Source organism: Ascaphus truei, chromosome 6 (assembly GCF_040206685.1).
Source record: "Ascaphus truei isolate aAscTru1 chromosome 6, aAscTru1.hap1, whole genome shotgun sequence".
NCBI classification, from domain to species: Eukaryota; Metazoa; Chordata; class Amphibia; order Anura; family Ascaphidae; genus Ascaphus; species Ascaphus truei.
This window is the reverse complement of record NC_134488.1, coordinates 40,279,855-40,351,943: the sequence shown is the minus strand read 5'-3', so window position 1 is coordinate 40,351,943 and position 72,089 is coordinate 40,279,855. Positions and strand designations below refer to the sequence as shown.

The following is a 72,089-nucleotide window of genomic DNA, read 5'->3' as shown; positions in this document are numbered from 1 at the left end:
TGCGGCCCGCGGGCCACGAGTTTGACATGCTTGGTCTAGATTGTTACCGCAATTCCCAAGTAAGTGTGTCTTTTTGCTGTAGTTTGTGTAACATTGTGTGTTTGCCTTTTCCTGTGAATAAATTTACAATTTATTTCATTAACTTGTTTTGCTCAATGCATGATCCTGGTAAAATGTACAAATTGCCTGGTTTCCTGTGACAACCCTGTTTTAGCATTTGCTGCTTATTTTGATTTTTTCAATTATTTGGTAGAAATCCAAAACCAAACAAATTTAGTTTTTGTGAAACCGAACCAAATCAAAAACACGAAAACATTTGAAGAAATAAAAAACCATGTTCCAAACACAACTTTATTTTCAACTCAAAGCACGTGTGAAAGTGCCACTTGTGCCTCTCATACATCTGGCGTGAATCACACTAACAAAATGCTATCGTTTTTAGTGCAGACAGACATGATGATACATATCGTAGACCACAATAATTGCACAATTTTAGTGTCAAGTGTCATTATTAATGCAACAACTTTAGTAAACACGGATCAGCAGCGTCCCATGTAAATGTTTGTGCAGAAGCTTATCACATGCTCTGGTAATTGCTGAAATACTGTGATGCTAACCGAGCTACTACTGTTCTACCTTCTCAAGCTGCTTAAGGCTTCTACATGTGCTACATAGAAGTACTGTAACAGGATAGTTACACCAAGGACACGCACAATGGATTCCAGTCTCCACAAGCATTACCATGATGAAGAGTTTGATCCCAGAGGGTTAATAGATACATATTTCTATAATGGAACTAATGATATGTTTGTGGAGGTTGTTGTATATCCTATTACACAATTGTTTAAAACGCTCTCTTCAGGTACGTTCATTTATAGTTGATATTGAAGTTACTGTAAAATATTATCAAAATGTTTGGGGAACTGAAGCATGTGAATAAGCACTTGTGCTGTATTCTGTTCAATACTTTGCTAATGTGAAAACAATGTTGTCAAAAAAGTGTATTTTCCTATTTTCTAACCGTTGGGTGCAGGTCGTGTGAGAGGGGAAACCATGCTCGATGTTACCATGGGACCACTCGCTTTCCATCTCTTAACTGCCTGTGATTTCTTCAAAGAGATCAATGTGATAGAATTTACTGATGCAAATATCAGGGAATTTGAAATGTGGAGGAACAAGAAGCCCGGAGCTGCTGACTGGTCTCACGCTGCAAAAATAGTTTGTGATCTGGAAGGAAAGAGGTAATGTATATTTCAGTGTGTCAGTGTGGGGAGAGGGAGAGCGTGTCAGTGTGGAGAGAGAGTCAGTGTTGAGAGTGTCAGTTTGGGGTGAGAAAGTGTCAGTGGGGTTGGGGTGAAAGTGTCAATGAGGGGGGAGAGAAAGTGTCAGATGGGGAAGGAAAAATGTCAGTGAGGGGAGGGAGAGAGAGAGAGTCAGTGAGAGGAGGGGGAGAGAGAGTCTCATCGGGTAGAGGGGGAATAAAGTCAGGTGGGGGGAGAGTGTCAGTTGGGGAGAAAGAGAGTGTCAATGAGGGGTAAAGAAAGTGTCAGTGGGGGGAGGGAGAGTATCAGTGGGTTGGTAGAGAATGTCAGTGGGGTGGAGAGAGAGTCAGTGGCGGGGAAGTGTCAGTTAGGGGAAGAAGAGTGACAGTGAGGAGAGGGAGAGAGAGTAAGTGGGGGAGGGGGAGAGAGAGTGTCAGTGTGGAGAGTGGGAGAGAAAGTGTCAGGTGGGGAGAGGGAGAGAGTGAAAGTGTGGGGAGAGAGTGTCAGTCGGGAGGAGAGAGAATGTCAGTTTGGGGAAGGAAGAGTGTCAGTGAGGGGAGGGAGAGAGAGAGTGTTTGTGGGGAGAGGGGGAGATAAAGTGTCAGGTGGGGGAGAGAGATTGAGTCAGTTAGGGGAGGAAGAGTGTGTCAGTGGGGGGAGGGGCAGAGAAAGTGTCATGTGGAGGGGAGAGAGTGTCAGTGGGGAGGTGTTGAGAGAAAGTTTCTGTGGGGGTGGAGAAAGAGTGTCATTGGGGGGAGGAGAAAGAGTGTCAGTGGGGAAGGTGAAAGAGTTTCAGTGGGGAAGGTGAAAGAGTTTCAGTGGGGAAGTGGGGAGAAAGTGTGTCAGTGGGGGGTGCAAGAGTTTGTCAGTGGGAAGGGAGGATAGGGTGTGTCAATCGGGAGGGCGGATAGGGTGTGGCAATGGGTGGGGAGAGAGCCCTTTTTGAAATTGATCCGCTAAAATCCATGGACTAAAGGAACCGGCCGATCAGCTACGGATACAAATTCATCAAAAACATTCTAGTCATTGAAGTGACATGTGTACATTATTTTTGGCACGCACCACTATTTGCTCCAAAACTGCCATGTTATCCTTTTCATTTTGTAATTTCAGTGAGGAGTGGGAAGGAAAGGAAGACAAAGCAAGAAGAGCAGTGAAACGCATTGTCAAATGTGATCTCACCAAAGATAACCCTTTAGAGCCTGTAGTCCTACCACAGATGGACTGTCTGATCTCCATGTATGTCTTACACGTTGTTAGCAAGGACCACCAGGCTTACCGTAGCAATCTGAAAAAACTAGCGTCAATGCTAAAAATTGGGGGACACATGTTACTGATGGGGGCATATAATATGTCATGCTATATAATTGGTGAGCACAAGTTCTTCTGTCTGTCATTTGATGAGGAGTTTATAAGAGAGGCTGTTTGTGATGCAGGGTTCATCATTGAGAATTTGGAAGCATTACCTACTAAAAAGACCAGCAATTTTGCAGATTATGACCATATTATGTTTATGATAGCACGCAAGGAGAGGGAGGTTTAGTGATTAAAGTTATACAACAATTTATCTGACACTTTACCTACTGAATGTCAAAAATACAGCAAACATCTCAATGACTACTTATAAAATAAAATGTATTACCATATATCTAGGAATTGTACATTTTTAAGTGTAACTGCAGGGACATGACAGGGATGTAAATGTATGCATATATTTGTGTACATGCAGTATATATACATGTATGACAATGCCTTTATTATGTGCATTATTCTTTACATTATCTTTACTAATATGTTAGAATTAGAATAGTTTATACAATTAAAATGTAACGCAAGCTAACGATGAATTTAGAAAGATTCACTTGAAAGACACAGAAAATGCTTTACAGAAGACTAAGTTATCTTATTATGAGAAGGGTAATAAGGGAGACAAGAGCCTAGCCAATAAACTTAGAGGGTTAGGGTCTAAAAAACAAATGTTAGTGATTAAACCAGAAAATGGGGAAATTACATATAATGATAAATATTCTCAAACGAGAAATAATGTATAAACCCCACATTGACTCACAAATTAAACTCTAACATACTGTAGGTAAACAGGGATGTATCCGGCGCCACAGCAATCAGTCAAGCTTTACTTCAAATCCGATGATAATACAAAAAGGCTTTGTTGAAATAGTTGCACACACTAAAACCAACAGGCTACACCACAACCTCCTCCTGTATGCGTTTCACGCTATAACAGCGCTTCGTCTTGGAGTGGGGGAGGTGACTACAGACCCGACATTTAAGATAAAAAGCCCGCAAACGAGAGCTAATTAGCCCTGCATCAGCTGTGTATCTCACTGGGAGCATATATACATTAGCAAGCAAATGGTTAACTAACGCTAGCATCCTTTATACATATATGTATTAAAATTCTGCTATATATAATACTATACATACCCAGTGGACTGAATTAAAAGATATAACCCTAGTACATAGACATGTCAAAACAACAGCATAAGATACACTGGATTGTATATAAAAACTAACAATATCATTCAGCACGAGCACGGCATTATGGCCAAACGTTTCTTTCTCCAATCTCACTCTACACATTCCCCTGCGCACATCACTTTTATTTTGGACAGCATTGGTTTTTCCCTCACACATAACTACAGCTAAACCCCGTTATAACGCGGTCCTCGGGGTCCACCCCGAGACCACCGCGTTAGTAACGGGGTCGCGCTAATTTTTTTTTTTTAAAATGGCCGCCGCGCGCCTGATCGGGAGGGAGGGAGTTAATTAAATAAATAAATAAAAAAAAAGTTTAAAAAAAATGGCGGCGATTCATCCCTCCTCCCTCTCTGCCCCCTCCCTCCCTCTCAACTCCCCCCCCACCCCCTCCCCCCCACCCCCGAGGTATGCCCCCACATGGCAGTGCCCCTCTCTGGGTGCAGGAGGGTGGGTTACATGTCAGCCGCACGTTGTACTCACGGTCACAAGTACAACGCTGCAGAGGCTGCAAAATGGAGATGGAGCCCCCAGGAGGAAAGCTGGGACCGGAGCCAGATGCTGCTAGAAGCAAAGCATTCTGGGAGTGGACGGGGCTGCCTCTGTCCAGCCTCATCTGCCCCTCACAGGGAGGGGGGATCCCCCATAGAGACCTGCCCCCCTCACTCCCAGCCAGGGCACAGGGGTGACCCCAAAACAGAGACCTGCCCCCCTCCCTCTCCCTCCCAGCCCCCCTCCCTCTCAGCCCCCCTCCCTCTTCCTCCCAGCCTCCTGGTTTTGCGGTGCGTGGCAACGTGTGTCTGTGTCCTCCCAGCCAGATCTGCTGCTGCTGCTGCAAGAGGGAGGGGGGGGGGGTTGGGCTGCTGACATGTGAGTTCTGCTGACATGTGTGGGGGGGGGGGGTGGGCTGCTGACATGTGAGGGGGGGGTGGGCTGCTGACATGTGAGTGTATTGTGAGGGCTGTGTGCAGTGAGTGTGTGCAGTGTGTGTGTGCAGTGTGTGTCAGTGTGAGCAGTGTGTGTGCAGTGTGTGCAGTGTGAGCAATGAGCAGTGTGTGTCAGTGTGAGCAGTGTGTGTCAGTGTGAGCAGTGTGAGCAATGAGCAGTGTGTGCAGTGTGTGGCAGTGTGAGCAGTGTGTGTGCAGTGTGCAGTGTGAGCAATGAGCAGTGTGTGCAGTGTGAGCAATGAGCAGTGTGTGTGCAGTGTGCAGTGTGAGCAATGTGCAGTGTGTGTCAGTGTGAGCAGTGTGTGCAGTGTGCAGTGTGTGCAGTGTGAGCAATGAGCAGTGTGTCAGTGTGTGCAGTGTAAGCAATGAGCAGTGTGTGTGCAGTGTGTCAGTGTGAGCAATGAGCAGTGTGTCAGTGTATGCAGTGTGAGCATTGAGCAGTGTGTCAGTGTGTGCAGTGTGAGCAATGAGCAGTGTGTGTGCAGTGTGAGCAATGAGCAGTGTGTCAGTGTGTGCAGTGTGAGCAATGAGCAGTGTGTCAGTGTGTGCAGTGTGAGCAATGAGCAGTGTGTGTGCAGTGTGAGCAGTGTGAGCAATGAGCAGTGTGTGTGCAGTGTGTCAGTGTGTGCAGTGTGTGTGCAGTGTGCAGTGTGTGTGCAGTGTGTGTGCAGTGTGTCAGTGTGTGCAATGAGCAGTGTGTGTGCAGTGTGCAGTGTGTGTGCAGTGTGAGCAATGAGCAGTGTGTGTTCAGTGAGTGTGTGCAGTGTGTGCAGTGTGTGCAGTGTGTGCAGTAAACATTTTTTTTTTTTTTAAAACGGGAGCCACGGGAAAACCGTGTTATAACCGAATCGCGGTATAGCGAGGCGCGTTATAACGGGGTTTAGCTGTATTTCTTATTTAATCAGCAATGTTTATCTCCAAACACATGGGACTGCCATGGTGACATCCTTTCCCCCACCTTATGCCACCCTCTTTATGGGGTGGTGGGAGACATCCCACGTGTTTGTAGATATCAACCCTTTAGGCACAATATAGAGTTTTACAAACACTATATTAATGACCTGCTGATTGTCTGGAGTGGTGGGTAAGTTAAGTTGAGTTGCTCAATTTTTTGATTATCTGGCTGACAACCAATTAAACCTCAAGTTCACGCATAATTGCCATATGCACCACATACAGTTTTTAGATCTCAATCTGTATGTGGACAATTACAAATGCATCCAATCGGATATATTCCTTAAAGAAAATGCAAGGAATTCATTGTTGCATGCGGACAGTTGTCATTCCCGCCCTCTGATCAGAGGTATCCCACTGGGGCAGTTCCTGCGACTACGCTGGAACTGTTCCTCCATGGAGGACTTTGTTCGAAGGGCAGAAGATATGAAAGAATGCATTTTAGCCAGGGGTTATCTGCATGGGGTCCTCATTAGGGCTTTTGAATCGGCTTTGAACACAGAGAGAGAGTCCGATTGCTATGAATCCAAATGTCTCTAGACAGCAAATGTCTCAAGACACCTTCCCCCCTTCCCCTTCCCTCCTCTCACCCCTCTCCCCCTTTTCCCTTAAGATATGGATTTTGGTTAAATGAAACTTGTAAAATGTTCTCATCCCCATCCAGACTTCTTCCCTTATTTCACAACCCAAAGTTCCCCTCGTGGTACAGCACAAATAAGTACAATGATTGGAAAAACGGGAATATTTTTGATAGTGGACACGTGCTATCTAAGGGAAAATTATAAAATTGTGAGTCGTTAATCTAGAAATATTCTAATCTAGTTAATAGAAGAGACCGTCCAAACCAAGACTATATGAGGAACTGAGAAACTGATCTCCAAACCGATATTTCAAAAGAGTACATCTGGGAGAATGCATTAAAGGCCTCTATATTTACCACAGCTAGGGAGAACATATACAAAGTAATATTCAGATGATACCTTATGCCCGAAAGATAAAGCCAGATATTTCCACATGCAATGGGTAGGTGCTGAAGGAACTGTGGCCAGATATTGGACAAGGCCCATATGTGGAGGTTCTATCCAGAGGTACAGAGATTCTGGGTTAAATTAATCTCCCATATCCGAACAGCTTCCAGATGCTATATTTCAGTGGCATGGAAAAAACCCTTGTTACGTTTCCAAAGGGCGGCCACACAGAGAATCAATGAAGAGAAGCTAATGGAGAAACGCCTACGGTTAAGAATTTCCATAAGTTTTGGGACCCCTGTGTTAATAGATGGAAATTGTCAAAAAGGGTTTTAGCCTCATACAGTAGTTCTGCTGGGGACACAATGGTAGTGAATAGCGGGATGCCTGATTTGTCTGGATTGTTAAAAACTTGCATTGGTCATTGACTGTGTTATCCTAAAGTTATGTTATTAACATTTTACAACTGCATATCTGTTAGGTGGGGGGTTACCCTTCTGCTCTTTTTTCCCCTCTTTTTTTTATTCCCCTTTCCCCTCATTCTTGAAAATATCAGTAAAAATAAGTAATATAAAAAGAATAAGGTTATATTAATGTGTAATACTGTATATTATTTTACGTTACAATACAGTGTTTACTAGTAATAATATTACTTTCATGATAATAGAAATACTAATCTTTAGTAAAGTACTACAGTATACTGTAGGTAAACGTCTGCAGAGGGAACAATATCGGATCTGCTAAAGGTATATTATACAAGCTCGGAGAATGGCAAACATAGGACGTTCCTTATAATAAGCCCATCAGACATGGTATAATTGAGAAAGGACATACAGTCCAAGGTCGGTGCAACAGGAACAGTTCACAGGTATATACTATAACATCCAATAAATCCCTTTGAAACTGAGCGATTGATCTTGATCCTGGGAGTATAATAATAATCCTTCTATTGCTGCTCAAATGTGGTGAGATAGGATAGTGACAATAAATGTATTAATTAACCTACGACTCATAAATTAGTGGCCGCCAACATAACAGACTTAAATCATAAAGTGGGATTTATGGAGTACTGGGGAGGCACAACCACCCAAAGGTATAGTGCCCCCTTTTCCCCCACCACACCCAGATCAGGCCACTAGAGCATATAGGTAATACAGTCAATCATTAGCAGGAAAACTCCACAGGAAACTCACTTATAGTAGAGATGGAGGCTCACTTGAATAAACATCCAGATTAGGAACACAGGAGCTCAGTTAGTGCGTGCTTCCAACTTGATTGAAGATCAATAGTAGGGAAAAAAAACATCTCGAAGGAGGGAAAAGTGGAGCACTGCGGTGGGGTATAGCACAGAGGAAAACGGCACACCAATAATAAAAACTAATTTATTGAGTGACTGTGTGAGACATCCAAAAAACAGGAACAACTAACCACTCTGACGCGTTTCGGGCTAAGTCCTTTGTCAAAGAGTATACTATGTCCGGCCACCCAACATTACAAGTATGGATTAACTAAAGAGCTACCAGATTCAGCCAATATTAATAAGATATATTAAACTCTGAAATATAATGAGAAACTCTAATCACACAGTAACTGCAATGTTGGGACAGTAAATACTCCCAGGGCTAATAGCATGTGATTCCTCTACAGTCATCACAGCATCTTCTAACCCGATGAGGAATTACCTAAGATGGATGAGCTATCTCATGATATTCACATGGTAAAAGCTAACTTTTGTGATCAAAATGTGTCCAGGACTGTTAGCAGGACTGTGCAATGATCTTTGATCATAATATTATCTCACTGTACAATACATTATGTGGATATGGGCACAAGGGATATTTAAGACAACTGCTTAAAAATGTGTCTTCATTCGTGTTTTCCATTGTGGGTTTCTTTTTTTACAAAAGACACATTTTCCAAATAATAAGCATAGAGATTAATTAAATCTTTTCATTCTGCACATAAGGTACATACACAAATGTTTCCAATACCAGTAGATACTTTATGTACTATTACAATAATGATACCATTAACAAACTCATTCATGGACAGAGATATACTATTTGCATGGCTCTATTTTACTGCTACCTTGGTCAAGTTACCAGGTACTGTATACTATCTATGTATCCCTATATTACTGCTACCCTGACCAAGTTACCAGGTACTGTATACTATCTATATATCTCTATATAACTGCTACTCTGACCAGGTTCCCAGGTATACTATCTATATATCCTTATATTACTGCTACCTTTACCAATTTACCAGGTATACTATCTACTGTATATTTCTTTATATTACTAATAACTTGACCAAGTTACCAGGTATACTATACATTATTGTGACGTTGTGCTCACCACAAACAAGATGGGTCCACGCTGCTGAGGTGGAGTAATATATATAACGCCAACCCAAAGCCGCGTGAGCGCATCTGGAGTGTAGATTAGTCAAGGTAGCCGGGTCAGGGTAGTAGAGGTGAGAATGGTCGTGATACTTGCTGGGGTCAGTAGTGGAGGGGTATGGATTGTTGTGGTTGCTTAACCGAGGTCAGGATTGAAAAGGTGTGGATCGTCGAGAGTAAGCCAAGGTCAGGAATGGAGAGATGCGGATGGTCAAACAAAGCCGGGTCAGGAGAGGAGAGAGCGGAGTCTGAAGGCAAGCAGGGTCAGGTAACAAGGCAGACAAGGCGGAACAGAACAACTGTGGAGAGGCACACTCACAAACAGATTATGCTCACCTGATGAGCCTCTGGCTCTGCTGAGTATTTACAGGAAGCTGTGATGAATCACAGCAGGAGGCGTTTCACTGAGCAGGTTCTGATAGGGAGCTCCACTGCAGGAGGCAGGTGTGCAGAGTCTTCTGTCATGCTGTGCTCACCACAAACAAGGTGGGACCACGGAGGTGGGAAAGGATATTATGCCACTCACAGCCAAAGGGGCGCGCCTGGAGTGTCAAGTTGGTCGGGGTAGCCGAGTCGGGTTGGAGAGTTGCGGATGGTTGACATACTTGCTGGGCTCAAAGGAGGAGAGTTATAAATGTTGCAGGTACTATTAGCAGTGTCTGGTTTTGGTGAGAGCAGAATTGTCGTAGTCCATTTACAAAGGTTAGGTTTGGAGAAGAGCAGATCGTCGTGGAAAGCCAAGTCAGTACACAGGAAGATGAGCAGCAAGACAAGATAAGACCGTGGAGGTAGAGAAGAGGTGAGTGCAATGCAACTGGAACTATGCTTAGCCAAAGTGCCAGTGGCACAGCTGAGCATATGTAGGAGAGAGCATCCAATGAGAGACTGCACTGTGGAGGTAAGTGTGGAGAGAGGACTGTAATAGGAGGAATATTCAGCACAGCTCAGGAGAGTTGGATGAGAGGGAGCCTGTGTGTGCTGCGCACGTCTCTACGCACGTGCATGTGTGTGTTGCATGTATCCCACGTCGGCCCGAGGAGAAGGCTTCACACAGGTACACACGTACGCGCCTGTAGCAAGATGGCCACCGGAGGAACCGGTGGAGCAAGCGGAGGTGGGAAACCCATATATACCACAGAAACACCATCCGCCGGAGCAGATGAGCGGGGAGCGCGCCGAGGGCAGCGTGGCTCCCTGAGCCTCACATAATCTTGATATATTATTAATGTGATACAGGTGCATGCTGCACGCACACCGTGTGCGTGTGTCGCGCTAAAGACGTCATCACATGGACACAACCGGGACACGGGGTCAGCGGAGTTGGCATTTAGGTCAGCGCGGGCTGCGCGCGTACTCCTATGAGGATAACAGGCTCCAGGGTGAGGTTTGGGAGGGATGCTGGTATCTAGATGTATGGAGGGTAAGTTTTGCATGCACTGACCGCGCAGCGCCTCATGGATCCTTACAGTAACCCCGCCTTCAGGACCGACCTCCGGGCGACTCCAAGCAGGTTTCAGGCGGTACTTCTCGTCGAATCTCTGGACCACTCTGGGCACATGCACTCGATGATGAGGAACCCAAGAACATTCCTCTGGTCCAAAACCCTTTCAGTGTACCAGATACTGGACTACACCTCTGGATAATCTGGAGTCCAATATGGATTGGAATTCGTATGCCTGTTGCCCCTGTATGAGGAGAGAAGGGGGAGGTGAAGAAGATACCGGAGTATGTAAGTTCTGAACCTCGGGTTTCAGGAGAGATACATGGAAAATGGATGGTATTCTCAGAGACGGAGGAAGTTGTAGTCTATGGGCGACCGGATTGATCCTTTCCAATATAGTGAATGGTCCAATGAAACGTGGTGCCAATTTAAGTGAAGGAACCTTTAATCTTATATTCCTAGAGGATAGTCATACCTTGCACCCGACATTGAAAGCTGCTGGCTTACTACGATGTCGGTCTGCCTGTATTTTTTTGCCTGGCGGTTGCTGACCTGAGATTGTCCTGGATCCTCTTCCATAGACTTTAAAGGTTCCTGATTCTGTCATCTGCTGCCAGAAATCCTGAAATGGAGGAAGAGATAGGAAGAAGCAAGGGATGGAATCCGTAGTTGATGAAAAAGGGTGTTTCAGTGGTGGACTCGCTGCGCAAGTTATTTGTGCAAATTTAGCCCAAGGAAGAAGTTCTGACCAATCGTCCTGAATATCAGGGACAAAACATCTTAAGTATTGTTCTAGTGACTGATTAGTTCTCTCCGTCTGACTATTAGTTTGGGGATGGTATCCTGAGGAGAAATTTAATTCCAATCCCAGATGTTGACAGAAGGAACGCCAACATTTCGAGATAAACTGTGATCCTCTATCACACATGATGATCAATGGTACCCTGTGAAGATGAAAGATCTCCTTTACAAAGATGTTGTAATGGTTCAGGGGATTCCTTCCCCTTCTTATGCTCCTAACGTCACCCTCTCTGTCCCTTCCCCTGCCAACCTTCTTTCGCTTACCCACTCCTGTTCTGCTCCGGCAGCCTCTGACGCCGTTCCCTTGCCACGGCGCGCGCCCCGCAAGTCTCGAACACCCGTGCGGGCCCCGAGCACCTGCGGCGACACTCCCCGCTCCCAGGTCCCCTCAGTGTCCGCTTCCATTCCCTCACCTCCGGTGGCTGTCCCCTCCATTCCCCTCTGCAGGTGTGCCCACGGCGCTCCGAGCGTCTCGTGACGCAGCCTGTGCACGCGCACTCACTCCTTTTCTAAGGCCGATCATTCTCTTAACTCCTCCTCCCATGCCCTGCAAGCAATCTCTCTGTCTGATCCCCCTGTCTCTTCCTTTTCTCCTTTTCTCCTCCTGACCTATCCTTGCTGTCTCCCACTTCTCCCTCTGCTCCTCCTCTCTCTCCTATTGGTGTTCCCTCCTTTATAATTCCTGTCTGTCCTCTCTATCATTGCTCTGCATAGTTCCTGTTATCCCTGTGTGCGCAGTCCTATGCTTTGCTCTCTCTGTGTTCCAGCCTTTACCTGCTCCTGCTTATCTTGGATTTCCCTGATTTTGACCCCTGCTCTTCCTGGACTACCCTGCTCTCTGTTACCCCTGAAACCTTGCTTACAAACTCTACTTTGCTGACCTCTGGAACCCTTGGACTTGGCTTACAAACTTGACTACTCTGCTCTCTGGATCCCTGGACTTTGGCGCACGGACACGACCATTCTTACGTTATACCACCAAGACGTTGCAAGTATACTAACTATCTTCCAACAGGCCCAGCAACGCCATACCACACTCCAGGCTTGCCCCCACTGCTGTGGGTGTGTGGTAATACCATTCCCACCTCAGTATTGGGGTCTTGCCAGGTCTGCAGGCATACAGGCGTGACAGATGTATGCCAATTTGGGAGAATTGGAAAACCCTTAAGCGGAATAAAATGTGATTGTTTTGAGAACAGATCTACCACGACTAGCATGGTGTTCATACCCTTGGATGCCAGGAGCTCCACTATAAAATTCATGGACCGTGTGTCCAAGGTCTTTCCAGAATGGGGAGTGGCCGAAGGAGTCCGGGGGATTACTCCTGGGATTCTTGTTCTGAGCACATGTAGGGCACGCAGCAGAGAAGTCTTATAAGAAATCCAATTTAGCAATAATTATATTGTAATGAATGAATCTGTTATCAAAGGCAGAATGTTAAAGTATACAGTATAATAGTCTGGACTTTCCTTCATATCTATATTTTATATCTGATTGTATTTTCGGTTATAGAGTTATTTTGACGGTGCAGCTGTCCTAAAAGGTCAGAGTAGGCAGAAACCCTGTTTAGGTTTGACACTGAGTGACTATTGACAACTGTGACTTTAGCTGAGAGTAGAGGCTGTGACAAAAGCTCTCAGAATCTTCCAGTCCATACTGTATTTGGTATTCTATGTTTAGAATACGTGTGCTGTTTCTTATGCGATCATAGTTTGAAACTGCAGGACCTAATTTGGAATAGAAATATATATTAAGAGAGCTGATTCAAGGAATATTATCTGGATAAATACAACAGTGAGCTTAGTAAGCTTTGGAGAAGATAGGCCAAAGGAAGAAAGACCAGGCCAGATTGATAACACCATGAAGAGGAGAAAAAGGACATGTTAATACCTGGAGAGAATATTAACTATAAGAAGGTTACTATGTGCAACTATTCTTAAGAATATCAATCTATTTGAAACATCACCATCGTCATTCTTACTATTTTTGTATGTAAGTAATTATTTTCAAAATAAACGTTTTGTTTTTGTGTGCAAACGACAAGAATGCTGAATTCTGTTATGCTGACGTGAGTCTACAGAAAAAGCGAATTTAAGGACATTTAACAAGTCTATAATATCTTTTTGCATTCCAGGCCACAAAAAGTCCACTCCACTAGATCAATGGTCCTTCTGGAACCTGGATGTCCAGAAGATTTTGCAAAGTGACCCCATACAAGGACCTTCCTCTGATGAGAAGGTGGAGTAAACAAACGACCATCTGGAACTGTGAGATGTTTTGGTATATATGGGTTTGAGTCTGCATAATGTCCTTTAAAGCATCAAAGATATTGGTGGAGAGAATGTACTTCGATGGAAGGATGGGTTTCCGTTGATCCTCAGACTTTTCGTCTACCAAAAACTGGCGAGAGCATCGGCTTTGGTGTTCTTTGAACCCGGAAGAAAAGAAATAATGAAATTAAATCGGGGGGGGAAAAGTGACCATCTGGCTTGACGAGACCCCAAACGTTTGGTACTATCGATGTAGAGTAGATTTTTGTGATCTGTGAGAATGGTGAATGGACTCTCTGTACCCTCCAATAGGTGTCTCCATTCCTGCAGGGCAAGCTTGAGGGCTAGAAGTTCGCAGTTCCTGACATCATAATTTTGTTCTGCCGCAGAGAACTTTTGTGGGAAAAACGCACAAGGGTGTAGTCTGACCCGGGGCTTCTTCCTTTGTGAGAGGATAGCTCCAGCTCCCACGTCCGATGCATCCACCTCCAATGTGAATAGAAAACTGGGGTCAGGATGAGCAAGAATGGGTGCCGAGGCAAAGGGGGTCTTCAAAACCTCAATTGCTTGTCTAGCTGCTGGCGACCATGAGGCAGGATCCGCATCTTTTTGTGTGAGAGCTGTGATAGGCCCCACTTTAGAAGAAAAATTCTGAAAGAATCTATGGTAGTAGTTCGCGAAAACCTAGAAATCTTTGTACCGCTTTGAGTGAAGTGGAGCGTGGCCAATCTAGGACCGCCTTAACCTTTGCTGGATCCATTGTAAGGCCCATACTGGAAATAATGTAACCGAGGAATGCTGTGGAAGTTTGGTTAAACTTTCGTCCCCCTGTCTTATCCTCACCAAATTGTAGGCCCCCCAGAGATCCAGTTTGGTGAAGATGTTGACACCCTTTAAGCAGTCAAAGAGCTCTGGGATTAATGCCATGGGATATCAGTTTTTTACCGTAATCGTATTGAGACCACTGTAGTCTATACATGGTCTCATAGATCAGTCCTTTTTCTTCACAAAAAAGAAGCCCGCTCCAGCTGGGGAAGAAGACTTCTGAATAAATCCCTGTTGTAAGTTCTCCATAATGTAGTCCCTCATGGCCTTAGTCTCGGGACGGATAGTGGATATGAAGATCCTCTGGGAGATATCGATCCAGGCAGTAGGTCAATCGGACAGTCGTACGAGTGATGAGGTGGCAAGACTTCTGATCTGGCTTTGTGGAATACGTCTTTGAAGTTGGCATAGCACCCTAGCAATTGTACGTCCGTCTCCTGGGAAGAAGATAGTCTGCAGAAACTCCTAAGGGGCATAAAACAGGAATGAATGCAAAAAGAGCCCAACACAATAGGTTCCTTACCCATCCAGTCGATGTGTGGATTGTGTATCTGTAGCCAGGGGAGGCCAAGGATCACATCCATAGAAGGATGAATGGCATCTAGGAAGATCTCTTCGGAATGATCCGTTGAAATGAGAAGACGGAGCGGAGGTATCTGAAGAGAGATGAATGCTGGCTGCAGAGGTCGACTGTCGATGGCCTCTAGTCCCACTAGGCGCTCCTTTGGTACAAGTGGGATGTTGTTCCTTTCTGTGAACCCCTGGTCGATAAAATTACCTCCTGACCCAAAGTCCACAAAAGCCAGCGTAGAGACCTGAAATCCTCCGCCGGAGAGCGAGACGGAAAGAAAAATCCTAGATGCTTTCAGCGATGGAGGATATGGCTATGGTTCCCAATGTGTCTCTGTCACGGTAACCACAGGGTTATAATATATACCAAATACTCTGGGTTGAATTGAATACGACTGTGATATAATAAAGAGATTTTATTCCTTAAAAGACAGGTGAACTCACAATGTTGGACAAATAACAATTGAAATATATACACTTACTTGGGAAGGGGACAATGAAATAGCCCAGAACTCAGGCTAGCAGTTCATCAGTGACAGGAACAATTCAGGTAGAATAACGAAGACACTGGGCAGAGAGCTTACAATCATTTATATGGGATTTTGGCTCTATCCCTTAACATTGTGATTCAGGGATTGGATAACAATTACCTGGGCCCAATTACCTTTTGCCAGCTAACGTGGGAAGCAAGGTAGTACCTGCCCACAGGAGGTTGGCATTCTTCTGGTCAGAGGCCCATTTCCTTAGCAGGCTCAGGTAACAAGGCAAGACAAACAAGGCTGGAACAGAACAGACTGTGGAGAGGAACACACACAAACAGAGATTATGCTCATCCGATGAGCCTCAGGCTCTGCTGAGTATTTACAGGAAGCTGTGACGAATCACAGCAGGAGGCATGTCACTGAACAGGTTCTGATAGGAAGCTCCACTGCAGGAGGCGTGTCACTGAGCAGGTTCTGATAGGAAGCTCCACTGCAGGAGGCAGGTGTGCGGAGTCTTCCTGATATTATTAATGTGATACGTGTCGCACACTAATGACATCACGTGGAGGCAACCGGGAGGTGAGACCAACAGAGTTGGCAATTAGGTCCGTGCGGGCTGCGTGCACACTCCAATGATATAACAGGCTCCAGGGTGAGGTTTGGGAACGATGCTGGTATCTGGATGTTTGGAGGGTAAGTTTTGCGTGCGCTGACCGTGCGCTGCCTCATAGATCTTTACACTTATACAGCTATAATATATATTATCTCTAACTGTGCGTGCAATGTCTTGTATATAATGTATACCCTGTTTACTCATGTAACTATGTATTTTTAAGTATGTGTTATTTGCCGTCTTAACTCTATGTCCAGGACATGGGTAGCTCTCAATGTATTACTTCCGGATTAAACATTTTATAAATAAATAAATAATACTATCTCTGTCTCTGTCTTATCCCCACCCTGACCAAGTTACCAGGTGTACCTACTAGGTGTATCTATATTGCTCCTACCTTGACCAAGTTACCAGGTATACTATCTATATATCTCTATATTACTGCTACAGTGAGCAAATTACCAAGTATACTATCTATCTCTGTCTTATTCCTACACTGACCAAGTTACCAGGTATAACTTCTATGTGTATCTCTATATCAATGCTACAGGTATCCCTGTTCAGGGGTTCCTGATGCATTACTATTTGAATAGTTGGTAGAAACAGTGTCCTGCATACCTTGGACACATACCTCCACATGTAGTAACTAACCATATCTATTTAACTATACCTATTAAACTATTTTCCTTATTGGCACATCTTTATGTTACAACTTATTCTTCCTTTGGGTTTATTTAAGTGTGTAATTGACGCACATATGCAATTATTGTGATGCCTTTTGACATTATAAAGGCTGTGCGCGTCCTTTATTTTTTGTATTTTATTATTATAGTTTCACTGTTATTTGCTGACATTTTGCGTTTTTTCATTGAGGGTTGACAAATGCAATCATCTGATTTTATGTACTAATGCTCAACTATGCCTTTATCACTCTAGGTGACAGCCTATATCTTCTCTTTTGAGATTATATAACAGTAGAGACTATGTAATATGTTTGTTTACACATGCGCAGACCGTTTACGGTATATATGTGTAGGTCCAATCTAGGGATTCAAGTAACAACAATCTATCACCCCACACATGCGCAGCATTACGAATGCATATGCAGGCAGCTCAAGATTCTATTAACTCACGCATGCACATTGAAGATTGGTCTGGAAGGTGCGCATGCACAGTGGCCAAAAGGAGGTATGACTTTAATTGTGGAGTCTATCATCCCACGCATGCGCAGGACCGTAAATGGATCCGCTCCATCTGGAAACTGATTTATACACACTTCTAATGCCGGCCGTCTATTGAGGTAAAGGCATGATCAACTAGGTCATTTGTACAAATATTGTATGATGTTTGCAATTGACTGTGCATGCGCTTTTTGCGCATGAGCAATGACGGACTGTTTATGACGTCTCCATGGAGATGGTAGGGTATAAATAAGTTCCGTTCCCCCTCCATTGCAAAATTGTCCCTGAGGAAGCTCCGTAATTGGAGGGAAACGTGCGTTGGGCACATGATGTTGTCATCAGCCTCCATTATGGGGCTGTTTCAAAACAGTGTTCTCCAGAAAGTTTATCAGTTTTATAGCCTTATATACTACAATATTCTAACAGTTAAGGAAGTGCTTCCTTGATATATTGGTATTGACAATATGTCAATCATGCATTGACATTGTGCAATGGGCACATAAAACGTTCTGTCCAGCTGTGTAAATGACCGTATCTGTGCTCAACTATATGTATACTTGCATCTACCATCCATTGTAGGATAGTATAGTGAGCACTAACTAACCCTAATGGGATACACATATGTTTAGAGATAGTCCCATTTCAACTGCTAGCACTATTTACTCATTACTTGAGCTATTCACTGGTTTGGTGAGCTTTCTTCTCACCCTGGCTGTTTGCACCATTTAGCCTCTATCACCCTATTTTCAATTGTATATAGGAGTGTTTATATATGAGAGGAGATCTTGGTGCATGTGTTACTTGATTTAATATATTTTTATTTTTATTACACACACTTTCGGTAATATATATTTTAAGTAAATAATAATAATAAAAGTTATATTTTAATTAGTGGTGTGCATCTAAGTGAATTTTCTTTAGGGTACAATTATTTTGTACTCTTCATTTCTACTAGCTCGCAGACTACGCCTCACCTCCACTCCTGCCCCTCAAGGTGGTTGCATGAGGGGGGTAACCCCCACAGGGTAGCCTGACTCTGCCTGTAACTATCAGGACATAAATGCCAGGGGAAGAAAAGTATAATCTGGACCAGCCATGACTACATATGCAAAACAAATTAAATAAAAAATGTAGTTATTTTTTTTGAGTTACAGCAAAATATAGCATCAGCTGTTACCTAGAAAAGCAGTGGCTGTGGGTGCCAGTCCTGTTAGTTATTAGGGACCTTAGACTTGTCAACTCAATATCATTCTAATCAATGTTTTATTTTAGGAAGCGTGGGATGTGACTCATTTAAATATACTTTGTATAGACATTAGCATATTTCCCAGGGAACCTCAGGCAAATATATACAACTGGAGACACTACTAAAATGAACTCCTCCTCTGCTCCCATAGAACATAAATGTTCCCAGAACACCAATAAAAAGAACTAATACAGGATCAGGCAAAAAGTCAAATTTAATTAAACATTAACGATGCATATAACGTCAAACAGCAACAGAGGGACAACGTATATGTAGCCCTTTATCTGAACCCTCCCAAAGGAACTACTGGTCACTGTACACAACCTGCTGCTCCAGGAGATCTGAGCCTCCGCTAGCTGGGAGCCTGGGGTAACATTTATTAGTGCAGCGCCTCCACTTGCCCAGGATCCCCGTCATGTAAGATTCCCCTGGGCAAGAAACATACAACACATATGTGATGCAACCACTTTACTGTAATGCAATGAATAATCCTTATCACTCTAATGCAACGTAGACATAACACATATCAATACACACACACACAGCATATCCTAGCACATAACCTAACACATCAATGCCTAACACCTTAATAACTGGCACCGTCCTTATTGGCCACGCTCCTATTGAGTACCGTCTCTGTCCCGCTACCGCGTGCTCCACACCGTGTCCGTGTACGGTAATGTATTGGTATAGGCTCAGTTCTTTAGCCACTCTCTTAGTGTCCCTAAAGAGTTACGCCTAAGGTGGGATCAGTGCCTGATGACCGGTGTTGGTGCACTTGTTGTTACAATATACCTTCCGGTCACGGCGGTGCCGGTACCTCTTCACAAAGGATCCGATTCCTCCGACCCTTGACCTCCAGATGTCGCGGTGTCCAGCCGTCTGGTTCCAGATGACTGCAACCGGCCGCAACTCTGTGCTTTGTCCCTAACTAATGTATAGTAGGGTGACAATCACTTCCATTACAGGGCGTCCCTGCAGTACAGCAGCCTACTGTGACTCAGGGGATGCTCCTATGGGCCTGAGGGGATAGCTGGCCTATGCAGGCGGGTCACGGACCCCCTGCACTCACACTACCTCCTTCAGCTCCGTCCAGATCTCCTCTGACTAGCGTGGTCTCTCCCCCACGCTTCCCTTCCCTGCTCCCGTCATCCTAGCCTTCTGATTGGTTCTTTACATCAGGTGACTGCCCAGGAGCTCATGGGAGTTGTAGTTGAATTTACCTTTGGACTGTTCCTGTGTATGCTGGCCACAAGTCTACTTCAGTGGGTCATTAACCTTGTAGCACAATATTTTGCCAGTTATACTCCTTATCCATCACTGTGTTTTCAGACACTCCTATATGAGATTTGTGCTTCCCAGTTTACCTGTATTTTGCTTGGAGTACTAGCAGTAGCTCTTTATATATCTTTGTTATTCAATTGTTTCATTTACCTTTGTAATTTAGTGTCAGTGTGTCACTGTGTATTTCAGGGACCTAGTCACAGGGTAAGGGAAGTATCAGGTGACTTCGGTCTACCTGGGAACGGGCCAGAAGAAGGGGTCTGTACCTCGAAACGTTACGTTGCCCCCCTTGCCCTGCACTTTTTATTTCCTGTGTTTTTTTCTTCCTCTCCTTTCCTCTCTTCCCTTCCCCATCCCTGTCTTTGTCCCTGTTCCCATATATATACGTTGTCCCTCTGTTGCTGTTTGACGTTATATGCATCGTTAATGTTTAATTAAATTTGACTTTTTGGCTGATCCTTTATTAGTTCTTTTTTATTGGTGTGCTGGGAACATTTATGTTCTATTTGATTATTTGAGAGGAACGAGGTCCTCTCTGTTCCCGTCTGCACCCGTTATTGCTACACAGACTTTCTTAGTGTGTGCTGTCTGTACTTACTTTGTTATCCTGCTCTGCTCCCAATCCACAGATGGGTTTGGTAAAACCAGTCACATAAATCTGTGGATCGGATTGAGAAAAGTTTGTCCATTTCTATTGGCAATTAATTGTCTTTGTGCAACTGTGCAAATTAAAATAAATAAGTACAATTTTGCAAACTAAGAAGCACCATTCACATATCTCTACTTTCTAAATACAATATAACAATGTAATAATCCCTTAATGTTTCATTGTTACTAGCATCATATGTTATAGGGAATCAATGTGTTACAGAGCACTGTGTGCTGCTGAACTGAAAAGTAAAGACTGTACAAAGTCTTTATTTTATCTCAACTCACACTGAAATATATCAGCAAGAGGCAGTGTCAATGTACTGATCTTAGTGGTGCCACTTTCTGTATCTAGGTTCGTCTTTCACCAGATAAGCATAAAACCAAACAAATGTTGTTTTTGTGAAACCGGAACCAAATAAAAAAAAGAAAACATTTGAAGAAATAAAAAAACACATCTCAAACACATTATTTTAAACTCAAACCACGTGTCAAAGTGCCACTTATAACTCTCATACATCTGGCGTGAATCACACTAACAAAATGCTATAATTTTTAGTGCAGACAGACTTGATGATACAGACCACAATAATAGCACAATTTTAGTGTCATGTGTTATTATTAAGGCAACAACTTTAGTAAACACGGATCCGCACCGTCCCATGTAAATGTTTGTACAGAAGCGTATCACATGCTCTGATAATTGTTGAAATACTGCAATGCCAACCGAGCTTCTACTGTTCTACCTTCTCAAACTGCAACTTGAGGCTTCTATACGTGCTACATAGAAGTAACAGGACCGTTACACCAAGGACACGCACAATGGATTCCAGTCTCCACAAGAATTACCATGATGAAGAGTTTGATCCCAGAGGGTTTATCAATACATATTTCTATAATGGAACAAATGATATGTTTAAGGATGTGGTTGTATATCCTATTACACAATTGTTTAAAACGTTTTCTTCAGGTACGTTCATTTATAGTTGATATTGAAGTTACTATAAAATATTATCAAAATGTTTGGGGAACTGAAGCATGTGAATAAGCACTTGTGCTGTATTCTGTTCAATACTTTGCTAATGTGAAAAACAATATTGTTAAAATGTGTATTTTCCTATTTTCTAACCATTGGGTGCAGGTCATGTGAGAGGGGAAACCCTGCTCGATGTTTCCATTGGACCACTCGCTTTCCATCTCTTAACGGTCTGTGATTTCTTCAAAGAGATCAATGTGATTGAATTTACTGACGCAAATATCAGGGAATTTGAAATGTGGAAGAACAAGGAGCCCGGAGCTGCTGACTGGTCTCACGCTGCAAAAATTATTTGTGAGCTGGAAGGAAAGAGGTAATGTATGTGTGTCAGTGTGGGGAGAGGGAGAGAGTGTCAGTGTGGAGAGAGAGAGAGAGGGTCTGTCTTGAGAGAGTGTCAGTTTGGGGTGAGAAAGTGGCAGTGGGGTTGGGGTGAGAGTGTCAGTGAGGGGGGAAAGAAAGTGTCAGATGGGGAAGGAAAAGTGTCAGTGAGGGGAGGGAGAGAGAGAGTCAGTGGGGGAAGGGGGAGAGAGTGTCAGTGGGGGGATGGGGAGATAAAGTCAGGTGGGGGAGAGAGTGTAAGTTGGGGGAGGAAGAGAGTGTCAATGAGGGGAGATGTAGAGAAAGTGTCAGTGGGGGGAGGGAGAGTGTCAGTGGGGGGTAGAGAATGTCAGTGGGGTGGAGAGAGATTTAGTGGAGGGGAGTGTCAGTTAGGGGAAGGAAGAGTGTCAGTGAGGGGAGGGAGAAAGAGAGTAAGAGGGGGAGAGAGAGTGTCAGTGTGGAGAGTGGGAGAAAGTTTCAGGTGGGGAGAGAGTGTCAGTGGGGACAGATTGTCAGTGTTAAGAGAGTGTCATTGTGGGAAGATAAAGTGTCAGTGGGGTGGGGGACAGGGTGTCAGTCAGGGGTAGAGAGAATGTCAGTTTGGGGAAGGAATAGTAGGGAAGGGAGAGAGAGAGTGTTAGTGGGGAGAGGGGGAGAAAAAGTGGCAGTGGGAGTGGATAAAGAGTGTCAGTGGGGATAGGGGGAGAGAAAGTGTCAGGTGGGGGGAAAGAGATTGAGACAGTTAGGGGAGGAAGAGAGTGTCAGTGGGGGGAGGGGCAGAGGAAATGCCATGTGGGGGGATAAAGTGTCAGTGGGGAGGGGGTGAGAGAGTGTCTGTGGGGGTGGAGAAAGAGTGTCAGTGGGGGCAGGAGAGAGAGTGTCAGTGGGGAAGGTGAAAGAGAGTTTCAGTGTGGAAGTGGGGAGAGAGTGTGTCAGCGGGGGGTGCGAGAGTTTGTCAGTGGGAAGGGAGGATAGGTGTGTCAGTCGGGAGGGGGAATAGGGTGTGGCAATGGGTGGGGAGAGAGGCCTTTTTGAAATTGATCTGCTAAAATCCATGGACTAAAGGAACCGGACGATCAACTACGGATACAAATTCATCAAAAACATTCTAGTCATTGGATTGATGCGTGTACATTATTTTCGGCACGCACAACTGTTTGCTCCAAAACTGCCATGTTATCCTTTTTCATTTTGAATTTCAGCGAGGAGTGGGAAGGAAAGGAAGACAAAGCAAGAAGAGCAGTGAAACGCGTTGTCAAATGTGATCTCACCAAAGATAACCCTTTAGAGCCTGTAGTCCTGCCACAGATGGACTGTCTGATCTCCATGTATGTCTTACAGGTTGTTAGCAAGGACCACCAGGCTTTCCGTAGCAATCTGAAAAAACTAGCGTCAATGCTAAAAACTGGGGGACAAATGTTACTGGCGGGTGCATATAATACTTCATGCTATATGGTTGGTGAGCACAAGTTCTTCTGTCTGTCATTTGATGAGGAGTTTATAAGAGAGGCTGTTTGTGATGCAGGTTTCATCATTGAGAATATGGAAGCATTACCTACTAAAAAGACCAGCAATTTAACAGATTATGACCAAATTATGTTTATGATAGCACGCAAGGAGAGGGAGGTTTAGTGATTAAAGTTATACAACAATGTATATGACACTTTACCTACTGAATGTCAAAAATACAGCAAACATCTCAATGACTACTTATAAAATAAAATGTATTACCATATATCTAGGAATTGTACATTTTTAAGTGTAACTGCAGTGACATGACAGGGATGTAAATGTATGCATATATTTGTGTACATGCAGTATATATACATGTATGACAATGCCTTTATTAAGTATTCTTTACATTATCTTTACGAATATGTTAGAATTAGAATAGTTTATACTCTAAAACTGTAACGCATGGTTGGTAGTCATAGAATCCAAATGTATTACCAATTGCATTAAGGATTTATCTGTGATTAGAAAAGGATTTAAAAAAAATCTCTGCTACATTTAATTGGGAAGTGATAATGTTTACATTTAAGATATGGATTTTGGTTCAATCAAACATGTAAAATGTTCTCATCCCCATCCAGACTTCATCCCTTATTTCACAAACCAAAGTTCCCCTCCGGGTACAGCACAATTAAGTACAATGATTGCAAAAACGGGAATATTCTTCATAGTGGGAACATGCTATCTATGGGAAAATTATAAAAATTTGAGACGTTAATCTAGAAATATTCCCTATCAATATTCCCTATCAAACTCTGAAGTATTAGGTATCATCAAATTACACATTTCATCATCTGCTGTTTTGGGGGTCTACGTAGAAAGAAGAGCTACCAGAAATGCCTAATAATGATGTTATATGAGGAGTTAGTCCCCATTGGAGACCGTCCAAGCCAAGGATGAGACATAACCTGCCACCTAGTATGTGGAACTGAGAAACTGATCTCCACACCGATATTTCAAAAGAGTACATCTGGGAGAATGCATTAAAGGCCTCTATATTTACCATAGCTAGTGAGAACATATACAAAGTAATATTCAGATGGTACTTTGTGCCCAAAATATAAAGCCAGATATTTACACGTGCCATGGGTTGGTGCAGGAGGAACTGTAGCCAGATATTGGACAGGGCCCATACGTGGAGGTCCTTCCCAGAGGTACAGAGATGCTGGGTTAAATTAATCTCCCATATCCTAACGACAGTCAGATGCTATATTTCAGTTGTTACGTTTCCAAAGGGCGGCCACACAGAGAATCAATGAAGTGTGGCTAATGGAGAAACTCATACGGTTAAGAATATCCATAAGGTTTGGGACCCCTGGGTCAATAGATGAAAAAATACAAAGAGGTTTTAGCCTCATACAGTAGTTCTGCTGAGGACACACTGGTAGTGAATAGCGGGATGCCTGATTTGTCCGGATTGTTAAAAACCTTGCATTGGTCATTGACCGAGTTATCCTAATGTTATATTATTAACAATTTACAACTGGATATCATTTAGGTGGGGTTTACCCTTCTCTCCTCTATTTTTTATTCCCCTTTCCCCTCATTGTTGAAAACCTCAGTAAAAAATAAGCAATATAAAAAGAATAAGGTTATATTAATGTGTAATACTGTATATTAATTGTAACACCCCTATCCTCTCCCGGCAGCAGGGATAGGGTGTACATGTGGGAACAAAGTCCTGCTCCGCTCCCGATGGGATTAGAGTGTCAGCTCCTTGGTCAGTTACAGTACCTGTGATCTCAGGGTTCCCATTGGCAGGTTCAGGCCTTGGCTGTAATGGATGGTAGTTGGTGGGTTGGAGGACAAGATAAGAAATAGGGCACCAGGATCTTTTGCAACTCACAGATATTTTATTGACAGGCACTCACCAGCTCCAGGCTTGCACAGGATCAGTTATTATCTTATAAAGCACAATACCTCATTAGACATGTTCCCTGTATAATGCTCTCTTCAGGACAAGTTCCCTCAGTGCCCCTTCCTATTCAGGTAAGTAGTTCTGGATCAGTCTTGACCTCTAGTCCACCACAAATCTTTTGGGATTCCTAGATTCTAGCACACTGCATCCCAAAATACTGCTTCAACCTGAATATCACTCAGGAAGGGCTTACTTGTATTCTCTTGGTATTGTATGTGCCTCCCAGGAGCTGGGTTCCCATTCAGTCTTCCCTTAGCAGTCCCTTGTACTCACTGTTCCAACTGTCACTAACTTATAATTCACTAATTTACTAACTTATAACTCACTCCTTGCCTGGTCTCCCTTCAACTTAAAACTGCCTAAACTGTCCCTCCCAACTGTCTCAATCTTAACTGTCATAAATCTCACAGCCTCACTGGTTGCCTAGCAAAATGTGAACTGCAGACCCTGAAGATGTGACATACTCCTATGAAAATGTAAAGGGACTATCTATCTCCTACAACTGCCTCTCCGTTAGCTGCCTGAACTGTCCCTTTTAACTGCCTCTCAACTATTATAACTGTCCATTCCCTAACTGTCATAACTGTCTTTCCTCACTGCCAGCGCAAGCTCCCTCGCGCTAAAAACTCATATTCACTATCTACCTATTTCAGCCGCCCTATTGGCGGACCTCACGCCGCGTCACTTCTGCCCTAGAGGCCCATGGGACTTGTAGTCCCTGTCTTGAGCCTTTCCTGTAATGACCGCTGCACCTGCACTACTCTGTGTATGCGCGACCCACTGCGCATGCACGGCCAATCACAACATGGCCGCCGCGAGTCCTCCTGCGCATCTGCACATGCGCATGCCCTGCGCGAGTGCATAAGAAACATGGCGGCGCCCTGCAGAAGGAGCCGCCAGCAAGCCCGTCGCCACCCGCAACAGCCCCCCACAGCAGCAGAGGTAAGAGGGAGGGGGAACGGAGGACTGGGGAGCAAGAGGGGACCTGGCTACATATTATTTTACTTTACAATACAGTGTTTACTACTGTAGTAATAATATTACTTCCATGTTAGTAGTAATACTAATCTTTACTAAAGTACTATAGGTAAAAGTTTGCAGAGGGAAAAATATAGGAACTGCTAGAGGTTTATTACGCAAGCTTGGAGAATGGCAAACATAGGATGTTCTTTATAATAAGTCCATCAGAGATGGTATAAGGGCTGCACACATTACTGCAAATATCTCTGTCCTCAGCAAAAAAACGCTCTCGAATGTTTCACCATTCCACAAACTTCTTTAATCTACTTAAAAAAATAAATCATAAGAACCATTTCCCCTCCTTAGCTCCAGCCGGTTAGTAGGGACTGGTTCTGGAAAAATAGACCACACCATGTAACCTTTAAGAGCTTTTATGAAATATTAATTGACAATTTCAGTGTTCATGGTAGGACAGATTATAGGAGCAAACAAACATAGCAAAACGAAGAATAAGTAAAAGCACAAAGAACCCACAAAAATAACAGTTTATTCTAAATTAATTAATGTGCTAATAATGTATTAATTAAAGGTTTAAGAGCCAGACCCGTAGCTTACAATTTCACCCATAAATAAAGGTATTTCATAAAGCCCCACGAAAAGATTACACCAAGCACATATCCCTCTTGCCCCTCTAAGGATTACAAAGGAGCATTAATCTGTCCGGCCCCCAACATTACATGCATGGATTAACTAAAGAGCCATCAGATTCAGCTAATATTAATAAGCAATATATTGATAAACTCTGAAATATAATGAGAAACTCTAGTCACACAATAACTGCAATGCTGGGACAGTAAATACTACCAGAGCTAATAGCATGTGATTCCTCTACAGTCATCACAGCATCTTCTAACCTGATGAGGCATTACCCAACATGGATGAGCTATCTCATGATATTCACATAATAAAAGCTAATTATTGTGATCAAAATGTGTCCAGGATTCTTACCATAACTGTTCAATGATCTTTGATCATAATATTATCTCACTGTACAATACATGATGTACTGTAAATATGGGCACAAATGCAGACAATGCTTACAATATGTCTTCATTCATGTTTTCCATTGAGGGTTTCTTTGTTTACAAAAGACACATTTTCCTAATAATAAACATATAGGGCCTCCTTCAGTAAGCGTCGATAAAGCACTTATCGACCACTTATCGGCTAAAATGCATACTCAGATGCAATATGCCTTGATAAGTGGGCGATAACTGCCTGTATCGCCGAAAAATCTTTTGAACAAAATCAAATCACAGACGAAGCGGCGATAAGCCACTTTTCAGAATGTTGATAAACACACGCGATTCTAGTAGCTGCGATTCGCCTATCGCCGCCTATCGTGGCCATAAAATGGTGATTTTATCCCCAAATCAATACGCCTCAAAATTTTGGCAGATTGATGCGGAAATGCAGCGATGAGCAGCGATAATTCGGGACTTTGAAAAATATTTTAAATATTGCCCTTTTTCCTGCATATGATTGATGCCAGGGTCTTCGGAGCTGAGACACATTAATACCAGCACCGGAGCCCCCTGGCATGCAGCCGATGCAGGAAAAAGGCATTTACAGCCACTTCATTACGTTAGTGGTAGTTCAGCCAATCAGATCGTGGGAACCAATTCCACAATCTGATTGGTTGTTGCACACATCGTATACAACAACCAATCAGATTGGGGATTTAGTTCCCATGATTGGCTGAAATACCATGGGACGCCGGCCATCTTTGATTTAGTGACGTCATCTTAAAGGAAAATGAGGCACAACCATTCTGATTGGCAAGCATCATTCCCTTTAAGTGACGTCATTAAAAATTTTTTTAAAGTCGGCACATGGTGTTAACAGCCAATCAGATGGCTGTTAAATCAGTTCCCGCCCAAATGGGATGTCACAAGCCCTATTTAAGGCTGTGACGTCTCATTTGAGCCCAAGAAGCCGAGACAACATCGGAAAGTGAATCCCTGCGCTTCTGCCTAATGGGTTAACAATATATGTGAAATACATATATATAGATGATGTGCAAATCTATGAGATAAAGGAGACTTTTAGTTACATACTTTGATCAAATAATGCCTAAGCCTGCACGAAACGCCAAGGTAAATCTCATAGGCAGGTCCCTACACTGACTGCAACTAGTGTTATGTGAAAATGCCCCAAATGGGGTTAAAATATCCAAGCATGTGCTTATATATCTAGTGCAGTTAAAACTGGTTCATTCCAGTGAGAACACTTACATGTGAAGTGAATGGTGGTAATCCAGGGGCCATACTGAAAAAATATCTAGAAAATGGAGGGGTTAGTCTCCCACATGTTGCGCATGCCAATGAAAGTCTTAGCAAGGAAATGGAGAACGCTCCAGCCAGTGCTTTTGACATAGAAAATGTGGATGATGTGGAAAAATTATAATTGAAATTAGGCAATTAGGCCAAATATATTTACACCTTAATAGTGGGGCCCCCATAGGAGCGTGCAACTAAGAATTAAAATCGGCCTGACAGAAATGCAAATTTCTAAATTGGATTTAGTGACTTCATCTTCAATTCTGATTGGCTGGCATCTTTCTCTTTAAGTGACGTCATTAAAAATAAAAAAATAAAGTCGACACATAATTTTAACAGCCAATCAGATGGCTGTTAAACCAGTTCCCGCCCAAATGTGACGTCACAAGCCCTATTTAAGGCCGTGACGTCTCATTTGAGCCCAAGCCAACGAGACAACATCGGTTGAGATCTACCATGGGGCTTATTGGATTACAAGAAGAAGATAGAAGATTAAGAAGATGAAGAAATGGTGACAGATGAAGATAGAAGAAGGTTATTAAAGAAAGAGGTACCTGATCCGGATCTTCATGGCGGATGGCATCGGATGCTGTCTGAGGCCTTTGCGGTATGTGAGCTTCCTGTTTCCACGGGAGTCGGAAGGCCAGCGCTTCTAATGGTAAGTAATATATTGCATACAGTATTTGAAAATTTCTTTTTTTTTTACAGGTTTTTACATTGGATGTGTTTTTTTAATTTTTAATTTTTGAATATTGACTGATAACATATTAATCTGTACCACTTTAGAGTACAGATCAATATATTATTAGGACAATATTTGGGGGGTATTTCTGGCTTTGTATTGCTGCTGTTTTTTGCAATGTTAGTTTATTATGTGGATGTAATTGTTTGGTATTTTCCATCTTGATTGAAATAAAATGTTAGCGATTGTTTTTCTTTTTTAATGAATGATGTGCTGGCTAATGCGTTTAATTGTTGTATCTGATCCTTTCTGACTGCATGCTCCACTAAGCATAAATTATAGATTTATATCACAAATACAAATGAGCCTCAGCTACAAGCGCGCAGACTTTGACTAAACCTAATATGTACCCACTGTTTGACCAACTGGTCACTAAACAAGGAAAACCTTACAGTGTAGCAGATAAAGTTCAATCCAGTAAGTCCAAAATGGTGCTGCTCTCTTGATTCTTAGTTTTTCTCTTAGTTTCCTGTTGCAACACTCCAAAAAATGGCGATTTAAATTGGCTGGCGATATATATTTTTTTTTTATATATTTATAACTTTCATTTTTATTTGGTTTTACAATTCTTACATTGCATCACATCCCAATGTCATACACCAATGAACAATTATTCATCAAATCGCCCCGTTTAACGTGGGCAGGCACATGAACACACGACTGACTTGACAAACTACACCTACTTACGACACAAGACAAACAAAACTCACCGGACACGGCGAGACACATGAGGGAAACCGGGCTGGGGGGTGAGGGGGGAGGGTGAAAGCCTCTTCAACAGTGTTTGGTATTTCTCCAGAGTTTGAGTTCCGCTCTCTTGGCCCTGAGTCACAGTGGCGCGACTGCTATACCATTGGGTTTCTCCTACCCGTCCTGTCTCTATGTCGTTGTCTAACCTGTTTTGTTGAAGGAGAACGCATCTGATTCTATTAGTGCAGAATTGTGCCGGCGTCTATCCCCGGGATGTCCGTTTGGGCTAGCCACGGTGCCCAGACTTTTAGAAAGTTTGAGCCAGAGTCGTTGACCCAACTAGTCAACTGTTCCATCTGGCAGACGTGGCTGTCGATATTTTTATCAACATTTACTGAATAAGGCCCAGAGATTGATTAAATATTTTCATACTGTACATAAGGTACACACACACAAATGTTTCCAATACTGGTAGATACTTTATGCACTATTACAATAATGATAACACTTATAAACTCATTCATGGATGGAGATAAACTATCTGCATCGCTCTATACTATTGCTATCCTGACCAAGTTACCTGATACTATCTATATATCTCTATATTACTACTACCTGACCAAGTTACCAGGTATACTATCTATCTGTCTCTGTCATATTCTTACCCTGACCATGTTACCAGGTATAATACTTACTGTATATATCTCTATATTACTGCTACCCTGACCATGTTACCAGGTATACTATCTACAGTACATACCCTTATATTACTGCTACCCTGAGCAAGTTAACAGGTATACTATCTGTCTCTGTCTTATTCCTACCCTGACCAAGTTACCAGGTTTACCTACTGTACTAGGTGTATTTATCTTGCTCCTATGACCGAGTTACCAGGTATAACTTCTATGTGTATATCAATATCAATGCTACAGGTATCCCTGTTCAGGGGACCCTGATGCATTACTATTTGAATAAGTGGAATAAACAGTGTCCTGTATACCTAGGGCACATACCTCATAATGGGATACAATGGCCTGTAACCTAATACATGTAGTAATTAACCATATCTATTTAACTATACCTATTTAACTGTACCCATTAAACTATTATCCTTAATAGTGAAGAAACTGGTGCTTCAATAGTTAATAATGCCCATATGAATTAATGAATGCTCCGCAGCTAGACTCCACATATATTATGAGTAATTACAGCATCCCATAACCAGGGACGAGTACCTAGTGTTGCCCAAGGCCCACACACAATAACTCAGTACAATATGTGTCCCCACAGTGAAATCACAATGAAGAGAATGAAGCTGAGGTAGCTCACTTAGTGGGTGTCCATAGATCATATCCAATGAGGTCCATTGCATTACTTACAGTAGAATATGTGCAGAATCTGCCACAGGGAAGGTAAACAAACAAAAATAGGAGCAAGGCAGAGCACTGCCAAAAAAAAATGTAAAGAGGGGGCTCACACAAGTAAAGTTAAATGGATATTATTGACTCACATAAGACCCTCGATACAAAAATAAAGCACCTACGCATTTTGGACTGGAATGCCCTTAATCAAGGTGTACCTATTAATGTTTAAAACTGACATTTTATGTACACGTTCTGCACCAGTGGGAGACGTCACGCTTCACCAACCAATGAGCTTCGTTCTGTTCCGAAGATGGAAACAGCAGGGGCTCTGACTTAACAAATTTGAACAAACATAATTTTATTAAGTAATTGAACAAAAAAAATGTGTATGGATTGGTGAACCCGCGAGGATAATCCCATACTATGGACCATACAGGTTATGCATGGAGGAGAAGGAGCTATAGCATAAAATATAGGAGCATATGTGTGTAGCAGCAGTTTGTGTGTGTGTGTGTGTTTAGAGGTGTTGTGCTGTGTATAGAGGTGCAGTGTTGTGTGTGTGTATGTTGTGTGTGTATGTGTGTGTGTGTGTGTGTTTATGTGTATGTTGTGTGTGTAGAGGTGCTGTGTCTTGTATAAAGGTGCATTGTTGTGTGTGGGGTGTGTATAGAGGTGCTGTGTTGTGCTGTGTTGTGTGTAGAGATGGGGGGAGTGTAAAGTTTAGTAGGTGGCTGCATTTTTTATTGTGGCTTCAGTGTGTGTGTGTGTGTGTTGTGTTGTGCTGTTGTAAGTGTAGCAACAGTTTGTGTGTGTCTGTAGAGCTGATGTGTGTGTATAGAGCTTGTGTGTGTGTGTGTGTGTGTGTGTGTGTGTGTGTGTGTGTGTGTGTGTGTGTGTGTGTGTGTGTGTGTGTGTGTGTGTGTGTGTGTGTGTGTGTGTGCGTGTAGCTGCTGTGTTGTGTGTGTGTGTAGAGCTGCTGTGTTGTGTATGTGCGTAGAGCTGCTGTGTTGTGTGTGTGCAGAGCTGCTCTGTTGCGTGTGTGTGTAGAGCTGCTGTGTTGTGTGTGTGTAGAACTGCTGTGTTGTGTGTGTGTGTAGAGCTGCTGTGTTTTGTGTTTGTAGAGCTGCTGTGTTGTGAGTGTGTGTGTGTGTGTGTGTGTGTGTGTGTGTGTGTGTGTGTGTGTGTGTGTGTGTGTGTGTGTGTGTGTGTGTGTGTGTGTGTGTGTGTGTGTGTGTGTGTGTGTGTGTGTGTGTGTAGAGCTGCATAGTGTGTAGAGGTGCTCTGTTGTGTGTGGTGTGTCTTATTTATGAAAAAGGTCAACATTTAGCCTATAATAGTAATAATCCCCTCAGAACAGGGCATTACTGGCCAATAATGCCCTGACTGGGTTAAAGTCCCTCGGCTTCGCCTCGGGCCTTCAACTCTTCCTGCCAGGGCATTATTGGCCAGTAATGCCCTGTTCTTCAGGGATTATTACTTAAATATAATATTTTCATGATAGTAGTAATACTAATCTTGACTAGAGTACTACAGTGGCGGCCGCCTTTAGTCTAAATCGGCCGCCACCGCGGGAATTTTTAAACCGCGGGCAGATGCTGGCTTTTTTTTTTTAGTTTCAGCGCCGCAGGAGCTTTCATTGTTTAGCGCCATTAGCGCTGAACGGGAGATGCGGCTGGCGCGCGGCCAAGAGATGCGGCTGGCGCGCAGCCAGGTTCGGCTGTAAAAGCAAACAGCCCTAAACAATTCCGGGTAAGTTGTAGAATAAAGGCAGCCGCAACAGTATGGGTAAACGTTTGCAGAGGGAGAATATCGAAATTGCTAGAGGAATATTACACAATCTTGGAGAATGGCAAACATAGGATGTTCCTTATAATAAGCTGTACTGCAAAAGGAGGATTACTACTGCACACCATATATTACAATATCTTTCATATTTACCGGTGCACTTGCCTTGAAAGAAGTCCTGCTGGAAATCCAAATCATGCACTGATATAAGAATAACACAAGGCACTGAGGATGTTTCTAAATGCTATTTAATGAGCCAAAAACTAAGCGACGTTTCGACCAAAGCAGTCTTTTTCAAGTGGTGAGAGGCTAGAGGTGAGGGGGCAGAGGAGAAAAAGAGATGAGGGAGTGAGAGGAGAGAGAGATAAGGGGGTGAGAGGAGAGAGAGGAGAGGGGGTGGAGGAAAGGGGGGCAGGAGTGAAAGGTGAGGGTGGGGGAGAACAAATACAGTTGCAGCGGCCGTTATTCGATAATATCACGCGTTGTACACCTCGGAATACCCATGTCATGGCGATTCATTACCGCGTATTGACTCGTTTTTATCGAGTGCAGAAAATGGCATTTTAGTGTTCTGGGTTTTAAACACCTGCAAATTGACACAGTACTGTACACATTACAATTCATTCATTTCTGCCATGGAAAAGCGAAGAATTGAACCCAAAGAAACCGGGATCCATGAAATTAAAAAAATCAACTGCATGATTGGCCGCGTGGAGTACAGCAGCGCACTGGAAAATGCTAAGTTTTTGGCTCATTAAATATCATTTAGAAACATCCACAGTGCCTTGTGTTATTCTTATATCAGTGCACTTTATAATAAGCCCACCAGGCATGGTATAAAGGCTGCACACATTATTACAAATATCTCTTTTCTTAAGAAAGACAACCCTCTCGAATGTTTCACCATTCCACAAACTACTTAAAACTTAAACTACTTCATAAGAACCCTTTCTCCTCCTTGGCTCCAGCCTGTTAGTAGGGACTGGTTCTGTAAAAATGGACCACACACTATGTAACCTTTAGGAACTGTGATTATACATTAATTAACAATTTCAGTATATATGGTAGGACAGATTAAAGGAGAAAAACACAATGGAAAAAGAAGAATAAGTAAAGACACAAAAAAGCCACAAAGTCAACAGTTGTTATACATTAATTGATGTGCTAATAACGTATTAATTAAAGGTTTAAGAGCAGAACCTAAGCTTACAATTTCACCCATAAATACAGTAAATGTATTTCATCTAGCAACACAAAAGATTACACCAAGCACAAACAGTATCCCTCTTGCCCCCCTAAGGATTACAAAGGAGCATTAATCTGTCCTTCCCCCAACATTACATGCATGGATTAACTAAAGAACAATCAGATTCAGACAATATTAATAAGCAATATATTGAATAAACTCTGAAATGTAATAAGAAACTCTAGTCACACAGTAACTGCAATGTTGGGACAGTAAATACTCACAGGGCTAATAGCATGTGATTCCTCTATAGTTATCACAGCATCTTTTAACCTGATGAGGAATTACCTAACATGGATGAGCTATCTCATGATATTCACATAATAAAAGCTAACTATTGTGATCAAAGTGTGCCCAGGACTCTTAGCAGGACTGTGCAATGTGTTTTGATCATAATATTATCTATAAATATTCCAATAAAAATAAACCAAACCAGACCAATTATGTTTTGGTGAAACCAGAAGCAAATACAAAACACAATATTTTTTAGACACTAAACCACATCCAAAACAATGTAATTTTTATTAGCAAAATAATTAAGGCATATAGACTTGATGATTTATAGACCACAATAAATGCACAAACATATTATTGTGTCATGTCAGATGGATCATTTCAATAATCCTAATGACAAATCATTATTCAGCCTACATTAGCCAACAAAGATCCCATGTGAATGTTTGTATAGAAGCTTATCACATGCTCTGATAATTGCTGAAATACTGCGATGCCAACCGAACTTCTACTATTCTACCTTCTCAAGCTGCAACTTAAGGCTTCTGCACGTGCTACATAGAAGTAAAAAGATCGTTACACCAAGGAGACGCACAATGGATTCCAGTCTCCACAAGTATTACCATGATGAAGAGTTTGATCCCAGAGGGTTAATAGATACATATTGCTATACTGAAAATAATGATATGTTTGAGGAGTTGGTTGTGTATCCTATTACACAACTGTTTAAAACGTTCTCTTCAGGTACGTTCATTTATAACAGATATTGACGTCACTGTAAAATATTATTAACATTTTGTGGAACTGAAGCATATGAATAAGAACTTATATTGTGTTCAATACTTTGCTAATGTGAAAACAATGTTGTCAAAAATGTGTATTTTCTAACCATTTGGATGCAGGTCGCGTGAGAGGGAAAACCCTGCTCGATGTTACCTTTGGACCAACAGCTTTTCATCTCTTAACCGCCTGCGATTTCTTCAAAGAGATCAATGTGATTGAATTTACCGACGCAAATATCAGGGAATTTGAAATGTGGAAGAACAAGGAGCCCGGAGCTGCCGACTGGTCTCACGCTGCAAAAATAGTTTGTGATCTGGAAGGAAAGAGGTAAAGTATATTTCAGAAAAAGTATCATCTTCCAGCTGAGAAAAATTAGACCTTAAGGAAGCAGGAAAATGCAACTAAAGAATCTCAATGCTCAATATTAGGCACAAATGTGTTTAATATGTATCCAAATTATAGAAAGACAAGAAAGTCTATTCTACAAACTCCACATGTTTGTTATCACATTTACATGTAAAACCACTGACTAAAACATAATTCATTGAATAAAAGCCCAGAAATAAAAATAAATAGTTCCCAAGCAATTCCTTACTGCTATTGGCAATGGGGGGTAGGTAGTCTCAGGCTATATAATTATACCCTTGTAGCCCTTAGTTGCCAGATAGCCATGGGCTCCCAATGACTAGTTGGACACTTGGGGATTACTTTAGGGATTACTTTATATAAATAAGGGACTAAGGGATTACCTTATATAAATGTTGCTAAATATCTATTTATTGAACTTTTATTCTTGGTACTGACTATTGAAGATTGGAGAACCTGTCAATATCTGAGCCACGGATTTTCAATGGATCTTTTACCAAAATACTGTAGGATCTCCACATGGAAATCCGAAGATGGATTGGACACTAAAGTACAGTGTAACAGTGGTGCTGCCCAGCAGCTGGTTTAGATCCCATTGCTAGATTAATGTATGTCCTGTGTAGCAGAGGTTGTGGCTTCTGAGCATCGCCGGCCGGCGAGATCTTGGTTTGTGCGTATTTATCATTGTCGGGAGAGAGAGTGTGTGAGAGAGTGTGTCAGTGTGAGAATAGAGTGTCAGTGTGGGAAGAGAGAGAGAGTATGTCTCTGTGTGTCAATGTGGGGAGATAGAGTTTCATTGTGGGTCGAGAGTGTCAGTGTGTAGACAAAGAGTGTCAGTTTGGGGAGAGTGTCATTGTGGGGGAAGAGAGAGTGCCAGTGTGTGGTGGAGTGATTGTGTTAGTGCGGAAGGAGGGGAGAGAGTGTCAGTGGGGAGGTGAGAGAAAGAAACAGTGTGGGGAGAGAGAGTTTGTCATTGTGGGTAGAGAGAGTGTCAGTGTAGACAAAGAGTTTCAGATTGGGGAGAGAGTGTCAGTGGGAAGGGGGAGAGAGAAAGTGTTAGTAGGGGTGGATAGAGTGTCAGTGGGGGGTGGGAAGTATCAGGGGGAGGGGAGAGTGCAGTGTGGGGAGAGTGTCAGTGGGTAAGGGGAGAGAGAGTCAGTGGGAGGGTGTGTGAGAGAATGTAAGTGTGGGGGAGGAGTGTGTCAGTGAGGGGTAGAGAAAGTGTCAGGGGGCAGTTAGAGTGTCAGTGGGGAAGGTAGGGAGAGAGAGAGTGTCAATGGGGAAGTGGGAGAGAGTGTCAGTGTGGAAGGGGGGTGAGAGAGTCAGTGCGAGGGGAGAGAGTATGTCAGGGCGTGGCGAAGTGAGTGTGTCAGTGCGGGGGAGAGAGAGTGTCAGTGGGGAGGAGAGAGTGTCAGTGGTGGGGAGAGAGAGTGTCAGTGGGGGAGAGAGAGTGTCAGTGGGGGGAGAGAGTGTCAGTTGGGGGGGGCAGAGTGTGTGAGTGGGAGGGACAGAGAATGTCAGTGGGAAGGGGGAGAGATAGAAAAGCACAAGATTGAAAGTTTGTGTAGGTTGCCGAATACCCCTGCACCAGCCCTGTGAGTGTGTGTGTGTGGAGTTGCGTGCAGTGTGAGGTTTGCATGAGGTGTGTGTGGGGTTGTGTGAGAGTGTACGGTGGGTGCGAGTCATTTAAATATACTTTGTATATCCCAGTATATCCCAGTATCTAAGGTGTTCTCCTGTTTGAGCACAGGTGTGTCTTCCTATGTTATTTGGAGGGATATTTAGGGTATATATAATATATATATATACTGTATATATATATATATATATATATATATATATATATATATATATATATATATATATATATATATATATATATATATATATATATATATATATATATATATACACACACACACACACAGTGGTTGACAAATCACCAAAAAATCTACTCGCCGAACAAAAAAATCTACTCGCCACCTAGTACCACACGTGTGCTGCTTGGGCCAATAGGAGCTCGCCACGATGTTAAATCCACTCGCCCGGGGCGTGCAAAAGTATAGGTTTGTCGAACACTGTATATTACCAGGCAGACCAGAGAATCCAGGGAATCCAAAGTAGGCACAGCAAGGAAGAGACAGCACACTTATTAGCAACAAGAATTGTATTAGTAAAGCAGGCACAAAACAGGTGTTTCTAATAAGTGTGCTGTCTCTTCCTTGCTGTGCCTACTTTGGATTCCCTGGATTCTCTGGTCTGCCTGGTAAGGAGCCTTTGATTATATTCATTCATATGGGACTAAGCACCTGTCTTCATCTGTATTTGTGTGCCATCTGCTCTGTTCCCTTCATTATTATTTTTTGTTTATTAATTTATATATATATTTATATATATAAATAAAGAACAGAAAACTACAATAAGCGCAATCACAGAGAAATTAACAATAATAATTACCACATATATAGGAGGGTATACTACCTCACAATCTAACTTTCCCTGATTTAGTCTGCAGCCAGAAGGTCTACCGCTCCACGGGCTGGTAACAGAAGGATATCCAAACAAGAGTGACCTAGGCGCAAGTAAAAACAAGAAAAACAAACATAGGGTAATACGTTCAAACAATTTCTCCGCAGAGGGTACGATATGCACTTACAGCGAGTAAGATATAATCAGGCCTTGTATCCACTCTGGGATCTGGAACAATTAATGAAGATCTGGAACAACCAGCAGCAACTCATCCACAGGAAACGTATCCTCGTGTGAAGTATCACATGTTGGAAGAGAAGTGGGACACATACATAGTGTAACACAGTTTATTATAAAATTAAATAAAAAATGACAATAGGTAAAATACTCACACTTTGTGAGTTTGGGTAAAAGCGTTTGAGAATTTAGAGCTTCTCACACTCATCAAGGGTGGGTATCCGCGGACCTATACACAGTCTCTATTGGCTCCCTATATAATGTCCTTATAACCACATGCGGTGTTATGGCCAACTTCCAAGGGTATGGAGTCACTTTATAGGGCACTCCCAATAATGTCCAGAGCCTCTGAGGGCGGGGTACTAGCTCCGTTGTTGCGAGACCCGTAGTAAAGGGCTGTGTGTCTCTTTAGCTGCACCTAATGTGCTAGTAGCACTCACGCTACTTCAGGGGTACAGTGTGATGTTTTCCCCCTTGGTTAGTGTCCGTCTATATACTATATATTTGTGAAAGCATTGTATGTTTGTCTGCATGGCCTGTGTCCCTCAGGCCAATGAGATTGGTCCCTTGGCCCGCCCGCACACCTCTCATTGGCCTGAGGTGGAGTGACGGGCCAAAGGTCCAACACACACACACACACACACACACACACACACACACACACACACACACACACACACACACACACACACACCACCCCCCCACCCCAAGCTCACACACTGGCGCCACTACAGTCAAGAGCGCCCGGGACACAGCGTGGGAGCGGCGCCAGCACCCGGGACAGAGCAGGGGAGCGGCCACAACACGCTGCCTCCCGCTTCACATGCACGTGGGAGCGACCGGACGGGTGAGTGATCGAGCAGGCGGACGGGTACTGCGGTTGCCACGCCTGCCTCACAGCCCCCACGCCGCCGTCCTACCCCCTCCCAACAGCTGTGGCTGCCACGGCCGCCTCACCGTGCCTCACAGGCCCCGCGCTGCTGTCCTTCCCTCTCCCTACAGCTGCCGCTGCCACGGCCGCCTCACCGCGCCTCACACCTGCTGCCTCCAGGGATAGCATGAAGGGGGAGGAGGCATGCAGGGGGGGGGAGAGAAGAGATGCAGGGGGGAAAGATAACACACCCACTCACCCACCCACTCACTCACCCACCCACTCACCCACCCGCTCACCCACCCACCCACTCACTCACCCACTCACTCACCCACTCACCCACTCACCCACCCAGTCACTCAAGTCACTCACCCACCCACCCAGTCACTCACTCAGTAAAGTCACTCAGTCACCCACCCAGTCATTCAGTCACCCACCCACCCAGTCACTCAGTCACCCAACCACCCACCCAGTCAGTCAAGTCACTCAAAATGTCACCCACCCACCCAGTCACGCACCCACCCACCCAGTCACCCACCCAGTCACTCACTCACCCACCCAGTCACTCACTCACCCACCCACCCACCCAGTCACTCACCCACCCACCCAGTCACTCACCCACCCACCCATCCAAAGTCACTCACCCAAAGTCACTCACCCACCCAGTCACTCACCCACCCACCCAGTCACTCACCCACCTACCCAGTCACTCACCCACCCAGTCACCCACCCACCCACCCAGTCACTCAGTCACTCACCCACCCACACACCCAGTCACTCAAGTCACTCACCCACCCACCCACCCAGTCAATCAAGTCACTCAAAACCCACCAAAGTCATTCAAGTCACTCAAGTGTCACTCAAGTCACTCAAGTGTCACTCAAGTCACTCAAAGTCACTCAAGTCACTCAACCCAGTCACTCAAGTTACTCAGAGTCACTCAAGTCACTCAAAGTCACTCAAGTCACCCACCCCCCACTTACCCACCCACTCACCCACCCACTTACTCACTCACCCACTCACCCACTCACTCACCCACTCACCCACTCACTCACCCACTCACCCACCCACTCACCCACCCAGTCACTCACCCACTCACCCACCCAGTCACTCACCAACCCACCCACCCAATCACACCCACCCACCCAGTCACTCACTCAGTAAAGTCACTCAGTCACCCACCCAGTCACTCAGTCACCCACCCACCCAGTCATTCAGTCACCCAACCACCCTCCCAGTCAGTCAAGTCACTCAAAAAGTCACCCACCCACCCAGTCAAACCCAGTCACCCACCCACCCAGTCACCCACCCAGTCACTCACCCACCCAGTCACTCACTCACTCACTCACTCACCCACCCACCCAGTCACTCACCCACCCACCCATCCACCCACCCACCCACCCACCCACCCAGTCACTCACCCACCTACCCAGTCACTCACCCACCCAGTCACTCACCCACCCACACACCCAGTCACTCAAGTCACTCAAGTCCACCCAGTCACTCAAGTTACTCACCCACCCAACCCAGTCACTCAAGTCACTCAAGTCACTCACTCACCCACCCACCCAGTCACTCACCCACCCACCCAGTCACTCGAGGTCACTCACCCACCCACCCAGTCATTCAGTCACTAAAGTCAGTCACTCACCCACCCAGTCAGTCACCCACCCACCCAGTCACTCAGTCACCAAAGTCACTCAGTCACCCAGTCAACCAGTCACCCACCCACCCAGTCACTCAGTCACCCACCCAGTCACTCAGTCACCCACCCAGTCACTCAGTCACCCACCCACCCAGTCACCCACCCACCCAGTCACTCAGTCACCCACCCACTCACTCAGTCCCCCGGTCAACCCACCCAGTCACTCACCCACCCACTGAGCTCTGAAGGGTGGGGAATTGGACATGTGAGAGGGGGGTGGAACGGAGGTGTGAAGGGGGGAAGGGCCGGAGCAGTGAACGGGGGGGAGGGGGGAACCCAGCTATTAAAACGGGGGCCACATTCATGTGCAGGGGGGCCCCGATTGCTGTTAACGGGGGAGAAAGGGGAAGGGGGGGGAGAGAGGCCAATAGGGGGAGAGAGAGAGGGGGAGCGAAGAAAAAAAGAGAGGGAGGGGGAGCGGAGAGAGGGGGGGAGCAGGGAAATTCAATGCCGGGCAACGCCGGGTATATCAGCTAGTAATATATATATATATATATATATATATATATAGTGCTCAGGGCGCTATTAATATTTTTATTTTATTTTTACATTTTGTCAATCATCTATTCAGTGCTTTATAGAGATGTAATATATAGGAGAAGAAAATAATACAAATAAGGAAATGTGAATAATACATGAAAAACTGAGATAATACAGTAGCTAATAAGGATAATTGAATTTCATTTCTTAAATACTCCTTAATTCGTGACTATATAAAGAATGACATCTTTCAATGTTTCAAGTCTTAATAAGAATACCTTATCCTTCTACTTTCTGCCATAGGGAAATAACTCAGGTTTCTGTGTGGAAGGTGTAAAAGAAGTCAGGAATTGGTAAAACATGAGATTTTATTTAAATCCGTGATGTACTGCACAGACACAGATAGGGACATACTTACTGAGCAGTCTTCTGCTCATTTTGATTTTTTAATTCTCTTAGTCACTAGAGATGGGCAAATCCACCCAAATTAGTTTTTTTGGATTTTCGCGCATTCCCCCCCCCCCCCCCCAAATCCACAAACGGATTTGGTCAATATTAATCCCTGCAGATTCATCAAAAACCGCCATTAGATACAACACAATCCATGGATTCAGCGATCCCTCAGAGGATTCTTAAGAATTGGATTCTACAAATCCGTCCACAAGTTGCAGAATCTGCTGCATGTATTGGTAATAATAATTAAAAATCCGCAAAACGTGAATTGCCATTTTTGAGATTGATCCACTGACATCCGCGGAAACAAAGGAACCGGCTGATCTGCTGTGGATCCAAATCCGATCCCAAAAATATTTGTCCATCTCTATTAGTCATTTGAGGAACACGTTTACATTATTTTCGGCATGTTTCACTTTTTGCTTCAAAACTGCCATGTGATCCTTTTTCATTTTGTAATTTCAGCAAGGAGTGGGAAGGAAAGGAAGACAAAGCAAGAAGAGCAGTGACACGCGTTGTCAAATGTGATTTCACCAAAGATAACCCTTTAGAGCCTGTAGTCCTGCCACAGGTGGATTGTCTGCTCTCCATGTATGTCTTACAGGTTATTAGCAAGGACCACCAGGCTTTCTGTAGCAACCTGAAAAAACTAGCGTCAATGCTAAAAACTGGGGGACATATGTTACTGGTGGGGACATATAATAATTCGGGCTATAAGATTGGGGAGCACAAGTTCTTCCATCTGTCATGTGATGAGGAGTTTATAAGAGAGGCTGTTTGTGATGCAGGATTCATCATTGAGAATTTGGAAGCATTATCTACTAAAAAGACCAGCAATTTCTCAGATTATGACCATGTTATGTTTATGATAGCACGCAAGGAGAGGGAGGTTTAGTGATAATAGGTATACAACAATGTATCTGACACTTTACCTAATGAATGGCAAAAATACAGCATACATCACAATGACTAATTAGAAAATAAAATTAATCATATTTCTAGGAATTGTACATTTTTAAGTGTAGCTGCAGTGACATGACAGGGAAACAACACCCTTGTTGTTTACAATAGAGCAATGTGCAGCCACAATCAGAGAGCGTCCCAATATTCAAAGTATTAATATAGGAAATGAGACATACAATCTCCCACTGTTTGTGGATTATATCATTTTGACTATTTTGAAATCTCTGCACTTGCTGATTATGGCAGTCTTATCAGTGTACAAAATAAATATGGATATGAATAAGTCGGAAGCCCTAAATGTAACCATTCCACGTCACAAAATCACACTTCTTAAGTTGAATTTCAATTACAAATGCAGGGAGACACATTTAAAATACTTGGGCATATTGTCACAGGAGGGGGTAACCAGGCTATACAAATAAGGTCAAGCCCATTTAATTACCCCTGCTCCATGTATAAGGGTGCAAGAGACTTAGCTCTTGGTCCCAGTAAAGTATTATTGCATTATACTCTACTATCGATAATAAAAGCAATTTTTGTGTTTTCCCTTTCTGGGCATGGAATCAAGCAGGGATTGCTAGGGTATGAGTTTCAACGTTTTGTTTTGCGGAGGAACCATTGTCCAAATGTACCTAAGAGGTTGGGGTCCAGAATTAACGAATCCCCAATAAATGTACCCGAGAATCATGCCTGATTCTCGGATACATGTGGGCACATTGTCCCGGCAATATCTCCCCTTAAAGCGTAAGTGTGACTCACCACTAGGGTACCCTGCTTCAGCATAGCCCAGAAAGGAGAAGGAGGCACAGGAATAAATATGTACTCCTGTAGCTGAGGGGATCCCTAGGTTAAGCGGGCTACCCAGTTAGTGCCAAGGTGACCCACAAACAGTATATGGTTTGTGGGTGCCCAACCGTATATATATAAGGTTGGGGGGAATCTGAGTCCAAACTGAGTCAAAGAGAAAGTGTGTGGGGAATAAGGCTGACATAAATAAAATGACAACATTTTTCCTTTTCTGTTCTGTTGTGGCAGGCTTGAGCATGTCCCATGGCTATTTAAAATTTCCCTCTAACCCGGCTTTTCTACCTTGCTTGGCTCTGAGTGGCTGCTAAAGACAGTTCCCACATGCTGATTGGCTGGCCGGTCCGCTTCTTTTTTATGAATGAAGCAGAGAATACTATAAGAAGCTCTGAGCCAATCAGATGATGTGTTCCCCTTGAGTCAGAGCCGAAAGAGAACGGGTGGGCTTTTCAAAGATGCTTTGTGCGATATAGCAAGGCAACCAGCTTCGATTTGAAGCCTGAAAAACCTTCCCGCCAGAGACTAAGTCCAGCATTTTGGGACCAAGTTCTCAGAAACTAACGTAGCGGTCGCAGCTGAGATTTTATGCTGATTTGAGATAGAGTTACCGGTACCTAGGAAAGTCTAGTCTAGAATTTATGCAGAATAAATTACAATTTATTTCTATACCTTGTTTTGCTCAATGTACGATCCTGGTAAAAAGGTGTAAATGACCTGGTCTCCCGTGACACATATTCTTAACTAAAGACTATCAATCCCTATTTAGATATAACTATTAAGATCTATTCACCAAAATCAAGATGGAGTTAGAAATATGGAATAAATATATATCATGGCTGCGTAGAATAACCTCAGTAATAATGAATATTCTCCCTTCAAGACTGACTTAATTTCCACATAAATATATGTAGCCCTGCTTCCTATCACTAGCAAGCCGCTACTCTGTGCTGTATTACCTGCAGGCTCACATGGCCTATGTCTCTGCCACGGAGAGCCTGGGGTGCGCGCAATATTTGTAACGGGTGCAGCGCCTCCACCTGCGACAGCTCCCGCCAAAGGGGGAGTGGGTCTTCGCAGGACGTATATGCAAGAATTACACTCACACAGCCAAGTTCTAAAACCAACTTCTTTTACTTGCAGACCAAACTCACAGTTAATTACAGGCCATAACATTCCTATATATATATACTTTATATACAGCGCCACGGTGGACGCCAACACTATCTTGCGCCACGGCGGACGCCCCACAACATGCGCCACAGTGGACGCCAACAATACTTCCCACACCCTCCACTGGGTGATCCCACCCGTGTCCGATCCTTTACGGATTAGTCCTCCCGCTCACAGCAGGCCCTAGTGTGTGTGTATGGGTGACTGCGCAGCCACTGTGTCTCGGGTGAATGAATGGTGCCATTGGTGCACTTGATGAAATACCTGCCTCTATCTTCACAAAGGGTCTCGGAACCGTTCTCTCTCGCTCCCTCTAGGGTCCGGGGCGCTCCCACCCGGACTCCGGCAACACAAGTGGGGTCTGAGCCCAGACCTCCCTCTCGAAATTATAGTCCCGGTCAAAGCTTACAGATACTATGGGAACAGGAACCTCACTATGGCGATCCCTAGTTCAGCTTGACTCTAAAGTGACTCAGGGCTAACTGGGCCTGGGGCACCTGGCCTGCGCCGGGGCGGGTTAACCTCCCCTCACAGACTCTCTGTCTCCTCTCCTCTCCAACCAGCTCTAACTCCACGTGCGCGCAACCAGCTGCCTATATCTCCGCACCTCCTCCGCCCATTGGCTCGACTCTCCCACCTGACCCTCCCCGCAGGGCTGCTGGGTCAAGGGACTGCTCCCTCCCGCCAAATGCACTCTCCTCCTTCGCTGGCTTTTGCAACTACTCTTTGCAAGCGCAACCTCCCGCTCTTTGGGGTGAATCAGGGGTCACGGCTACATCTAGAAAAGGTATCAAGTATAAAATAGTGCAATTAGTTTATCAGGTTAAGAAACCCAGAGTTGCTAAGCCAGTCCTGCTAGTGCCAAGGTCAATATGGGTATAAGCAGTGCCTGACATTGGGCGATATTATCAAGCCGCACTAGATAGGGCCCCATAAACAAAATAAATGTTGTTTCCACTAGATTCCCCATGTGAGCGGCCTTCCGAGCACCAAACACCTTGCTCTCACCCCCTCAAAGTCCCCCCTTTCTTCCTCACACTTCCCCCACTCTAAATGTCCTCCCTCTATCCCCCTTTTTTACTCTTCTTCTCTCTCCTACTCACTCTTCCCTCCTCTTCTGTCACTCACATAGCCCCACTCCTCACTCAACCACTCAACCACTCAACCACACACACACACACACACACACACACACACACACACACACACACACACACACACACACACACACACACACACACACACACACACACACACACACACACACACACACACGACACACAAAAACACACAATTTCTCACACACCCCCTACCTGGGGGCATGGAACATCAACCCAACTTCCAGTGCCGGCAAGCAGGGCCCCCCTGCACTCTCGGCCCCTCTAGCATTGAAGGGTTTAGTGGCACGGTGGGTACGCCTCGGCACCTGAGATAAATTGCATACTGGCATTCGGGAATGAGGCTTTATGTTTGGGTTAGAATCTGCATTTATTAAACAATTGCATTAAGGCCTCATCTGTGGTTAGAAAGGGATACAAATATATATTTGCTACAATTTAATGTGGAGGTGATAACGTTTACATTAAGATATGGAGCTTGGTTAATTCAAAATGTAAGATGATCTCATCCCCATTGTAACAGGGATATATCACTGTTTAAATTAAGCAGCCTCAGAGCTCTAATAATCAAGCAGATAGTTAATTGCAGCCACTCAATTAACTAGTCTCCACCTGGACTAATGAGAGCTCTGTAAAAAGCCTCATGTGAGACACAGGAGAGAGATTCCTTAGCTCACATTTGGGTTGACATAAGGAGAAGGAGGACTGCAGAGATTTTGAGAAAATGTAGCGAGTGAGGCGGGAGAAAACTGAGTGGGGGAGAAAACGGAGTGACTGGGGGACACACGAGGTGAGTGGTTGTGGAGAAAACAGAGTGAGTGGTGGGGGAGAAAACAGAGTAAGTGGGGGCAGAAAACAGAGTGAGTGAGGGGGAAGAGAAACGGAGTGAGTGAGGGGGAGAAAATGGAGTGAGAGGGGGAGAAAATGGAGTGAGAGGGGGAGAAAATGGAGTGAGTGAGGGGGGGGAGAAAACAGAGTGGGGGAGTAAACAGAGTGAGTGGGGGGGAGAAAATGGAGTGAGTGGGGGAGAATACAGAGTGAGGGGGAGAAAATGGAGTGAGGGGGTGAGAAAACCAAGTGAGTGATGGAGGGGAAGAAAATGGAGTGAGAGAGGGAGGGGGGAGAAAACAGGGAGGGAGGGGGAGAAAACAGAGTGAGGGGGGAGACAACGGAGAGAAGGGGGAGTAGAGTGAGGGGGCAAACGGAGTGGGAGGGGGAGAAAGAAGAGAAGGGGGATAGAGAAAGAGAGAGGGTAAGGGAGAGAAAGGAGAGAGGGGAAGGGAGAGAGAGAGAGGGGGCGGGAGAGAGCAATAGGAAGGGGAGAGAGAGCAATGGGGAAGAGAGAGAGAGCAATGGGGGGGTGAGAGGGGAGGGAAGGTTGTTGAGGGAAAATGGAAACACAGAGAGACACACACAAACACACACACAAAGATACACACACAGGCACACACACAGAGACAGACACAGAGACAGACAGACACAGAGACAGACACACACACACATACAGACATAGAGACAGCCCCTATCCAGCCAATGACATGCCCCCTGCTCCTGCTCTAAAAAAATTGCAGGACAGCCGATCGCTCATGCTTGGAGAGCTGGTAACGTCACCGCTCTCAAGCATGAGCGAGCTCAGCGGCAGCGTGGCCGCAGCCTAAAGCTGCTTGTGGAGATGTGCCGGCCTTGGGGGTGAAAAGATGGCGGACACCACAGGGCAGCAAGCGGGGATCGGGGGTGGGGGGGGGAGGAGATCAGGGGGAGGAAATCAGGAGGGGGAGGAGATCAGGGGGAGGAGATCAGGGGAGGATATCAAGGGGAGGAGATCGGGGGAAGGGGCTAACCCAGCGCTGCCTGTTGGCCCTCTTCCCCGCGTTAACCCAATCAGGGAGGGGGATTATTTATTTATTTATTTAAAAAAAAAATTGGCGTGAGCAGGGGAATTCATAGAGCCGCAGCAACGGCTCGCCAGCGACCTAAATCCACTCGCCACGGGCGTGTAATTATAATTAATTGTCGAAAACTGTATATATATATATATATATATATATATATATATATATATATATTTTGTGAGAGAAAGAAATGACCCCGCATCCGTATGACAAATAAAGGAAACTACAAAACCGACAAGAAAATAAAGATGTAATCATCTATCGGTGGTGCTAAAAGGGCGTATAATATTGTAAAAAGAACAAAAGAGCCCCCAAAAAAAGGCACTCAAGTATGCCTCATATTACAAAACCACATTGTTTATTTGGAAAATGTCACAGAACATAAAGTAAAATTAAAAGCACAGAAAATAAAATACGGCATGGATCCCCTGAAAGGTGCAAACTTGATAGAAACCTCTAATCAGGGAGTAACCCTGAAAAACAATTCAGAAGTCTAATAGACGGATAGATACTGACAAAGTACCTGACAAGGTATGTACCACGTAGCTTTTAACAGACACAACTCAATAGTTAAGTAAGGTGGCTGATACTGTGGGTAACAGAATAATGCTGTCTCCCTGGTTCTGGGGACAAGAGTGTAGCATAGCAATGTCAGCAAGTTAACAATGAAAACACATAGATACTCACAGAAAAGCACACCTTAGTCTGTTACAGCAATAAAAAGATACTTCACCTTATGTCAGGCACTCAGCAGAGTGTATAGAGGAATCAAGGAGCCAAGCTCAAAGCACATGAGGATGTCCCAAGGGGGGGACAAAACAGGGGATCCTGCCTACTGGACCTGCTCCTATGCGTTTCGGCCTTTGCCTTCAACTGGGAGGGGTACTGTAGGCAGTAAAACATGCACTTTAAAAAGGGATCTAATTGGGCCAGTGATAGCAAACACCTGAAATGTTTAATAAGCCGCACATGGAATAGGGAGTATGCTTATGTGTATACACGCTGTGTCATGAATACATTAAAGGCTGAAAGCCAATGGTTGGGATGTATTCCCTGTAGTCCTACCCAAAAGAGGGCATAACTGGCAAGCAGATATCTTTAAAGTAGTGCTGCGCATGTGCATGAGATCATGCACAATCGACTCTACTACTGGTGTCACCCGTAGTGCGCGATCTAATGGCCAACAGGATGGGGAAGCATTAGAAACTCCTCCTCTCATACTTACAGGGCACCGAGGGCAGGGACATGCACCATGATTGCAAACGCGCATGTCCGTGACGTCATACGTGACCGCCCCCGGCGCCCTGCACTGATCATAGAGGGAATGGCACATACCTGAAATCTCCCTGTGCTCAAAGCGCCCCACTGCGCATGCTTGCCCTGAGTTAGCTGGAATTGCGCAATCCTGATGTTATACGTGACGTCCATGCCTAACATGCGCATGCGCAGTTTATACATCTCAACACAGTAAGGCAAAATCTGTTTTAAAGGGATATCACACTTAGTATAAATAGATAACATGAATAAGCTATGCAAATGGTATCTATTATCACACAGCAGGGAAGTACTAAATTATCAGGCATTTGGTGATGACATATCAGATACTGTCATGACAATATTAACTGTAGATAACCATCTATTAATGAAATTCATAATCATATGGATAAACAAAGGCTGGATAGTCTATTATATTGTCCTCAGTGCAGAGATATCTGTACTATAATTGAAGTCCATAATTATCACATGTGATCTGACAAAAGATTATCCAAGGGTCATACACTGATGATGATAAAAATGATGTTTTCCTTCACAAGGGCTAGGTGATTCGTGTTCACAGGTGTTAGCAAAATTCCATAGAAGAATATGTTAGAGACTCAGTCTTGAACATGATCGTTACATTGATGTCCCATCTGTGATGGTATATTTATATTTTCAATTTGTTGCAGAGAATCAAAACTCTGATCTGTTGGTGACTTTAGACACAATGGAGTCATATCCAAGTTCTTAGATGTCCCATGCAAAGCGTACTGATGTTCCAACAAAGTTTATAAAATGCCATTCATTTTTAATCCGTTGTTATCCGTTCTTGGATGATATATTCCTCATTTCCTCATTTCCATGATTATCCTCTTCATTACAGCCAGGGCTCTTTTTACGGTCACATTCATTATGCAGATTGGGATATAGGATAGATCACTGTCTTAGTGCTGAACTCATGCGGAACAAACCCAGGACTTACACCCATCCAGACTTGTTCACTTATTTGACAACTGTCACGGGAGACCAGGTTCTACAACACCTTTTTATAACCGGGATCATTTGATTGAGCAAAACAAGATGGTAAAATAAATGGTAATTTATTTCTCATAAAAGACAAACACACAAAGTTAGGAATGGGGCTAACAAATAAATCCATTTCCGGAATGAAATGCCTTAAGATCACCTTTTTAGAGCACTTTCCATTGACCGGTAGTTACTCACAAAAGTCCTCAAACTTTTTTCTGTATGCAATGCCTGCTGTGACCGCTACGTTGTAAAAAGCTGGACTTAGAAACGTTTCAACTTTTAAAAACCTTGAAGCTGTCTCGCGTCTATTCAGTTCTGAGCATCATTGAATTCACCGCTGTTGGTCTGCGCTTGGAATCTGTGCTCCCCATTGGCTGCAAACCCTCATAAGGTTTTCAGGCTTTCATTCACTAACCTGAACATCTTATCAGAGAGTGGGAATTCTCCTGCCAGCCAATCACTGATTTGCCGGTATTGAAAAGCAGGACAGGCACCTTTTCCCAGGTAGCAAGGAGGCATGGGTTAACCTGGCCCTTCTGTCTCTTTGCATACAGAGCCCACCCTTTGCACAGGCTCCACAGAGGGTGCCTCAACATTGCTGCAACATTGTCTGGACATTGCCTCAACATTTCTGTGAGATTCATAATGGCCCATCGGATTAACACAGCGGGGGGTCCTTGCAGTTCCATTCAATCTGAATGGGACTGCAGGGACCCCTGCTGTGTTAATCCGATGGGCCATGAAGAATCTCACAGAAATGTTGAGGCAATGTTCAGATAATGTTGCAGCAATGTTGAGGCATGTACTGTGAGACTGTCCCAGAATTCTCCCAGGCAAGAGTTCTAATACTCGTGGCTGCATCTGTAGCACATAGTTCATTCATTCATTGCAACTGCAGCTAGCATCTTAGCTGCAAAATATGGGCAATTAAGGTAGTGTAGGGGAAAACATAGGCTGATGATTGCAATACATTTTAACCCCTTCTGTCCCTACACGGTTTAAGGTTAACCAGTCAGGCATAATACCTTTATTATTGGCCTGGTTAACCCTCTCACTGCCACACCCCTCACCTCTCTCTCTCCTCCACCCTGTCTCCTCTCTCCTCCCACCCCCTCACCTCTCTCGCTCCCCCCACCCCTTCACCTCTCTCTGTTCTCCCCCCTCACCGCTCTCTTTTCTCCCCCCCCCTCATCTCTTCCCCCTTTCATTTGCTACTTTACTTCTTTTTCCTACACAGGTGCATCAGCGTAGTTCCGATTTATATATCTATACAAAAGTGTCTATCATTTATGAGAAAAGCCAACATTTAGCCTATAATAGTAATAATCCCCTCAGAACAGGGCATTACTGGACAATAATGACCTGGCTCGGTTAAAGTCCCTCGGCTTCACCTCGGGCCTTCAACTCTTCCAACCTTGGCATTATTGGCCAGTAATGCCCTGTTCTTCGGGGATTATTACTCAATTATAATATTTTAATGATTGTAGTAATACTAATCTTGACTAGAATATTATAGGTAAAAGTTTAAAGAGGGAACAATATAGGAACTGCAAGAGGTATATTATACAAGCTTTGGAGAATGGCAAATATAGGATGTTCTTTATAATAAGCCCACCAGACATGGTATAAGGGCTGCACACATTAATACAAATATCTCTTGTCCTAAGCAACAAAACCTACTCAAATGTTTCACTACAGTATTCCACAAAATACTTAAAATTTAAACTACTTCATAAGAACCCTTTCTCCTCCTTAGCTCCAGCCTGCTGGGTCTGTAGAAATGGACCACACACTATGTAACCTTTAGGAACTGTGATAATACATCAATTGACAATTTCAGTATTTATGGTATGACAGATTAAAGGAGAAAACCAAAATGGAAAAAGAAGAATAAGTAAAGACACAAATAAGCCACAAAGTCAACAGTTGTTATACATTAATTAATGTGCTAATAATGTATTAATTAAAGGTTTAAGAGCCAGACCCGTAGCTTACAATTTCACCCATAAATAAATATATTTCATCTAGCACTCCGAGATTAACAAGATTACACCAAGCACCTCTTGCCCCTCTAAGGATTACAAAGGAGCATTAATCTGTCCTGCCCCCCAACATTACATGCATGGATTAACTAAAGAACAATCAGATTTAGCCAATAGTAATAAACAATATATTGAATAAACTCTGAAATATAATGAGAAACTTTAGTCACACAGTAACTGCAATGTTGGGACAGTAAATACTCCCAGGGCTAATAGCATGTGATTCCTCTAAAGCAATCCCATCTTCCAATCTGATGTGGAATTACCTAATATAGATGAGCTATCTCATGATATTCACATGATAAAAACTATTGTTGATCAAAATGTGTCCAGGACTGGTAGCAGGATTGTGCAATGATTTTTGATCATAATATTATCTATTAATATTACAATAATAATAAACTAAACCAGACCAATTATGTTTTGGTGACACCAGAAGCAAATACAAAACAATATTTTTTAGACACAAAACCACATCCAAAACAATGCAGTTTTTTTAGCAAAAGAATTAGTGCATATATACTTGATGATACATAGACCACAACAAATGCACAAACATATTATCGTGTAATGTCAGATGGATAATTTCCATAATCCTAATGACAAATCATTATCCAGGCTACAACATTATCAAACACGGACCAGCACCGTCTCACGTGAATGTTTGTGCAGAAGCTTACAGTATCACATGCTCTGATAATTGCTGAAATACTGCAATGCCAACCCAGCTTCTACTGTTCTACCTTCTCAAGCTGCAACTTAAGGCTTCTACAAGTGCTACATAGAAGTAACAGGATCGTTACACCAAGGAGACGCACAATGGATTCCAGTCTCCACAAGAATTACCATGATGAGGAGTTTGATCCCAGAGGGTTAATAAATACATATTGCTATAATGGAACGAATGATTTGTTTGAGGAGGTAGTTGTATATCCGATTACACAATTGTTTAAAACATTCTCTTCAGGTATTTATAGTTGATATTGAAGTTACTGTAAAATATTATTAACATTTTGGGGAACTGAAGCATGTGAATAAGCTCTTATATTTTGTTCAATACTTTACTAACATGAATACAATGTTGTAAAAAATGTGTATTTTCCTATTTTCTAACCGTTGGGTGCAGGTCGTGTGAGAGGGGAAACCCTGCTCGATGTTACCGCTGGACCTCTCGCTTTCCAGCTCTTAACCGCCTGTGATTTCTTCAAAGAGATCAATGTGATAGAATTTACTGACGCAAATATCAGGGAATTTGAAATGTGGAAGAACAAGGAGCCCGGAGCTGCTGACTGGTCTCACGCTGCAAAAATAGTTTGTGATCTGGAAGGAAAGAGGTAAAGTATATTTCAGAAAAATTATCATCTTCCAGCTGAGAAAAATTAGACCTCGAAGAAGCAAAAAAATCAAACTAAAGAACCTCAATGCTCAATATTAGGCATGAATGTGTTTAATATGTATCCAAATTATAGAAAGACAAGAAAGTCAATTCTACAAATGTCACATGTTTGTTATAAAATGTACATGTAAAACCATGACCAAAACATAATTAATTGAACTCAATCCCAGGATTGGTCATTAATTGTTCCCAAGCAATGCCTTATATTGAGTATGCAATAGGGGTAGATAGTCTTGTGCTATATAATTATCCCCTTGTTGCCCTTAGTTCCCAGATAGCCATGGACTCCCTATGACTAGTTGGCCACTTGAGCTACTAAGGGATTACCATATTAAAAAGTTGCTAAACATTAATTTTTTTAACTTTATTCTAGGTACTGACTATTAGAGTTTGAGAACCTGTCAATATCTGATCCACAGATTTTCCATGGTTATTTTACCAAAATAGGATTCGCACATGGAAATCCGAAGATGGATTTGGCACTAAAGTACAGTGTGACAGTGGCACTGTTTTAGCTCACAATGCTAGATGATGATCTACTGCACCGACACACTTTATTCGAGCAAATACCCAGTATGTACCTGGCAGATACCTGGAATGCGCCGCTCCTCACCTCTGACAAGCCCCGTTGCGTTTGCCTTCCCAGCCTGGGTTCATGCCTGGCTGACGGGCGGCTGATCTGTTAAATGATAATGATTAGGATTTAATAGGCTGCAATGCTTCGCGTGTCTACCAGATGGCATAAATTCATGAATTGTAATGCAGTATATATATATATATACTGTGCAGTATTGCGCCAGCGGGAATAACATACTTCAATCCCTGCCTGGAAAATAACCCAATGCACTCGGGCAGAAAACAGTCACAAACCTCAATACACCCGAGTATACCCGAATCCGTGGGACTAGCCGAGCTCGAATAAAGTGTGTCGCCAGTGTATTATAGCAGAGGTTGTGGCTTCTTCGCATGGGCGGCAGGAGAGGGGTGAGTGTGTGTGCGGAGACGTGTTAGTATGGGAAAGAGTGTGAGTGTGATCATGTCAGTTTGGGCAGGAATGGAGAGAGTGTGTCAGTGTGGGGAGAGAGTTTATCAGTCTTAGGAGGGAGTGTTATTGTTGAGAGAATGTCAGTTTGGGGAGAGAGTGTTATTGTGGAGAGAGTGTCGATTTGGGGAGAGATAGTGTCAGTGAGTTGGGGGAGTGTAAGTGGGGAGGGGGAGAGAGAGTGTCAGTGGGGAGGGGGGAGAAAGAGTGTCATTGGGGAGGGGTAGAGAGATTCAGTGGTGGGTGGAGAGAGAATGTCAGGGGGGGAGATTTTTAGTGGGGTTGATTTCAGTGGGGAGGGGTAGAGAGAGAGTGTCAGTGGGGGAAGGCAATGCCAGTGGGGTGAAAGAGTGTCAGTGGGTGGGATGAGAGAGTTTCAGTGAGGGGGAAGATTATGTATCAGTTGAGTGAGGGAGAGAATGTAAGTCTGGGTGGGGGGGGTGAGAGAAAGTGTGTCAGTGGTGTGTATAAAGAGTGTCAGTGTGGGGTTGGAGAGAGAGTCAGTGTGAAGGAGAGAGAGTGACAGGGGGGCGGGACAGAGACTGCCAGTGGGGACAGGATAGATGAGTGTGAGAGGGGGAAGAGTGTCAATGTGGGGGAGAGAGGGAGTGTCAGTGGGGGAGGGATAGAGTTTCAGTGAAGTGGGCAAGATAGACAGTGTCAGTGGGGGAGGGAAAGGTAGAATCAGTGGGGATGAAAGTGTCAGTAGGGGGAGGTAGAGGGTCAGTGGGGTGGGGGGGAGAGAGGATCACTGGAGGAGGGGGTGGAGAGAAGAGCACAAGGCTGATGGTTAGTCTAGGGTGCCAAATACCCTCACACCGGCTCTATGCAGTGTGTGTCTTTGGATGGTGTTTGTGTGTGTGTGTGTGGGGGGGGGGGGTGTGGTGTGTGTGGCGTGTGTGTGGTGTCTGTTTGTGGTGTGTGTGGTGTGTGTGGGTGTTTCTGTGTCTGGGGTGTGTGTGTGTGTGCCTGGGTGTGTGTGTATGGGTTGTGTGGCAGTGTGGGGGGTTTGTTGAGTATATGGATTCTGTGGGGTGTGTTGATGTGGGGTATGTATACTGGGTGTGGTTAGTGGTTTTATTTCTTGAATAATTTTGTTGGTTAGTTGTGTATTTAATTGTATTCTAGTATTTTGGTAAAATATAATTTTTAATAGTTTGCAGTTTTGGTGTTAGAATAATTGTATTGATGTGTTGTTGAGGTGTTTTAGTTATTTTATTATTGTGGTTTATACTGTAGGTGCTTGTGTATTTCTTTAATTGTTTTGTATTGTTGTGCTTGATTATTTATAGGTTGGCCATTGACTGCTATTGTAGCTTATCATGCCCATATTATATGGTTATGATGTACAGAGGCGGCACACTTTATCCTCACTTGGCTAGTGCCGCAAGCCGGGAGGTTTCCCGGCTTGCTCGTTTTTTTCCCTCGGCGCGTGCCCAGGGCTCCCTCGTTCCTCTAATGTGGGGGATGGCGGTGGGGGGCTCCGGGGGAACCGGTGGACCCGGAGAGGGGAGGGGGAAACCCCGATCGGAGGACCGATCTTCCGAGGCTCCGGCGCGTGCGCGGGAGAATGCGGCGCACGCCCGGTATCTGTCGCGGCCGAGACCGGGTAAATGTTAGAATAAACTCGGCCGCAACAGTACCACTGTGCCAACCAATGGGTAGATGGTGGGGTACTTGTGCCGGGGTGGATGGTTAGGCCTCCCGGGTGGGTAGCGGGTGAGGGTGGGTTTATCCCTTAATTACTATAGCTGTTATTAACCGCTAAGATGATTAAGAGTTTAGGGGCCATTCGATTGTATTTTTTCTTGTACTCTTGCTGCCAATGGAGGACATGGACCTGGAGTATGGTGAGGAGGATGCCCTTCATCATGGCAGGGGTAATTAAAAGTTTTATATACTTTATTTATGCTGGCTGGCTAATGTTTGATTTTGACTGGGCAAATGAGCTATTATCCCTATTTGGATAATAGTAATTTTGCCCATTACTGTACTGTATGTGTTAGGGGGGTCGTTGGGGGTAGAAGAGGTAGGTAGTAGGGTTGTTGTGTTTTTGAATGTTTATTGTGGGTAAAAGCAGGAGCCAACACAACAAATAATTATTTAAAAACTCTAACCAATCAAAACAATTCATAAAAACAAGCATTTTAGCATTTTAAATTAATTATTTGTTGTGTTGGCTCCTGCTTTTAATTGTTGTGTTGGCTAGTTGTTTTATTAATTAATTGCTTTGTTGGCGCCTGGTTAAAATTAAGTAATTGTTTTGTTGGTTCTTGGTTTTATTCAATTGTTTTAATAGTGGTTGTATTTTTTTCATTTGTTGGCTACTCTTTTTATTTATTGAGTGGTGGTGTTTAGCTGATTGTGTATATGTTTTATTAATGTGTATTTTATCGCTCTTGTATTTATTTTAGGGTGACCATTGAGTGATATAGTGGCTTATCATGCCTATATTATATGGGTATGCTGTAGCACTATGCCAATCAATGGTTACAGGGTTGGTATAATGGGCCCTAGATGGGTGCTTAGGCCTCCCGGGTTGCGAGCGGGAGGTGGGTGCGTAGGCCTCCCGGGTTGCGAGTGGGGGTCGGGGGTTAACTCCTTAATTACTATAGCGGTCAAAAACCGCTAAGGTGATTAAGGGTTTCTGGCAACGGAGGACATGGTCCTGCAGTATGCTGGCGAGTACGCCCTTCATAATGGCTGTGGTAAGTAGAACGGTTTTTATTTACTTTATTTATGCTGACTGGCTAATGTTTGTTTTAAAAATGGGCAAATGAGCTATTATCCATATCTGGATAATAATTATTTTGCCCATTACTGTACTGTATGTGTTTGGTGTGTGGGGGGGGGGGGGAGGTGTATTTATTGAATTGAATGTCATCATTATTTTTTTTACAATAGAGTTGGTAATGGCCAGTGGAGATCCGCCGGGACCACCCGAGGACACCCGGACACCTAAAGGGACCACCAGATGCCCACAGGGACCACTGAGGACACCTGTATGCCCATAGCGACCACCCGGGGACCCCTGTGGGGCCCCCAAACATTTATGGGAACAACCCAATGGTCCCCAGACACCTGTGAGGACCACCCGAGAGCCCTCAGACACCCATGGGAAACACCAAGGAACCCCATGTGGGGCACCCAGACACCCGCAGGGGACCACCTGGAGGCCCATGGACACACATGGGAACCACCTGAGTATCCCCAGACACCCACAGGGACCACCTGGAGAACCACAGACACATTAGAAGACCAACTGGTGACCCCTGCCAGCCTCTAGTATCAATCCTGTGTATAAAAAATTAAATATGGTTTTATGTGTGGGTTCAGTGTTGTGGGTTGTGTATTGGTGTTTTGTACATATATACATGTTTACTGGGGGCAGAGGGGGTGAGTGAAGGGCCAAATACCTGCTTCACTCACCCCCTCTGCCCTCAATAAAGGTGGTATTATGCCATAACCCGTTCATTGCCATAACTTCTATCCGCTATGGTAATGAAGCTGCTTTAATGTAATTTTTATTCATAGTGTGTGGGAGCAGGGGGTCTCCTGAGCAGAACAGCATTGATTTCAGTCTCGGGGTATATAAGAAGGATAATTAAATTCCATTTCTTAAATACTCCTTAATTAGTGAGTATGTGAAGGTAGACATCTTTCGATGTCTCATTAAGAGTACCTTAAAATTATACTTTGACAGTGAAATACCTTTTGTTTCTGTGTAAAAGATGTCAGAAATGGGTTAAACCTGAGAACTGTTAAAGTCCATTATGTACAGCACTGACAGATAAGGACATATTCACTAAGCAGTTTTTTGCTGCTTTTGACTTGTTTTAGTCATTTGAGTGACACGTGTACATTATTTTCTGCATTTACCACTGTTTGCGCCAAAACTGCCATGTGATCCCTTTTTCATTTTGTCATTTCAGCAAGGAGTGGCCAGGAAAGGAAGATAAAGCAAGAAGAGCAGTGAAACGCGTTGTCAAATGTGATCTCACCAAAGATAACCCTTTAGAGCCTGTACTCCTGCCACAGATGGACTGTCTGCTCTGCATGTATGCCTTACATGTTGTTAGCAATGACCACAAGGCGTACCGTAGCAATCTGAAAAAACTAGCGTCAATGATAAAAATTGGGGGACATATGTTACTGGTGGGGACATATAATCAATCGTACTATATGATTGGTGAGCACAAGTTCTTCAGTCTGTCATGTGATGAGGAGTTTGTAAGAGAGGCCGTTTGTGATGCAGGGTTCATCATTGAGAATTTGGAAACAATGCCTTATAAATCTACCAGGGATTATACAGATTTTAAGCATGTTTTTTTTATAATAGCTCGCAAGGTGAGGGAGGTTTAGTAAAATAATTCTGAAAAAAGAAAGACATACAACAATGTATCTGATACTTTACATACTTAATGGAAAAGATGCAGCATAAATATCAGTGACTGCTAATATAATAAAATGAATTGCCAAATTTGTAGGAATTGTCATTTTTTTCCAACTTTGTTTATTTGGTGTTTTTCATGAGATACAAAAAGAGAGGTAAAGGGAAGGCACAGACGTGCAGTAACATGCATTGTATAACAACCTTTGATTTACAGCCTATGGGGATGGGGGGGGGGGATGTGGTGATTTATGTGGGAAAGACATGTAATACGTTAAGGAGAAGACAAACATATTAAAGAAAATAAAATAATTTCTGGACCCATCAGCGCAACTGCAGCTCTACTACAACTTACATAAAGAACAAATGGGAAAAATGTGCATTGCTGCTGCTCACCCTCTAATACAGGGGCGGCCAACTCCAGTCCTCAAGGACCACTAACAGGTCAGGTTTTCAGTATATCCCTGCTTCAGCACAGGTGCTATTGTCATAATGACTGAGCTACTAACTGAAACCACCTGTGCTGAAGCAGGGATATCCTGAAAACCTGATCTGGGGTGCCCTCGACGATTTCAGTTGGCCTCCCCTGGTCTAATATCTTATATCATTTAGAAATTGTAAATGTTTAAGTGTAACTGCAGTGACATAACAGGGACATATGTATGTATATATTTATTTGTGTACATACAGTACAGGCATACCCCACATTAACGTACGCAATGGTACCGGAGCATGTATGTAAATCAAAAATGTACTTAAAGTGAAGCACTACCTTTTCCCAACTTATCGATGCATGTACTGTACTGCAATCATCATATACGTCCATAACCGATGCAAATAACGCATGTGTAAAAGGCTCTATAGTCTCCCCGCTTGCGCACAGCTTCGGAACAGGTAGGGAGCCGGTATTACTGTTCAGGACGTGCTGACAGGCGCATGCGTGAGCTGCCATTTGCCTATTGGGCGATATGTCGTTACTCGCGAGTGTACAGTACTTAAAGTGTGTGTCCTTAAACCAGGGTATGCCTGTACACTATATATATATATATATGTACATGTATGACAAGACCATCATGTATTCTTTACATTATCTTTACTAATATGTTAGAATTAGAATAAGGTTATACTATAAAAAAGTAACCCAAGCTAGCGATGGACTTAGAAAGATTCACCTGGGGCCCACGGACACTCGTGGTGACCACCTGGAGGCCCACGGAGCCTAGCTGGGACCACCCGAGGGCCCTCAGACACTCGTGGGAACCCCCCGGCGACCCCCACCAGCCTGTGGTATTAATCCTGTGTGTAAAAAAATAAATAATGGTTTTATGTGGGGGCACAGGGGTTGGGTTGTGTATTGGTGGTTATTACTGTACATATTTTAATTAAAATGTTATTAATAGTGTAGATGAGCAGGGGGTCTCCGGAACAGAACCGCATTGTTTTCAGGTCTGGTGACCCCCTGCTTCCCAAGATACAGGCTCCGTTATGGGGTGCCGGTATCGCTTATGCATGTAAATGTCCTGCGTCACGTTACAGGGACATTTGAATGCATAGGAGATACAAGCACCCTATAACCAGGCCTGTATCTCGGGAAGCAGGGGTTCCACGGACCTGAAATCAACGCGGTTCTGCTCCAGAGACCCCCTGCTCATCTACACTAGTAATAAAATTTAAATATTTTTATTTCGTCTCTCTCTCTGCAGCAAAATCAACTCACTGGGTGAGCCCTTATCGGAGGGCAGATCATGTCGGCGCCAGCTACTCGCCATGTGTTGAAATGTTGCTATCACTGGTATTCATGGCTTTCTGCATTCCGTGATAGAAACTATGCAAAAATGGCGATTTAAAAATCCTGGCGATTTTTTCTATCAGACTTTACTGCATGAGGCTCGAAGTTGGCAAAGTGGGGTAGGTAATACAGTAAATAATATTTCCTTGATTTACCCCTTTTATCAGGTATTAAGGTTAATAATAAAAAAAATACATATTTATCAATGCAGCAATACTTCTTCTCCCCACACCCCCTTTTAAGTTTCTTATTTGTTTATCTAAAGCATGAGAACATTTATAATTCTACATTCTTACCTAAGCTAGCCATAGTTTGGTGCTCTAGTTATAATTCTATAAAAATTCTGATTGTGTGACTAACACAATAGCTGCTTCCGTCAGTGTGACTCAGCAGCTACAATGTATCCTTGTATTGTTAGGACAACATTATCTATTGTTATAATTTACAGCTCAAACTGCTGGGAATATTGGCAACAAATTATGCCAAACAGGAAAGATCTTGCTCTGCTGGGGAGATGGGCAAAAACCTGCTATCGAATTCAAAGGTTGCTTTAAAACTCATTAAAAACTGCTTTAAGAGTTGAATAATAAAAAATAAAAAAAATGTATTATGTAATACTACAGAATTGAAATATATTTTAAAAAAACATACTATAAGATGTCACATGTTTTGCTGCTTTAACATTTCTATGCCATCACATATTCAATGCAATTTCACCTGACTGTGTATAGAATATCCTATTCACTTGGCAGTACATACAGAGGAATATATAAGGCTAACAACAGCTTGAAGTCGCTGATAAATATTTTACTAAAACAAACAAGATAACACCATTGCGATCCTTATTGAAAATGGAACAAATGCATATCGTTACAAACAAATGTGCTAGTTGTGCAATTTGTAATAGTAGATAGCAAAATATACCAAATTCGGGCAGAGCCAGTGTACTACATGCTAGTTGACTAAAATGTACACATTTTTGGAGATAACATTGCCATTTTTCCGTAATGCTGCTTGATGTATCCGTACCATTGTTTTTTATACATTTTATTTATAGGAATGGCACCTTTAATTAATGTGTTGATGCTATACCAATTTATCAAATTCTTTATTTTGAGTTACAGCAAAATATAGCATCAGTTTTTGCTCACACTAATAGAACTGCTGCCAAGAAAAGCAGTGGTTGTGGGTTCTCGACCTGCTCGGTCTGACATCAGTACACTACTCCAGCCACTAGGGGACTTAGTCCTGTCAACTCAATATCATTCTAATGACAATCTTTTCAGAAAGTGTGGGATGTTACTCATATAAATATACTTTGTATAGCCATTATTATATTACCCAGAGTACCCACATAAGTGGGCTCCTTTTCAGCAGGGGCAAATATATACACCTTTAGACCTACTAAACTGAACTCCTCCATACCCAATTGACATCCTGCCATGGAAATCGGTGGATTGGATTCAGACAGATTAGCCAATTTCTATTGGCAACTCATTATATCTTTGTGTAACTGTCAAAATGAAAATAAATACTTATGATTTTGCCAACCATACATCGCACCATTCGCACATTTCTACCTACAATATAACAATTAAAAAACCCTCAATGTGTCATTGTTACTAGCATCATACCTGTATGTATTTGGGAATCAATGTGTTACAGAGCTCTGTATTCTGCTTAACTGACATGTACAAAGACTGTGCAAAGTTCTTATTTTGTCTCAACTCAAAATAAAACAAGAGACAGAACACTACAGTCATAGTGTAGTAAATTATATTAAATGGACAACAAATATCGGGTAAGTATTGCACAATCAAAAATTACAAGCGTTACATGTCAGGTACATGTTAGTATACGACGAACAGCTAATTCCCACCGATCACCAGCATGAGGATCCGCTTCTGCGTCTGTGGAGATGGACGTCCCCTTTCTTTTTCTCCTCGATCACGATCGCTGCTTCCCAGTGGATAACTGCTCCTTGCTGCTGTATTGTGTCCATAATGTCTATCATGTGGTTGCTGACTCCTCAACCTGTTATACACCGGGAAGCAGCGATCGAGGCGAAAAAGAAAGGGAACGTCCATCTCCACAGATGCAGAAGCGGATCCTCGTACTGGTGATCGGTGGGAATTAGCTGTTTGTCATATACTAACATGTAGCTGACATGTAACGCTTGTTATTTTTGATTGGATGTACGTGCAATACTTACTTACTTAGTGTCAGTTTGGGGAGAGAGTATCAGTTGGAAGGGGAAGAGTGTTTTTTGGGGTGGGGGAGTGTGTAATTGTGGGAAGAGAGTGTCATTGTGGGTAAAGAGAGTGTCAGTGTAGAGAAAGAGTGTCAGTTTGGAGAGAGAAAGTTTTAGTGGGGGAGAGTGTCAGTGGGAGGGGGAGAGTCAGTTGGAGGGGAGAGTATCAGTGGGGGGGGAGAACGTGTCAGTGGGGAGGGAGAAAGTGTCAGTGTTGGGGGGGGCATGAAAGCGTCAGTGAAGGGGGGTGGAGAGTCAGTGAATGGGAGAAAGAATGTCAGTTGCAGGGGGAAGAGTGCCAGTGGTTAAGTAGGGAGAGACAGTGGGGAGGGGGTGTGAGAGAGTGTAAGCTTGGGGGGAAGAATGTCAGTGTTGGGGGGAGAGATTTTCCATGGAGAAGGGGGGAGATAGAGTGTCAGTGGGGAAGAGGGAGAGAGTGTGAGTTGTGGGGGTGTGAGTGAGTGTCAGTGGGGGGGGAGAGAGTGTGTCAGTGGGGGAGAGAGCAAGCATCAGTGGGGAGAGGAGAGAGTGTAATTGAGTGCAGGGGGAGAGTGTCAGTGGGTAAGGGGAGAGAGAGTCAGTGGGGAGGGTGTGTGAGAGAGTGTAAGTGGGGGGGGAGTGTCAGTTGGGATGAGAGTGTCAGTGGGGGGAGAGAGAGTGTCATTGGGGAAGGGAGAGAGAATGTCAATGGAGAAGTGGGAGAGAGTGTAAGTGGGGGGGGGTGAGAGAGTGAGAGAGTGTTAGTGGGGAGGGGAGAAAGAGTGTCAGTGTGGAAGGGGGTGTGGGAAAGTGTCAGTGGGGGAGAGAATGTGTCAGTGCGTGGCGAAGTGATTGTGTCAGTGCGGGGGAGAGAGAGTGCCAGTGGGAAGCAAGTAAATGCAACTAAAGAACTTCAATGCTCAATATTAGGCATGAATGTGTTTAATATGTATCCATTATAGAAAGACAAGAAAATCCATTCTACAAACTTCACGTTTGTTATGAAATCTACATGTAAAACCACTGACTAAAACATAATTAATTGAATAAAAGCCCAGGAACGGTAATAAATAGTTCCCAAGCAATTCCTTACTACTATTGGGTATGCCATGGGGGTTAGGTAGTCTAGTGTTAGCTATATAATAATGCCCTTGTAGCCTTTAGGCTGCGCTTATACAGTCGACGATGGCGACACGACCAATGACACCACCAGTCACCGTCGCCATTGCGATGAGTTGTGTTTCGAATTGTGGCGACGTTTCTGGCAGCAAGGCCAGTAACTCAGAAAAGGGGATGGCAGAGGGAAGGAGAAGCTCCCGATTGGCCGCAAGGGGAGACAGTCGACTAAAAAATCAAATAACAGTGACTACCAGATTTCTGGTAGCACTGTCGCTCAGTCGCTATGTCGCCGTCTCGTGCACTATAAGCGCACGCGATGGCGATAATGCATTTGTTTTGACGTGATGCGACATTGCCGGCAATATAAGTGCAGCCTTAGTTGGCAGATAGCCATGGGTTGCCAATGACTAGTTTGCCACTTGAGCAGCTAAGGGATTACCTGATATAAAAGTTGCTAAACATTTATTTATTGAACTTTTATCCTAGGTCCTGACTATTAGAGATTGGAGAACCTGTCAATAACTGATCCACAGATTTTCCAGGGATCTTTAACCAAAATAAGATCCGCACATGGAAATCCGAAGATGGATTGGGAACTGAAGTACAGTGTGACAGTGGCGCTACCCAGCAGCTGGTTTAGATCCCAATGCTAGATAATGTTCTATATAGCAGAGGTTGTGGCTTCTAAGCATCGGCGAGAGGTAGGGGTGTGTGCATGTGTTTGTGCGTGTGTGTCAGTGTCGGGAGGGAGAGTGTCAGTGTGAGGATAGAGAGTGTCAATGTGGAGAGAGAGCGTCATTGTGAGGAGAGCGAGTGTCAGTGTCTAGACAAAGAGTGTCATTTTGGGGAGAGAATGTTAGTGGGGTGACTGAGAGAGTTTCAGTATGGAAGGGAGGTGTGAGAGAGTGTCAGTGTGGGGGCAGAGAGTGTGTCAGTGGGTGGTGTAGTGAGTGTGTCAGTGTGGTGGAGAGAGTGTCAGTTTTTGGGGAGAGAGAGTGTCAGTTGGGGGGAGATAGTGTCAGTGGGGGGGGAGAGAGTGTCAGTGCGGGAAGTTTGTGTCGGTGGGAGGGAGAGATAGTGTCAGTGCGAGGGAGAGTGTCAATGGGGGGATAGAGAGTGTCAGTGGGGGGGTCAGAGAGAGTGTCAATTTGGGGAGAGAGTGTCAGTGGGGTGGCTGAGAGAGTTTCAGTATGGAAGGGAGGGTGAGAGAGTGTCCGTGTGGGGGAGAAAGAGTGTCCATTGCGGGGAGAGAGAGTGTCAGTTGGAGGGATAGATAGTGTCAGTGTGACGGAGAGAGTGTGTCAATGGGGGGATAGAGAGTATCAGTAGGGGGTCAGAGAGTGTCAGTGGGGAGGTGAGAGGAAGTGTCAGTGTGGGTAGAGTGTGTGTCATTGTGGTGAGAGTGTGTCATTGTGGATACAGAGAGTGTCAGTGTAGACAAAGAGTGTAAGTTTTGGGGAGAGAGTGTCAGTGGGAAAGGGGAGAGAGAAAGTGTCATTGGGGGAGAGAGTGTTAGTGGGGGGGAGAGAATGTCAGTGGGGGGGGGTTGTCAAAGCCAGCTGCATGAAAAGAAAACCTGCTTACTTGAAAAGTGGGGAGGGGCGAACTTTAAACCTTGGGTGGGAGGAGCCACTAACCTCCAAAATAGCTGAGACCAGCTGGAAAAAGTTTGCAAACACACAGATACCCAGCAAGCTCTCATTAACCCCCCAAATTACTTATATATATATATATATATATATATATATATATATATATATATATATAGTGTTCGACAAATCACCCAAATATCTACTCGCCGAACCAAAAAAATCTACTTGCTACCTAGTCCCGCCCCAACCCCGCTTACAAAAAAATACATAAATAAAATAAATTGAATAAATTCCTAGTAAGAACATACGTTTTTGACATAAGTTTATTTACTGTATTACATTATACTACAGTGTGTGTGTGTGTGTGTGTGTGTGTGTGTGTGTGTGTGTGTGTGTGTGTGTGTGTGTGTGTGTGTGTGTGTGTGTGTGTGTGTGTGTGTGTGTGTGTGTGTGTGTGTGTGTGTGTGTGTGTAAATGTCGGATCTAGAAAAAAAGCCAGATGTGAATGACTAATTTCCTGAACCCCTTAACCAGTGTCTGGATGCCCCCGCTTCACAATATTTAAAGCAGCAATCCCGCCTGGGATCTTACCTGATCCGCAGTCCCTCAATGTCCAGGTACCCTCATTCCTGCAATGTTATACATTGGTGGGGAGGTGTTCCCTACCTGTCTTCTTGGTTAGGGGGGATTCCGATATCTCCCGTGTGAAGCTTCAGTCAGATCTGGAAGAAAGCAGTATAGTTTATTTTGGTGTAGTATAGGGCAGTTACGATATACAGGGTAAATAAGATATCCAGATCGAGAGTGTGAGACAGAGAGTGTGAGACAGAGAGAGTGAGAGAGAGACAGAGACAGAGACAGAGATAGGGGAGAGACAGAGAGAGGGGGGAGAGACAGAGAGAGGGGGAAGAGACAGAGAGAGGGGGGAGAGACAGAGAGGGGGGAGAGACAGAGAGAGGGGAGAGACAGAGAGGGGGAGAGACAGAGAGGGGGGAGAGACAGAGAGACAGAGAGGAGGTGAGAGACAGAGGGGTTGAGAGACAGAAAGGGGGGGAGAGACAGAGAGGGCGGGAGAGACAGAGAGGGGGGGAGAGACAGAGAGGGGGGGAGAGAAAGAGAGGGGGGAGAGACAGAGAGGGGGTGGAGAGAGAGGGGGTGGAGAGACAAAGAGGGGGTGGAGAGACAGAGAGAGGGGAGAGACAGAGAGGGGAGAGACAGAGAGGGGAGAGACAGAGAGGGGAGGGAGATGGGGGGGTAACAGACTGATGGGGGCAGGCAACTGACTGATGGGGGGAGGCAACTGACTGACCTGGGGGTGTAACTGACTGACTAGGGGGAAGTAACTGACTGACTGGGGGGGTTACTGACTGACTGAATGGGGGGGGGGGTAACTGACTGACTGGGGGGGTAACTGACTGACTTGTGGGGAGTAACTGACTGACTGGGGGGGGGTAACTAACTGACTGGGGGTGTAACTGACTGACTGGGGGGGTAACTGACTAACTGGGGGGTAACTGACTGACTGGGGGGGGTAACTGACTGACTGGGGGGGTAACTAACTGACTGAGGGGTAACTAACTGACTGGGGGGGGTAACTGACTGACTGGGGGGGTAACTAACTGACTGAGGGGTAACTAACTGACTGGGGGGGGTAACTGACTGACTGGGGGGGGGGTAACTGACTGACTGGGGGGTAACTGACTGACGGGGGTAACTGTCTGACGGGTGTTACTGGGTGGGGAGGAGGTGACTGACTGGATGACTTTGACTGACTAGGTGGGGGGGTGACTGATTGGGGGGTACCTCTGGTGTTCTACCCACACACACACACATACACTCGCACACATTCACACACACACACACACACACACACACACACACACACACACACACACACACACACACACACACACACACACACACACACACACACACACACACACACACACACACACACACACACACACACACACACACTCTATAACATATACACACACACACTATCCCATATACACACACACACTATCCCATACACACACACACACACACACACACACACTATTCCATATATACACAGACACACTCTGTGTGGGGTGGGGGAGTGGAGACAGACATGGGGACCAGGGGGAACACCCGCGCTGCCATCTCGCGGCCCACGCAAGCAGTAACGGGGACCAGCGGGGACTGGAGGGGAAGCGGGGACCGGAATGGAAGTGGAGACCGGAGGGGAAGCGGGGACCGGAGGGAAAGAGGGGACCAGAACGGAAGTGGAGACCAGGGGGAACACCCGCGCTACCATCTCGCGGCCCGCGCGAGCAGTAACAGGGACCAGCGGGGACTGGAGGGGAAGCGGGGACCGGAATGGAAGTGGAGACCGGAGGGGAAGCGGGGACCGGAGGGGAAGCGGAGACCAGGGAGAACACCCGCGCTACCATCTCGCGGCCCACGCGAGCAGTAACGGGGACCAGCGGGGACTGGAGGGGAAGCGGGGACCGGAACGGAAGCGGAGACCAGGGGGAACACTCCCACTGCACATGTGGCAAAGGAGCGTGGGACGGAGGGGAAGCGCCTGGGCAGCAGCCATGGGACCCAACCAGCCTACCACCCTCCCCGGGCAGCAAGCGGGGATCGGGGGCAGGGAGGTTGGGGCTGACCCTAAATGCTTGAACCACAGTCCTACCACAGAAACTAGGTGAATCCCTCCGACACAGCCGAGGAAGTCTTGTAGTTACAAAATAGGTGACAACTTTAAAAGACACCATGGAAGACATTTAAAACAGGAAGAGGCGCCAAAGCCTCTGCATCAGGAACATACCCGCGTCACACCAATCAGGGAGGGGAATTATTCATTTATTAAAAACAAAAAATTGGCGCGAGCAGGGGAATTCCTAGAGCCGCAGCAACAGTTTGCCAGCGGCCTACATCCACTCGCCACGTGCGTGTAGTTATAATTAATTGTCGAACACTGTATATATATATATATAAATAAATACAGGCATACCCCGCATTAGCTTAGGGTTTAGTCACCATTAGGTGTTCTCCTTGGTAGTACTTAGCCGTCCAGCTGCACAGCTGTTCTGAGGTGGGGTTGGATCCCCTCAGTTTTTGTGTATTTTTAATAAATTACCTTCCACTAATCCCTGGTGCGCATTTGTACATTTTTTATTATCTTGTTTTTCAGGGTGCCTTCCCCCCTTTCTTAGGGGGGTTCACCTAGATTTGAGAGTTTCTGGGGAGACGCTTTATGTACATGCTGCAAAGGGATCATCCACACCATCACACAGCACGAGCGCTGAATATATTTTTTTTTATACCCCGCATTAACGTACACAATGGGACCAGAGCATGTATATAAAGCGAAAATGTACTTAAAGTGAAGCACTACATTTTCCCACTTATTGATGCATCTACTGTACTGCAATCTTCACATACGTGCATAACTGATGTAAATAACACATTTGTAACAGGCTCTATAGTCTTCCCGCTTGCACACAGCTTCGGTACAGGTAGGGAGCCGGTATTGATTTTCAAGACGTGCTGAAAAGTGCATGCGCGAGCTGCCATTTGCCTATTGGGCGATATGTCCCTACTCGCGAGTGTACTTAAAGTGAGTGACCTTAAAGCTGCAGTTCAGTCTTTTTTATTTTTATTTTTTTTATTTATTTTTTTAATTCAATAGTTTCACATGGGCAATCTCGAATTACCTAAAGAACTGTATAGCTGCCAGTCAATTCGTTCTCCATGTATTGATTGGCGAAATCTTTAGATATGGGATATATTTTTCCTCTGCTTCTGTCACTCAGTTGAAGCTCATGAATATTCATGAGCACTCCTACACTGACATGTGCTAGAGGGAGGGCAGGGCTGACAAAGGGGTGTGCCAGAGCTTGTGACAGGACATGAAGGGGCAGTGCCTTAGTAAATGGTTGTTAAAATAGAATAAAAGAAAATTGGTCTTTCAAAGTTGTTTTTTTAAAAACAGAAAATGCTAAAAGTATTTTTTCTTACTACAGAACTGATTTATTAAAAAAAACACACATGCAGGATATTGACTGAACTGCAGCTTTAAACCGGGGTATGCCTGTAAAAGTGTCAAAAGCATTTTTTTTTCATGCAGCTGGTTGTGACAGGTTCAATGCCAGAACCATGCTGCCTCTAATTAAAGAGGTAAATAAGGATTTTAATCAGTTAGTGTTAGGACCTGAGAACTGGTCATGCCTTGATAGTGGGTAACAGGCTTATACGCTTTGGCCAAATAGTTAACTAAATGACCTTTTCAAGAGATATATATAGGTATCTCACTGTGTATTTTTGTAACATTGGATGTTGTTCTGGACTTCTTTGTTTCTTGTTTTTTACAATTAGCCACGCCCATTGGCACTGCTTTTGACACTTATATACATGTATATTTTTTGAGGTAATTTTGGGGGGTTTCTGAGAGCTTGCTGGATATCTGTGTGTTTGTTAACTTTGACCAGCTGGTCAAAAAGTGACAAAAACCCTCCACAGCAAAGCATTTAGCTAATGGAAATATTCCTGTATGCTCATTTGCATGTCTTAGAAAGGTCTGCAACCCTGCCTTTCACCATTATCAACCAGCACACAGCACTTCCACTGCAGCAAGGGATTCTGGGAAATGACAAGCAAATGAGCACACAGTGCCACCTTTTGCTTCAAACCATTTTTAACATGGTTCCGTGTAGGCTTAAGCTTGCTCCATGGTCACAGCTTTGAGCACAGCCAGGGTTAAGATTCATAGCCAGTAAACCCACCCACAGATAGCCGTTTCAACCTTAATACTGTAGGTCTCATCAGTGTGGGGTTGGTTATACCAGCTATGCAAAAATGAAGCAATGATGATGGGTTTTACCATACTTAAGTTATGGTGGGTAAATAGGGAACCATGATAAAAATGGTTTTGAAGCAAAAGGTGGCAATGTGTGCTCATTTGCATGTCATTTTCCAGAATCCCTTGCAGCAGTGGAAGTGCTATGTGCTGGGTGATAATGGTGAAAGGCGGGGTCCTGACCTTTCTAAGACATGCAAATGAGCATGCAGTAATATTTCCATTATATATATATATATATATATATATATATATATATATATATATATATATATATATTTTATATATATATATATATATATATATATATATATATATATATATATTTTTTTATATATATATATATATATATATATATATATATATATATATATATATATATATATATATATATATATATATATATATATGTAATTTTGGGGGTTTCTGAGAGCTTGTTGGTTATCTGTGTATTCATTCGACTTACTGCCATAGTAAAATAACTCAGTTTTCTGTTTGGAAGGTGTACAAGATGTCAGGATTTGGCAAAACATGAGATTTTATTTAAGTCCGTTCTGTACTGCACTGACACAGATAGGGACATATGTACTGAGCAGTCTTCTGCTCATTTTGATTTTTTACTTCTCTTAGAGCCTAGAGATAAGTGAATCCACTCAAATTCATTTTTTGGATTTTCTCAAATTTCCCACCCAAAATCCGCAAACATATTTGGTCGATTTTAATCCCTGCGGATTGCCATTGCATACAACCCGTGGACGGAATTGTAGAATCCAATCCATGGATTCAGCGATCCCTCAAAGGTTTCTTAAGAATTTAAATTTCCAAATCCATCCACGGGTTGCAGAATCCGTGGAGTGTATTGGTAATTGTAATAAAAATCCGCAAAACGCGAATTGCCATTTTTGAGATTGAACTGCTTAAATCCACGGACCAAAAGAACCAACCGATCCCCTGGGGATCCAAATCCGACCCCAAAAATATTCGACTGTCTCTATTAGTCATTTGAGTGACACGTGTACATTATTTTCTGCTCCAATCTCCCATGTGATCCTTTTTCATTTTGCAATTTCAGCGAGAAGTGGGAAGGAAAGGAAGACAAAGCAAGAAGAGCAGTGAAACGCGTTGTTAAATGTGATTTCACCACAGAATTCTTTAGAGCCTGAAGTCCTGCCACAGATGGACTGTCTGCTCAGCATTGGTGTCTTACAAGCTGTTAGCAAGGACCACCAGGCTTTCTGTAAAAACCTAAAAAAAATAACTTCAATGTTTAAAACTGGGGGATATATGTTACTGATGGGGACATATAATAATTCATGCTACTGTATATGGTTGGTGAGCATAAGTTCTTCTGTCTGTCATACAGTATGATGAGGAGTTTATGAGAGGCTGTTTGTGAATCAGGATTCACTATTGAATTTGAAAGCATGTCACAACATCAACCGTTGTTATAAATTAATTGATGCGCTAATAATGTATTAATTAAATGTTTAAGAGCCAGACCCGTTGTCACGGG

The 72,089-nt window shown here is 43.9% G+C and overlaps 3 protein-coding genes across 3 annotated transcripts; all 3 read left to right on the top strand.

Moving 5' to 3' along the window:
* Positions 1–714: 714 nt before the first annotated feature.
* LOC142498063 (indolethylamine N-methyltransferase-like) lies at positions 715–2,805 on the top strand. The gene is made up of 3 exons (XM_075606571.1): positions 715–862; positions 1,034–1,241; positions 2,376–2,805. The coding sequence occupies exons 1-3, from the start codon at positions 715–717 to the stop codon at positions 2,803–2,805; spliced, it is 786 nt and encodes a 261-aa protein (XP_075462686.1).
* An 18,406-nt stretch (positions 2,806–21,211) lies between these two features.
* LOC142498062 (indolethylamine N-methyltransferase-like) lies at positions 21,212–23,375 on the top strand. The gene is made up of 3 exons (XM_075606570.1): positions 21,212–21,359; positions 21,531–21,738; positions 22,946–23,375. The coding sequence occupies exons 1-3, from the start codon at positions 21,212–21,214 to the stop codon at positions 23,373–23,375; spliced, it is 786 nt and encodes a 261-aa protein (XP_075462685.1).
* A 29,616-nt stretch (positions 23,376–52,991) lies between these two features.
* LOC142498061 (nicotinamide N-methyltransferase-like) lies at positions 52,992–64,050 on the top strand. The gene is made up of 4 exons (XM_075606569.1): positions 52,992–53,139; positions 53,299–53,506; positions 58,543–58,957; positions 63,982–64,050. The coding sequence occupies exons 1-4, from the start codon at positions 52,992–52,994 to the stop codon at positions 64,048–64,050; spliced, it is 840 nt and encodes a 279-aa protein (XP_075462684.1).
* Positions 64,051–72,089: the final 8,039 nt, after the last annotated feature.

Coding starts and splice junctions, on each gene's coding strand:
- LOC142498063 (XM_075606571.1), top strand. CDS start 715: ATGGATTCCAGTCTCCACAAGCATTACCATGATGAAGAGTTTGATCCC. Junction 863..1,033: donor GTTTAAAACGCTCTCTTCAG/GTACGTTCATTT, acceptor CGTTGGGTGCAG/GTCGTGTGAGAGGGGAAACC. Junction 1,242..2,375: donor TGTGATCTGGAAGGAAAGAG/GTAATGTATATT, acceptor TTGTAATTTCAG/TGAGGAGTGGGAAGGAAAGG.
- LOC142498061 (XM_075606569.1), top strand. CDS start 52,992: ATGGATTCCAGTCTCCACAAGAATTACCATGATGAGGAGTTTGATCCC. Junction 53,140..53,298: donor GTTTAAAACATTCTCTTCAG/GTATTTATAGTT, acceptor CGTTGGGTGCAG/GTCGTGTGAGAGGGGAAACC. Junction 53,507..58,542: donor TGTGATCTGGAAGGAAAGAG/GTAAAGTATATT, acceptor TTGTCATTTCAG/CAAGGAGTGGCCAGGAAAGG.
- LOC142498062 (XM_075606570.1), top strand. CDS start 21,212: ATGGATTCCAGTCTCCACAAGAATTACCATGATGAAGAGTTTGATCCC. Junction 21,360..21,530: donor GTTTAAAACGTTTTCTTCAG/GTACGTTCATTT, acceptor CATTGGGTGCAG/GTCATGTGAGAGGGGAAACC. Junction 21,739..22,945: donor TGTGAGCTGGAAGGAAAGAG/GTAATGTATGTG, acceptor TTTGAATTTCAG/CGAGGAGTGGGAAGGAAAGG.